The sequence below is a fragment of the Sorghum bicolor genome, chromosome 9, assembly GCF_000003195.3.
Source record: "Sorghum bicolor cultivar BTx623 chromosome 9, Sorghum_bicolor_NCBIv3, whole genome shotgun sequence".
NCBI lineage: Eukaryota > Viridiplantae > Streptophyta > Magnoliopsida > Poales > Poaceae > Sorghum > Sorghum bicolor.
The window spans coordinates 49,007,000-49,078,337 of record NC_012878.2 but is presented as its reverse complement, the minus strand read 5'-3'; the positions used below and the strand labels follow the sequence as shown (position 1 = coordinate 49,078,337).

General features: G+C 45.8%; 5 protein-coding genes across 11 annotated transcripts; all 5 read left to right on the top strand.

Moving 5' to 3' along the window:
- Positions 9,362-12,894, top strand: LOC8085127. The gene is made up of 2 exons (XM_002441044.2): positions 9,362-9,545; positions 10,780-12,894. Exon 2 carries the CDS (start codon positions 10,809-10,811, stop codon positions 12,663-12,665), a length of 1,857 nt encoding a protein of 618 aa, XP_002441089.1. The 5' UTR covers positions 9,362-9,545; positions 10,780-10,808; the 3' UTR covers positions 12,666-12,894.
- Positions 19,233-23,347, top strand: LOC8085126 (1-deoxy-D-xylulose-5-phosphate synthase 1, chloroplastic). Its single transcript, XM_002441043.2, has 7 exons — positions 19,233-19,655; positions 19,798-20,103; positions 20,291-20,713; positions 21,540-21,813; positions 21,897-22,486; positions 22,587-22,871; positions 23,002-23,347. Exons 1-7 carry the CDS (start codon positions 19,527-19,529, stop codon positions 23,161-23,163), a joined length of 2,169 nt encoding a protein of 722 aa, XP_002441088.1. The 5' UTR covers positions 19,233-19,526; the 3' UTR covers positions 23,164-23,347.
- Positions 23,496-25,159, top strand: LOC8085125 (E3 ubiquitin-protein ligase SGR9, amyloplastic). Its single transcript, XM_002441042.2, is given in 3 exon segments — positions 23,496-24,328; positions 24,331-24,421; positions 24,423-25,159. Coding segments are annotated over 3 exon segments (1,113 nt in total). The 5' UTR covers positions 23,496-23,793; the 3' UTR covers positions 24,910-25,159.
- On the top strand, positions 27,347-34,711 carry LOC8085124. 7 transcript variants are annotated; one of them, XM_021448474.1, is made up of 13 exons: positions 27,347-27,619; positions 27,709-27,983; positions 28,841-29,222; positions 29,303-29,398; positions 29,479-30,129; positions 30,217-30,375; positions 30,476-30,854; positions 31,006-31,089; positions 31,254-31,352; positions 31,431-31,472; positions 31,583-31,648; positions 33,964-34,241; positions 34,328-34,711. In XM_021448474.1, exons 3-13 carry the CDS (start codon positions 28,863-28,865, stop codon positions 34,682-34,684), a joined length of 2,571 nt encoding a protein of 856 aa, XP_021304149.1. In that variant the 5' UTR covers positions 27,347-27,619; positions 27,709-27,983; positions 28,841-28,862; the 3' UTR covers positions 34,685-34,711. The 7 variants fall into 7 exon arrangements, with proteins under 7 accessions (XP_021304149.1, XP_021304152.1, XP_021304151.1 ...); XM_021448477.1 differs by having other exon boundaries at positions 27,347-27,983; positions 31,006-31,083; positions 33,964-34,037; positions 34,128-34,241; XM_021448476.1 differs by having other exon boundaries at positions 27,347-27,983; positions 33,964-34,037; positions 34,128-34,241.
- LOC8076945 (lipase) lies at positions 66,800-70,497 on the top strand. Its single transcript, XM_002441040.2, has 8 exons — positions 66,800-67,538; positions 67,703-67,797; positions 68,051-68,154; positions 68,249-68,349; positions 68,827-68,927; positions 69,023-69,460; positions 69,555-69,686; positions 69,914-70,497. The coding sequence occupies exons 1-8, from the start codon at positions 67,248-67,250 to the stop codon at positions 70,071-70,073; spliced, it is 1,422 nt and encodes a 473-aa protein (XP_002441085.1). The 5' UTR covers positions 66,800-67,247; the 3' UTR covers positions 70,074-70,497.

Sequence of the window (71,338 nt, the reverse complement as noted above, 5' to 3'; positions counted from 1 at the left end):
AACCCGCAGACATGCCCGGCGTCCCACGAAACCTGATCGAGCACTCCTTAAACGTCTCGAAGACCGCAAGACCAATCAAGCAAAAACTGCGACGGTTCGCTCGTGACAAAAAGGAGGCTATTAGGACAGAAATAACACGGCTTCTAGCAGCCGGATTCATAAAAGAGGTGTATCATCCCGATTGGCTCGCCAATCCGGTTCTTGTACGCAAAAAGAATAATGAATGGAGAATGTGCGTTGATTACACCGATCTCAACAAACACTGTCCTAAAGATCCTTTTGGTCTTCCTCGCATCGACGAGGTGGTCGACTCAACGGCCGGATGCGAACTCCTCTCCTTTCTAGATTGCTACTCTGGTTATCACCAGATCTCGTTAAAAGAAGAAGATCAGATCAAAACATCCTTCATCACACCTTTCGGCGCATACTGTTACACTACCATGTCTTTCGGGCTTAAAAACGCCGGGGCCACTTATCAAAGGGCCATCCAGCAATGCCTCCACGACGAGATTCGCGACGACCTCGTCGAGGCCTATGTGGACGACGTGGTCGTAAAAACAAGGGATGCGAGCACCCTAATCGACAACTTAGACCGAACCTTCAAGGCACTCAATAGGTACAAGTGGAAGCTCAACCCCAAGAAATGCATTTTCGGCGTTCCTTCCGGTCTACTGCTCGGCAACGTCGTCAGTTGCGACGGCATACGACCAAACCCTTCAAAAGTCAAAGCCGTACTCGACATGCGACCACCGAAGAACGTCAAGGATATTCAGAAGCTAACCGGATGCATGGCCGCCCTCAGTCGTTTCATCTCAAGGCTGGGAGAAAAAGGCCTCCCCTTTTTCAAACTATTGAAAGCGTCAGAAAAATTCTCCTGGACAGAAGACGCCGACGCTGCGTTCACTCAGCTTAAGACCTTCCTCACTTCACCGCCTGTTCTCACAGCGCCTCAGCCCAATGAAGACCTGCTCCTTTACATTGCTGCAACCGACAGAGTTGTTTCCACGGCAATAGTGGTCGAGCGAGATGAACCAGGTCACGTCTTCAAGGTCCAGAGGCCCGTTTACTTCATAAGCGAAGTTTTAAACGAATCCAAGGCCAGGTACCCACAAATACAGAAGCTTATATACGCCATCCTGATAACGTCAAGAAAACTGAAGCACTACTTCGACGGCCATCGAGTCCTGGTGACAACCAGCTTTCCCCTCGGTGACATCCTGCGCAATAAAGACGCCAATGGCAGAATCGTGAAATGGGCAATGGAATTATGTCCATTCTCCCTGGAGTTTCAGAGTCGCACCACTGTCAAGTCCCAAGCCCTGGTCGATTTCATTGCCGAATGGACGGATCTCAACGAACCGTCCGTTCCCGATGTCTCAGACCACTGGTCAATGTTCTTTGATGGGTCCTTGAACATCAACGGTGCAGGCGCTGGGATATTGTTCGTATCACCAAACAAGGACAAACTCCGCTACGTCCTTCGGATCCTTTTTCCGGCGTCAAACAATGTCGCCGAATACGAAGCTTGCTTACATGGCGTACGACTAGCCGTTGAGCTGGGGGTTAAGCGCCTCTATGTCTACGGGGACTCCGCTTTGGTCATCAACCAGCTCAACAAGGAGTGGGACGCAACCCACGAGAAGATGGATCTCTACTGCAAAGAAATTCGCAAATGGGAAACTAACTTCTATGGCATAGAGTACATCCACGTGGTCCGGGATAAGAACCAAGCAGCAGATGCGTTGTCAAAGTTAGGCTCGTCTCGGGCCCAAATCCCGCGCGGTATTTTCGTCCAGGACATCCATGAGCCGAGCGTAAGCTCCCCCCTGGTCGACAAGCAACCCACCGAGGCAATGCTCATAGATGACGCCACCCCGACAACCGGCGGGCGCGACTGGCGTATCCCGTTCATCAAATACATCTCAGACGGGACAGGTTTTCAGGACAAAACAGAGAACGAGCGTCTCATCCGACGATCAAAGAACTACATCCTGGTCGACGGAAAACTCATGCGGAAAAACGCAAGCTCCGAGGTACTGCTCAAGTGCATACCCCAAGACGATGGTATCAAGCTCTTGGAGGACATACACGCCGGATCCTGCGGCAACCACGCCGCATCTAGAACGCTGGTCGGAAAGGCTTTCCGAGCAGGTTTTTACTGGCCGACCGCGGTCAGCGATGCAGAAAAACTGGTTCGGCGTTGCGAAGGATGTCAGTTTTTCGCTAAGAGGACCCACGTACCTGCCCATGAAATTCAAACCATCCCGTCGTCTTGGCCCTTTGCTTGCTGGGGGCTTGACATGATCGGACCATTTAAACCAGCCCCGGGCAACTTCAAGTTTGTCTTCGTGTTAATCGACAAGTTCTCCAAGTGGATTGAATACATGCCCCTGGTCAAGGCAACTTCCGAGAAGGCTGTGGAGTTCCTCAATCAAATCATACACAGATTCGGCATCCCGAACAGCATAATCACCGACCTGGGCACTCAGTTTACCGGCACCACTTTTTGGGATTTCTGCGATGACAGAGGCATAGTCATAAAATATGTGTCAGTGGCACATCCACGTGCCAACGGTCAGGTCGAACGTGCTAATGGAATGATCGTCGACGCCCTAAAGAAAAGATTGTACACCGAGAACGACAGAGCACCCGGTCGATGGATGAAAGAATTGCCGGCAGTGGTCTGGGGCCTCCGAACTCAGACCAGTCGAAACACGGGGGTGTCTCCCTATTTCATGGTGTACGGCGCAGAGGCGGTTCTGCCGTCCGACATACACTTCGGATCCCCTAGAATTGAGCACTTCGATCAGGCGACCGCCGACAACGCCAGAGAACTCGAAATCAATTGCATGGAGGAAAAGCGTTTAGTTTCATGTCTCCGAACAGCAAAATATCTCGCGGCAGTCAGGCGATACTACAACAGGAACGTCAAGGACCGTTCCTTCGTGGTCGGCGATCTGGTGCTTCGATGGAAAACAAGCCAGGAGGGAATGCACAAGTTATCTACTCCCTGGGAAGGACCCTTCGTGGTGACCGAGGTCACACGACCTACGTCCTACAGATTGGCATACCCAGACGGAACACGAGTGCCTAACTCTTGGCACATCGACAAACTGCGACGTTTCTATCCATAAAGTTTTAGCGACTTTCTTCTGTAAGTTTCTTATAATTTGTGACAATATAATTCTCTATTTTTTGCCTATACCTTGTCATACACAGCACTCGGCAAAACTCCCGCAATGGATGCTCTTGGCGACAACCAAGACAAATACGGTGACACGTCACTCAGATATTTTTACAGCGCTCAAAACAACAGTCATGACAAAAAGAAAACTTTATTACAAACTTTACATACAAAGTTTACAATAAATACCCTGACGGGCAGACACTAGTCTATTCCTACAGACTACTTTATTGGCCTAGCTGCTCGGGCTGATCACCCGCCTGGCCCTGCTGCCCGGACGAAGGGGTCGGGGCCACCGGCGCCTGGCTGGTCGAGACCGCAGGCGTCGACCGCCCATCTCCAGCAAAGGACGCGCCCGACAACTCCCTGGCCGACCTATCTGAGCTCGGCTGGTCTGGAGGAGTGGCCGTTCCGCACAGGTTGATGTCGCCGATCACTGTCGACGACAAGTCCAGCAGACTACCCCGAAGTTCGTCCGCTTCTTGTGGGCCGACTTCCTTCGGGTACCCCTTCTCCAGCCTGCTCAAGTCGACAAGGGGGTAGTGGGCGCGTACCATGCTGAGGACGTGCGCGCCGGCAAACTCCCCGGCGTCCTTCACAAACTGCTGGAGCCAGTCCCACGCCCGTTGCGCCTTTTGAACCGGGGTCAACTGCGGCGCGCGGGGCTGGCTCTCCGGGAGCTCGGGACTGATCAGGTCCAGGACCGGGGACACTCCCTTCCAGATCCTGCAACAGTTGACCTTCCAGGAGTCCCGGTCCTTGACCAGCTCATCCAGGTGCTTTTTGGCGTTCACCTTGAGCACTGCAAACGAAACGAAACGTTACTTTCGGCATACCAGACAAGCAAAGGGGCAGGTAGCAACCAACAAGGCGGCACCCATTACCAGCTAACTCCCGGTCTTTTCGACTTAATTCCTCTTCCGCTCGCCGTCCGGACTCCTGTGCACTGGCGAGCTGTTGGCCGAGCTGCTCTTTCTCTTGTTGGAGGCTCGCCACCTCCTCCTCCAAGTCTGTGTGAATCCTAAACTGGTCAGCGAAGCAAACTATACAAGTCTGCGAAACTGCTCGGAGTGTGAGACTAACCTTCCTGCAGCCGGTACTGGTCGGCCAGGCGACGAGCGAGGTCGAGACGACGCTCCTTCTCGGTGCTCATCTCGACCACCTTCTCTCCGACCTCCGCCCGCAACCGGTCTACCTCCGCGGCAAGGGCCTTGTTCTCGGCCATGACGTCTTCTATCTGGTCAAAGCACCGTTTCCGGTACTTCGCCGTTTTCATAACGTCCTACAAAGCAAGCATATAACAATGCGCAGAAGACAAGGCAAAAGAATGCGCGGCAGCTCAAAACGACGCTTACCTTGACTTCGTCGACAAGGCGCTTGGCCGCGCGCTCCACCCTGGCAGCCTCTTCGGACTCGGCAAGCTCCTCATGACCGATAAAGTGATCCCCGCGTTGGCGCCACACATACACGTGTTGGCGGCCATCACGGGGACGACCCTCGATCTCTTCTACCTCGTCGTCGGAGGCCGCCCTGGTTTCCTCCTCCTGGGCTGCGTCACCCCCGGTGGTGGTCCCAGGCGTCACCGTCCCTTGGACCAGACCTGGGGAGCCCGCAGCCGGAGAGGCTCCTGCTCGGGGCGGCGGGGGGACTTCACTCCCCCCGGCAGGAGGAGCGGTCGGAGACTTTCCCTTCTCCGAGGAGTCAGTTGGGGGAGCCTCCCCAGCCCTGGTCGGGCTGCTTGTTGTAGTCGGCGCCGCGCTCGGGAGCTCCTCGGTGCTCCCAGGCGCGACTGCAGCAGTCGGCTGTTCTGTGGTCTGGGGGGCCGCATCCCCAGAACCGCGGGCAGGCTCGCCCGTTCCCTGGCCGGCAGTTTGGCCAGGGTCGACATCCGATGCCGCACTACAGGAACAAAAGTTAAAAAAAAAAGGGGAGTCCAAATTACGTAAGTTGAACACTTACAGGTCTGACCGGCGATGGGTCGCGGTGAACCTCCTCCTCGCCCGGCCGGTCGGCGCCTGTGCCCCCACCTCGGCAACTTGCGGGGCAGCCGCGCCGCTGGCCACTCGATCAGTGGCGACCGGTGCAGCGTCTGGGCGGCCCCGAGGCCGTCGGACCAACGACGGCGCAGCCTCCTCGTCGTCGTCGTCGTCGTCGACGATCCGCACGAGCCGACGACGCTTCGGCGCTTGGCTGCTCTCCGCCGGTAGGTCTGCCGGCAGCTCCGGCGTCGGCAGGGGATCCACCGGCAATGGCCTTTTCCCCGCCACCCTCTCCTCGGAGGTCGGGACGGGGCGGGCTCTGCTTTCCTCTGGCGGGACCTCTCCCACAGGATCCTCCATCCCCGGTGCCAGTGATACGTACACTACGCACCGGTCGACATCACCGACCTGCAAAAGTAACAGAGATGAGCCAACTACAGACGACATACGAATGATCAAACGGAGTCTGCTACATACCTTTGGTGCTGGTCGTCCTAACTTGAAGGCTTGCACCCGATCACTGCTACGGGTGAAGCCCCCATCCGCGAAGTTAAACAGCTCGTTCAGCAGCTGTTGTACCTCCGCTTTCTCCAAGATCTCCGACCGCATCCTGGTCGGGTCTGTGCTTCTGGCATACTCGTACGCCGAGTGCACCCTCTTCTGGCAGGGCATCACCCGGCGACAAATGAAGTTGCCGACCACGCCAAGCCCATCCAGGCGCGACCAGTCGATCAGCTTCATCAGATCCGCCACTTGACCGTCGAACTCCGGGCGGTCGGTCCAGCTCGACCTCTTCTCGGGAATGTACCCCACGTCGCAGAATGTGGAGCTGCCCGGCTCCTCCCTGACATAGAACCACTTCCTGTACCATTCGGTCAAGGAAGTGTTCCATGGGCAGTGCAGGTAGCGATTCTTCATCCCATCGCGAAGGTTGAGGTATACTCCACCTGCAACCTTGGAGCCTCCAACTGCTCCTTTCTTCCTCAAGCAGAAAAGGTACCGGAAAAGATCGAAGTGCGGCTCTATGCCAACATAGGCCTCGCACAGATGGATGAAGGTGGAAATAAGGAGAATTGAGTTCGGGTGCAGATTGCAAATCCCGATCTCATAGTACAAAAGAAGTCCTTGAAGAAAAGGATGGACAGGAACACCAAAACCTCTCTTAACGAAGTCTTCAAAAACGACGACCTCACCGGCGCGAGGATCGGGGTAGCTCTCCCCCTCCGGTGCCCTCCAGCCGCCGAGCTCTGCGTCGTGCAGAAGCCCCATATCGACGAGGTCACCAAGAGATTTCGTGGTGCTGCGAGACTTCTTCCATTCCTTGGCCATCAGGTCGGCCCTCTTCCTGGAGTCGCTCTTCGCCATTAGAAGTGCGAATGTGAGCTGGAGTTAGGAAGATGCAGGTGATTGGGGAAGATGAGAACGGAAGGTTTGAAGGCAATGGCAGGAGAAGCGGTACAAGCGGTCCTATTAGGCCCTTATAAACCCGCGACCCCACCTCTCCCACTTCCTGTAATCTCGGGAAGTGGGCCGGCCATGCGGCGGACGCGGCGTTTCGGTTTACAATGATTATAGACAATTAATGCGGCGGAGTTTTCGTACCAATTGATGGTTTCCTTTTCTCAAACCATGCAAAGAGCGGTTGTACAGTTGCCAGGCACAGCTTTTCATGCATCCGTCTGACATATCGCCAGGAGACCCTGTCACGTCAACTTTAAATTTGAAAGACCTTTTCAAAAGTAAGAAGACACATACGCCAGTGAGTCAGCAATCCGGGGACTGCACCGACCACCGAGCACTCGACGCTCGGGGACTGGTCGCCCAGTCTATCAGCTCGGAACTTCAAGGACTGCACCGACCACCGAGTACTCGACGCTCGGGGACTGGTCGCCCAGTCTATCAGCTCGGAACTTCAAGGACTGCACCGACCACCGAGCACTCGACGCTCGGGGACTGCTGTCTAGTCTATCAACTCAGAACTTCAAGGACTGCACCGACCACTGAGTACTCGACGCTCGGGGACTGGTCTCTCAGTCTATCAGCTCAGAACTTTAAAGCATGCACCGACCACTGAGCACTCGATGCTCGGGGACTGGTCGTACAGTATAGTAACATGTAATTCCAAGCAGCACACTAAGTGCCTGGGGACTGGTCGATTGGTCTTTTCGATTGCAGACGAGCATGACATGCTCGGGGACTGGTAAATTCAATTCTTTAGACCTTGCTACAAGGCTCATACTTCGCCTTCCAGCAAGCTCGGGGACTACATCGGTACGATGCATCTAGCGATGCATCTCAGTCTCAAAACTACTTTGGGGAATTTTCTTTTGACCCTGGCACCACGTGCCTACGACACCTACTACCAGGCTCGGGGACTAAGTGGGCACACTTCACCTAGCGGTGAATTTGCTTGCTTTTTTGTTGCTTCTACCTTTCAGAAAGGCAAAGTGGGCACACTTCACCAGGAAAGAAATTTTTTTTAGAGCACCATGCATTCTTCGAACAACCTGCTTCTTCGATGACAACGTTGATCAATGAACCGTTTGGGCGATTTCCCCGCTCATTGAAGACGACAGGCCACGCTGATCGAAGAAGCTCAAGACGGAGTGTTGCATCACAATACATGGCGCTCGGGGACTAGCTGTGGGGGTATAAACCCCTATACCCTTACGGCTAGACTTCAGCTAGGAAGCTTGGCCCACTACGAGACGAGTTCAAGGCTTGATCCGACAGCCCGAGTTTCGCGCAAGGAAACAAGACGTGGAGATCAAGCAGGATTCTAGTCGGTTAGAATAGGAATTGATATCGAATTATCTATGGCAATTGTAACCGGCTAGGATTAGTTTCTAGATCTGTAACCCTGCCCTCCAGACTATATAAGGAGGGGCAAGGGGACCCCCTAGGACAGATTATCCCTCAACACAATCCAATACAACCAGACGCAGGACGTAGGTATTACGCCAACTCGGCGGCCGAACCTGGATAAAAAGCTTGTCCGTGTCTTGCGTCACCATCGAGTTCGTAGTTTGCGCACCGTCTACCGATAAACTACTACCGTGGGTATACCCCAAGGTAGACTGCCGACTAGCTTTCGTCGACATCCGTTCTTCAAGGTTCGATTCATCATTGTCTTCTTCTGTATACTTGAGTATAATCAAGGTACTACACTTTGGTAGTATATAATTCTCATTAATGTTAAAGTGAATCTCACAAAGTAGCGCGTGGACCTCTTGTTGTAGCTTCTTTGCATGACTACGTGTAACCGGTCCATCGGTGACTTGGGCTGGTGTCGGTGTAGGTAAAACTTGAGTAGTTGTAGCTTGACTTGGAGCTTGTGACATCTTGCTTACTGGCATGGTCATATCATCGGAGAGAAAATCCGATTTTATAGTTTGGAGTGAAATAATCCACTCTAAGGGTGTGTTTGACATAGCTCATAATAGCTTTATGAGCTGTTGTGAGTTGCTTTTTTTTTTGCCAAACGCTCTTTTCTACATAGTTTTATGGGTGAAAGCTATTTTTCTTCTCCTCTCACAAAGACATGAGTTAGGATGAAGGTGAAAAATAGCTTATCCTAGCTCTCTTCCCCATTTCTTTTTTTCATCCATGCATAAAGCTTCAGCTGTTTTGCCAAACAACTTTTTTAAAACAGATCAACTTTACCTAGAAATTTGCTCATAAAGTTCTTTTCTTCAAAAAATCCAACTTCACTAGTGAAGCTGGGTTGTGCCAAACAAGACCTAAATAGTTGGAGGATTTATATAAACTTTTTTCTAAAAAAGAATTAGAGAGTGAAAAGACATATAGAGTGATTTTTATATAAATGACTTCTTAAATAATAATTTAAAAGTGATTTTTTTAAAAAAAAGACTTAGCTTAGCGGTTCAAAAATAACGTCAGGATCCAAGGCGCCATCAGCCAAGATTTACGTAATTTCTAGAAAAAAAATATACAAAAGTGAAAATAAAAAAAAGTTCGAGGATCTCGCGGTCGCGGGCGCCCCTTTCCCATCCGATCCACGCCCGCGCAGGAACGCACGCGCCGTCCCACCCCCACCACACGCGGAACGCAATAGACCAGCGCGGGATCGCAGCCCAAGAGGCCAACGCCAACCCGAAACCCACCCGATCGCTCGTCGGTTTGCGCCTGCGCCTGCGCGGCCTCCTTCCGTCCCGGCTCTGGTCTCTCGCTCGCCCGCCCGCCTCGTCCCGTCTCGCTTCGTCTCCATTTCCTCCCCACCCGGCCACCACACCCGCGTCAACCAACCAAACCCTAGAAGGCTCTCGCCCCCCGTCCCCAATCCTCGCCGCCCCCTCCCCCTCACCCTCCCCCGATCCCCGCCGCCCGCAGGCCAAAACCCTACGCCTCTCCCTCGGCGCCGGGTAAGCTCCTCGTCTCCCCGCCCTTTCCTTCCGCTCCCTGTTTCTCCTCCCCTCCATCTATGATCCCCACGCTGGTTCGGTTCGATTCGATTCGGGCGTGGAGTCCGGTGGTGCGCCATGGTTTGATCCGCCGACGCGCGGGAATGCCAACGCGCGCTGGAGCGTGCGCGGGAGCCGCGCGCCCGTGGAATTCCGACGGGGAACGGCCCTCTCGGGCTGCAGGGGGGATCGCGTGATTGCGCGGTGTGGATGACCGTGGCGGCCTGGCGGGCGTATCATGCGCGCATGGGCATGGAAGAACGCCCCACGCCGAGAATTTCCGGGGAATTCGATTGGGGCGCAGGTGATGGCGCGCGGGGATTTGCGGGCGGGTCGTCTCGGTGTCAGGATGCTGGTGAAGCTATGGATGAGTACGCTGTACAGTCTCGTGAAAAGGGAATTTTTGGTTTCTTATCTACTGGCTGATGATTAGGTCTTGGAATTCAAGGGATTTGGAATGTAAAGGCAGTTTTTTCTGGAGGCTAATAGATGCAAAACGCTCATTCAGCCAAAATTCTGGTTATAGTAGTTTTAAGTTGGTCTTTCAAAAAAAATAGTTTTAAGATTGCTGTTTTGATTCTATAATCTGATGGCAAACGGAAAATAAGCGAATATACTCGAGCTAATCCCATGAGTTAGAATTCTCTGATTCTGTAACGATTTAGTAATCACTTGCTTTAGTTCTGTTGTTATGTTGGTAAGGTTGTTTTCTGTTGCTTGGTAATGGGACATGGGAGGTTGAAACAAACACAATTTCTTTGCTGCAGAAAAACAACTAAAACAAAACATCATTAGTGGATGGAGGTTGCATGTCAAATGAAATTGGAGCCAAAATGTCTCTGCTTTAGTTCTTTTTGGCATGGGAGACCTGCGGTAGTTGTCGTGTAACAGCAACATGGCGTTCATTTGTTATCAGGATGTCAGGCTGCTTTTTTGCTGTTAGCTTAGCAGGAATATGGATCATGTTGCATGGTGTGTTTCCTTAAAACAGCTGTCTGAGTTGGCCTAGCTGTTTGTATTTCTTATGTTTCATTAGATATGTACTTTACATTTGTAGTTATTATTTTTTTACTTGGATATCGATATTCTGTATTTGTTATGATTGAACTCGCCTCATTGGCCAAGAAGAAGATCAGTACTTTACACATGTTATCTTAGAGTGCTAACCTTTTTTCTTTTGCAAAATTCATCGCAGGTATAGGCAGTGTAATCACTTTGTCAGAAATGCCTTCTGCATCCAAGTCCAAGTCAAAAGACAGATCAGCTGCAAAAGTTGCAAAAGAGCAACCCAAGGTTGCTGCAAAACCAATGGGAAATGGTACGCTTGCAAGTTCTTATAACAACCTCTCTGGAAAGTTCCATGTTCTGGAACCATCAGCCTCTTTGTTGGGTAGCCAAGGCATCGATAAATTCAGGAATACAGATGAAATTGATGAGCATTCTCGCAGCTCCCATGGTACAGGGGATTTTGATTGTGCCTCCAACAATGGTAGCTGCTCTGGTGAGTCAGAAGATCCAAAGGAAAAACCAACCAGTACTGCGTCTCGGGTAGACTCTGTTCCTGGATGTGATATTGATAAACGCGAGAAGATCAGACAGAAAAATGAGAAGAAGCATCAAAGACAGAAGGAGAGGCGTGCCCAAGAATTGCACGAGCGTTGCAAGGGATACCTTATGTCCAGAAAATTGGAGTCACTTGCACAGAAGCTTGTTGCGATGGGTTTCTCAGCAGATCAAGCAACAATGGCCCTTATACAGAATGAGGGTTGCGTTGAGGAGTCTGTTACCTGGCTCTGCAACTTTGATGGCAGTGAGGAAGCTAAGCAACAACTTGCAGCTGATCAACAGTCTGGAGCTAACTTGAAGATTGATATAGCTGATGAGCTTTCAAAGATTGTGAGCTTGGAGGCAAAATATAAGTGTACAAAGCAAGAAGTTGAAAGAGCAGTTGTTTCCTGTGAAGGTGATCTAGAAAGGGCTGAGGAGGTCTTGAAGACACACAAGCAAGAATCAACTGCAGTCCCACCAAAGCCTGAGGGATCTGGCGATTCAAGTGGCTTGCCTAACAAGCAGCAAGTTGTACTTGCACAGAACGCTGCAAGGCCTCAAACAAATGGATTTTCATCAGTAGGATCTCAGCAGATGAGAAGAGAGGAGAAAGACATAAACTATAAGCTTTTGATGAATGGTAGTGGTCCAAAGGAACCTGCAATTAAAGGTTTTCAGCCACTGGTAACACCAATGAAGCCAGATTTGGGCCGTCAGCAATTTGTTCAACCTGAGAAGAGACGTCTCAATCCCAACTCGATTCCGTCAGTTCCTTATGTGGCATCGTCTCCTTTGCCTGTTGCAGTGCCACAACTGAAGTCAGACATGCGGCATGTGGCAGGAACCAATGAGGTGAAAAGTTCGATGCCCAATGGAAGCTTGCGAGAGTCAGTAATTGTAATGCAGCGTCCTCAATCTGCAGGTACCAGGCAGAGCCTACCATCCACTAGCCATAGTATGTCTGCGTCAGAACAATCTGCAAGGGATTGGTTCTTAAATGGCGCATCTGGTGTGGATATGATGTTGAATGGGGGCTTAGGTCATGGACTAAGGAATATGAGTTTGGACAGTGTTAGTTCTGCCAGGTCGTTTGGACATGCAAACCATCAACAAAGTTTTGTTTCTAATCCTATAGAGCTGGCTGCCAATGGTTGGGGTGGCACATGGAGTTCTGGAAGTACATCATCTTCCCGTTCTGTGGCGTCATCACTGGGGGCATTTAGAGGGTGGAATTCATCTGAGTCGTCCTCTGCAATGCCTCATTCTGATTGGAGAACCAATGGGCCAGCACCTTATGACTACACCTCAGTAGATTGGAGCGTCGACACAACGTTATTGAACCCAGCAGCAAAGAGCGAGCGGCTGTCGGACACATGGTCAACCATGTTCATGGGTGGCAGATCAACAAGGACACCTGGGAACCTCAGTGCTGCAGGCATCGCAGGGTTGCATGACAGTAACCATCCGATGGATCCTGCTCCATCACCTCGTCCATATGAGTGGCCTACTTTCTGCAGGGGAGGATCTTCCTAGTTTCCCCTACCCTGTAGGTAAGAGGCCATTGAATAAAAAAAAAGTAAAAGCTGTCATTTGTTTCTTTTCTTGTTTTGGTCTCAGTTGCAGTTGGTTGAAAAAGTTTTACTTTGTGTATCGAACCGTGCTTGTGTACCTTGACTGTTGGCCGAGATAAGTCATCTTTCTGTGAAATCGTTGTGCATGAAAAATGAAGGGAGAAAATTGAATCTATCATGGTTGAAATGCAGGTGTTGCTTATATTTTACTTGCTATAATAGTAACTTACTGATTCTTTGTCACAGTTCGGCTTGGCTGACATGCTTATTCTTGCTTCAAGTACAGTGTTTTTACTGGGGTCCTTCTGAAGAAGGCACACATGTTTTTCTTTTATTTTTCTTTTTAATTTTTTATTTGTTTGACTATTCCCATTAAAACTTGTATATGTGTTTCATCTACCTTCCAGAAAAGAAGTTAAAAGAATATATCATGTTTTATGTGGTGGCGTTGTGCAACTTATGTTTTATTATCCAGAAAATGTAGGAGTTTCCTATATGTTAGCACTGTGTATTTCCTTTACAGTGATTTATGCCCATGAGATCAATTGTGGTTCCAAACCATTTGAAGTTCCTTTTCTTCTTCCCTGTATATTCAGTGAACATTGAATTGAGTTTCTCAGTCCGTTCGGTTGGCCAATTCTCGTGATGACTGATGATAGCAGTGTTTGAAACTAGGTAGCATAAATGGCATGTTCATTTAGATTGTGAAGACCCAAACATATCATATTGACTATAGGATTCTATTTTGACCCTCACAGGGGTTCTTGGTACAATTTGCTATACCAGTGTATATGGTGTTTGTACCGCAACTTATATATTTGTCTTACAATTGAAGTGGTGCTTTCATGCTGACTAAAGTAGGAGTGGTTAAGCGTCTTTTATACTATTCAAATTCAAATTTGTCATCTTTGTGCATACCTGCATGTCGTTCCAATTTGTGCATGTGCAATATTGAGAAATGCTGCTGATGCTGTTTTTAATAGACTATATAGTAGAATTATCCATCCTGCTTGCTTGTCTTTCTGTTGTGCATGGACAACGATTTGGCCTGAGTGGTGATACTGAAGTCTCCATGGGATGGGCTTGACGTACACTATTCTTTATTATTGGCTATAGTGGGTCGTTTGTTTGTTTTTGTTCCACCTTGTGCCGTGATACATATCGTATTTTCTTCAAGATGTCTGACCTATAGGCTTCTGAAGGGTGCCTTTAGTTTTGTGCAAATGCTTATTGGGTTGCTAACCGGTAGGTTTTTTGTTATGAGATTCTTCATGTTTTTTTCATTTAGATTGAAGTTTGTGACGCCATTTTGAAATATGCGTTGCGTGCCCTTGATTGCAACTGTCAAGCTACAGTTCTGTTGTAGTGATTTTGGTTTGAATGTGTTGGAGGTTGGAAAAGGACGGAAAAAGAAAGAGTGAATGTGTTGCAGGTGTATCAACTGATGTTGCTACTTCCAGCAGGGTTTCGTTGATTACAAGGTCAGGATTGAAGTTTTGGTGCAAGTTTGTGATCAGTCCTTGATGGCCGCTGACTGAGGTGTGCGAAATGAGGGCTATTTAATTTGCAACTAGGTATCGAGTGCGCTGGACAAAACAGGTGCAGCGGCCTCGCCTTGATCGTTTGGTTGATAAGTTATGCTTAATTTATTGTGAGAGAAAAATACTGCTGAATGGCTGACAGATTTGGCTGATAGACTCAAACGAACAACGCCATAGTCGCAATACCAAACACAAACAGATGCCCTCTCCCTAGAAAAAGAAGTCGGCGAGTTAAGCGAAACGAAAGATGCCTTGTTGCCAAACATTCCACCCGTTCCGTTCTGCCAACCTGCTGCCGCAGCCGGAGACATCGCCGCATTCCCTTCATCTCCCGGTCAAGTTGGCGGCGAAGCGAATTCGAATCCGCTAGGTGCCGGAGCGAGCGGCGCATGTGCATGATGGTTCATTGGCATTGGCATGGAGACATGGAGTGCTGTGCATCTAGCCGGCTCACGCACGGCGAGGCCGTCAACCATGGCCCATTTTTCTAGTTATTACCCGTGTCTGAGTCTGAGCAGTCCATGTTCATTGGGACGGCGGGCGGGTTCGGCAGGGACGCACGCACTGCCGTGGGGTGCCGCCCGGTGCGGAAGCCTTTTCCACGTCGCCGTCCGACGTCGTGCATCGATTCGTCGTCGGAGTAGGAGCCGGACGCGATTTCGACGCGGCGCGGCAGTGCGAGGCCCTGTGCATGTCCATGTCCCCCCCCCCGTTGAGATTATATATTCGACCAAGTCTGATCAAGTTATTCGCCTGCTGTTTGGGCAATGTCAACCTGTTCACAAGAAAGCAGATACTCAAATACTAGACGGTACACGGTAGAGTTCCCTCTGGTGACGAGAATGTGCCCAGAGCATTGCAGTTGGCCGCACCACGGCTACCGGCTCCCGGCATCGGCAGTGGCACGAACAGTCAGGAAGCTCACCGCGTACGCCTTTTTTTTTTACCCCCTCCCTCTAGAACACGAGTTACACGACGCAGCCGGGTATATACCTTCTGAGCGAACGAGTGTGTGCTTTCAAAGATCCAATTTTTCACAAGTGGACGGTCGTGTGTGTCTGCTGTGGGTGCTCACTCAGCGGTCGCCGGTGAAAGCGTAGCTAGCTGCGAGCTACGAGCATTTTGAGGGAGGCGCCCGCGCGCCGTGGCGTGGACGAAAAGAGCACGTACACCGGCCTAACCTACCGATTCTGGTACTCGGTACGCTTGCTGATTGGGGGCACAGATGCTCCACTGACTGACGGTGAAATCTAAGCCCAGCTGCGCGCGCCCAGGAGGATCCAAAACCTCAGTCACAGAAATGTACCGCTGCTCGCGACAAGCAAGGACCTGGTTGATCCCAACGAACGCGTTGGTATCGTCGGCCACGGTCCACACGACACGACCAATCATCGCCGGCCGCAGCAATGGCGCAGCGCGCGATCGAATGACGCGCACTAGCTACCACCACGCGCTCGACCGGCCGGCCGTCCCGTCGCACTCGCGCGGCGCCGAAGAAGTGGCGCGGCACGACGGGCGACGCGACCCACCGTCCGGGAACGTGCGCGGCCGATCCCGTGGCGTCGTGGCGACACCTGCGCGCGCGCGCCTCCACGGGCAGTGACTAGTGAGTAGTGACGGCGACAGGCACCCGGCCGGTGACGCGCCGCCCACGCTGCCACGAGGCGAGACATCTATCGCCGTGGTTGCCGCCGCGCCGGTCGCCGTAGTCCGCACCTTTGCTCTGGCCGGGCTCAGCTAGTCAGCTTCCTGTCACGTGGACAGCGTAGATGCAAATGCAATGCATGTATGTTTGAATTGGTTACTACTCCCGACGTTACAAGTTGTTCTAAAAATCTTGGCATTTTCAAGTTTGACCAAAAATATATAGAGGAATATAAAGATTTATGTCATAAAATAGGTACACTATGAAAATATAACTAACAAAGAATTTAATGATACTTGGTTGATACCAAAAATTTATTATTTAACTATATAAATTTAGTCAAACTTGAAAAACTTTGTCTCTTCATAATTTTTGGAATAACTTATAAGGGAGTACTTGGTAGTCAAGCGATACGGGCCTGCAGGCTGTAGCTGTTGCTATTTAATTAGCGTGCACATAAAAATTCTTTTTGGTGAATATAGGGTGAAATTTTGTGTACATAAAAGAGATGCACCAAGCATAGGTGGTTGGTTTTGCTTTGCCTCTAGTTATTGATTCTGAATCTTCTTTCGTAATCCAATAAGTTTAGGTCTTGTTTAGATGCACCTAAAAACCTAAAACTTACAAGATTCTCCATCATATCGAATCTTACGACACTTGTATGGAACATTAAATATAGATAAAAAATAACTAATTGTACAGTTTACCTGTAAATCACGATACGAATCTTTTAAGCCTAGTTACTCTATGATTGAATAACGTTTGTCAAATAAAAACGAAAGTGCTACAGTATCAAAATCCAAAAAATTTTGGATCTAAAGAAGACCTTAGTCCGTTTTCTTACTTTCCTAATTTTCTCTTGGATTCTTGGGAGTTGGGACCAGCCCGTACTATGGTGGCCCCCTCAACTCTTTTTCTCTACTCCTAGAATAGTAGAGGAATGGAGCCATGGAGCAGGACATGCACCATGGCCTTGTTTAGTTTCAAAAAAATTTGCAAAACTTTTCAGATTCCCCGTCACATCGAATCTTTAGACACATGCATGAAGTATTAAATATAGACAAAAATAAAAACTAATTGCCAGTTTGGTCGGAATTGACGAGACGAATCTTTTGAATCTAGTTAGTCCATGATTGGATAATATTTGTCAAATACAAACGAAAGTAGTACTATTCCTATTTTGTAAAATTTTTTGGAACTAAACAAGGCCTATGTTGAAAAAGATGGAGGCATGGACACCTGTCATCATCATTTCTAGGTGCTTGAGTTGTGGAAGAACAAGATGTTGTAGTTGGAGCTAACTAAATACACTTTGATATCTTTGAATCAAACCTAAAAGAAAGAAGAGAGTAAAAAACTTGTAACATTGTCTTTTATCTGAAAAAAGAACCTGTAACAAATGTGGGTTGGATTATCGACGGAACTGAAGATGGACGGAGGTGGTGACAAGGCGCGAAGATTATCAAGTGTATGATACTAGCATCAAGAGTGTTACAAATATGATAGTTGCATGCCATTTCACTTGTCGTCGTCATTAATAGTGTTTCAATTGTGATAAGAGTGTGATGTTGAACAAGGAATAGTGGTGTTTTGTTGTATTTGGGTCAAGTGAAAGAGAAGGACAAATAATACCAATCATGAGAGTTCCCCTTCCTTTATTTGATGTATTTGAATATCTAAAATAAAAAAACTAGAGGTGAAGAAAATGGATCATGTTGTTAATTGTAGATGCTGACAAACCTAGTGACCATATTTGCTAAGAAGAGTGATCAAAGTAAACTACAGATGATCATAGTTGAGCAATGTGCGTAGAAGGAGCAAAAGAAAAAAAAAATAAAAAAGGACACATTTTGATACTGTTGGCATCATCATATCGGAAAATTAAATAAACTATATAGATAAGTCAACCATGAAGCATATACAATGGATCTATCTACAATAATGGAGCAATTAAGTCATACACAATGCCAAACCGAGATAGGATAATCAATGAATCGTCTAGCATCTGGTGTTTTGGACACCAATTAACTAAGACTTTGAAAGTCTAATAATAGTTCTAAAAGTAAAGCCATATTAAAATATGTTAGTCACACTATTGTGCTGAGCAATTTAACTAGCTATATAAAAGTTTAGCTTGACATGCAACACTAACTTAAAATCCTTCAATTAAGCAAGTTTATGATTTCCTATCTCTTATATTTCAACATTGCTTCAATTTATCATGCAACAACATTGTCTCCCATCCCGGTGATGGATGTTGTCATGCATCCATGTTGGGGGACTGAAACAAGGAATGCGAGCATGAGGAATACACTCTCTCACAACTAAGAATATTTTTCATGGTAATTTGTACTACTTTTATATTTGCACATTGGTGATGCAACTATCAAGAGATCATTTTTTAGGTTGTGTGGGACTCAATATCCCAGCACACGTGTGCCAACTAAAGATTCATAAAAAATTGTAGCTGCTGCTTGGTATCCAGAGAGCCACCCAAATCCATATTTGTTAGAATATGGTAGACTGAATATGAATCGGTATAGTCACCCCAAATCACATTTAAGAGATTGTGGTTGCTCCAGCAAATTACTTATTCTATCCTTAATACCGAAAAGTTTGAAGTAATTACTCATAATTCATCTCCTTCACCCTCAAATGTGGGGATCCACACCCTCTCCCCTCTCCCCTCTCCACTTTAAAAGGTATTGATAATTTAACATAGAAGAAGAACAAGAAAATATTACACTTCTAATAATAGGAGATCGTCTATATAGACTTGGATATGGGAGATAGATAATCCGTTGGAGATGCTCTTGCATGGTTATTATTTTATTGGTGATAGGCAAAATAGCCATGAGTGAATTCTACGAGGGTGTAGAACTATGGGAACGAAGATGTAGGTATGGGCGTGGGCAAAGCACGGTGTGACCATACCTCCCCTAACGATAGTTGTATGGAGAAAAAAAAAATCCTTTCTCTATACACTTGTTTTTGTCTATACACTTTTGTGCAGCTCCTTCCTCACATGTCCATAATTGATATTTCTTTGATTGTATATATTTGTAGCTTATCCCATATTATCCTCTCGTGATACTTTGTCGAGCTGGCCCAATGGGGTGCGAGATTGGTAGGACGCCCATTGCTCTCACTCTCTCCAGCCGGGTTGCTCGATGCGGGAGGACACATCGGGAGGAAGGGAAAAAAAAAAAGCGAGCACTTGCGGCACAGGCGAATGAATTCCAGCCACACGCGCGGCCATGGCGTTCCCCACCTCCGTGGTCACCCACCCAGTCACACACACTCCCCTTATCGGCGGCCTCCCGCCCTCCCCTCCCCTATCGCCATCCCGCATCCCCCCCCTCAGCACCCGGACCGGACCCGCCGCACTACTGCTCGCTATAGGCAGGCGCATCCCCCGGCGCCTCCACACTCCCCCTCGCTCCCCGCGCCACTTTCCAAATCCCCCTCACCATTCATGCACTGTCAGTGCCACTGTTAGCTCGCAGCTCAAGCTCGCCACTATCATTTGGGGTTAGAATTCTTGAGGAAATCCGTCGAACAGTTGGTTTGCCACCATTGGCAGGCAGAACCTGTTGCATTCTTGAGCTGTTGAGCAGGAGGGGGGGGAGAGGAAGCAATGGCGCTGTGGACGACGTTCTCTGTTCCAAGGGGATTCCTCGCCGTGCCTGCTCACCACGACTCCCATTTCGCTTCGGCGGTGGAGCAGCTCCATGGCCACAAGCTGCTCCAGGCCAGGCCACTCAGGGTAAGCATATTATCCTCTGCCTGCTTTATTACGCAGGCAAGCTTAATTTTCTTGGCTGGCTTTAGGGTGCTTCAGTACGTTCAGCTGCGTTGGTTAAATAAATTTGACGGCCAATGCTTCTGCCGCGCCGCGTGCACTGCAGCCTCGGCGTCATCATCGGCCGGCATGCGTGTCGGCGTCGCTGTCGCCGGAGCGCGAGGCGGAGTACTACTCGCAGCGGCCGCCCACGCCGCTGCTGGACACCATCAACTACCCCGTCCACATGAAGAACCTGTCCGTGAAGGAGCTGCGTCAGCTCGCCGACGAGCTCCGCTCCGACGTCATCTTCCACGTCTCCAAGACCGGCGGCCACCTCGGGTCCAGCCTCGGCGTCGTCGAGCTCACCGTCGCGCTGCACTACGTCTTCAACGCGCCGCAGGACCGCATCCTCTGGGACGTCGGCCACCAGGTACATACGCCATGGCTGTGCTGCCTCTGGCCTCTGGCCTCTGGGCAACGTAACGTGCGCTCCATGTGAGCGTGCCGGGCAGGTCGCGGACAGCAGATCGAGGCTAACCATTATCGATCCGGCCTTTGTTTGTTTGTTTGTTTGTTTGTTTGTTTGTTTTGTTTACGATGAACGATGATGATTGCAGTCGTACCCGCACAAGATCCTGACGGGGCGGCGCGACAAGATGCCGACGATGCGGCAGACGAACGGGCTGGCGGGGTTCACGAAGCGCGCGGAGAGCGAGTACGACAGCTTCGGGACGGGACACAGCTCGACGACCATCTCGGCGGCGCTGGGGATGGCGGTGGGGAGGGACCTCAAGGGCGGAAAGAACAACGTGGTGGCGGTGATCGGCGACGGCGCCATGACGGCGGGGCAGGCGTACGAGGCCATGAACAACGCCGGGTACCTGGACTCCGACATGATCGTCATCCTCAACGACAACAAGCAGGTGTCGCTGCCGACGGCCACGCTCGACGGGCCCGTGCCGCCCGTCGGCGCGCTCAGCAGCGCCCTCAGCAAGCTGCAGTCCAGCCGCCCGCTCAGGGAGCTCAGGGAGGTGGCCAAGGTACACACGTCCTGTCCTGTCCTGTCCGCACAAACCTTCAACGGTCAGGTTAGGCACGCGTCACTCACGTCAAAAAGCAGTGGGTGGCGCACATAAACACGCCTGAAATTCCGAGTAAAATTCGTATCGTGCACATACATGTTTCTCTCTTTTTTTCAAATTAAGATAAATTCACCTCGGGAATGAAATGGGGAATTGTGAACGGGCATCATCAGGCAGGTAGGCAGCAGATGTAACGTACGTGTCAGTATCGCCAGCCATGACGCGAGCTTTGGAATTTCTTGAATCTGCCGTACGAAAGCGCCTGAATGGAACTTGTTAAAACTTAGCAGTACATGCCAAAACAAGCTGCGTCGGATGCAGAGTGACGTGCACTAATCTTCTTCTAGGGGCCATGCATGGACACATGTTCGCCAGAAATGGCGATGCAGCGCATACTAGCAACAATCTGTAGATTCGAGTAGTGCCCACTAGGCTACCTTTGTAGTTTGTACTATAAACAAAGCTGCTCAAAAGGATGGATCGCAACAAGTTGACTCTAGAAATAGTTTAAAATCATCGTCTCAAAATACTCAAGCTGTACTGTATCCATACCGTTGCTTGGCCTATTGAATTTTTTCATCTTGTAGTACTGTATATATACTGGTCATAAAATTGCTTGGCCTAGGCTCTAAGCGGCCCATTCCTGTTGGGCTGAGAAGGACTGTAGAAGGAATCGGTGGCCCATTCTTGTTGGGCCGAGAAGGATTTGTAGAACGAATCGGCGGCCCAGGTTTGCAGCTCTGACCGACCGACACCGACCGTTGGCGTGCTTTTCCTCCTGCAGGGAGTGACGAAGCAGATCGGCGGCTCGGTGCACGAGCTGGCGGCGAAGGTGGACGAGTACGCCCGCGGCATGATCAGCGGGCCCGGCTCCTCTCTCTTCGAGGAGCTCGGCCTCTACTACATCGGCCCCGTCGACGGCCACAACATCGACGACCTCATCACCATCCTCAACGACGTCAAGAGCACCAAGACCACCGGCCCCGTCCTCATCCACGTCGTCACCGAGAAGGGCCGCGGCTACCCCTACGCCGAGCGAGCCGCCGACAAGTACCACGGTTTGTACACACACGCACCATCTCTGTGCGTGATCTTGGTTCGTTCTGGCTTTGACGATGCGTGCGTGCGTGCGTCCCTGCAGGCGTCGCCAAGTTTGATCCGGCGACGGGGAAGCAGTTCAAGTCCCCGGCCAAGACGCTGTCCTACACCAACTACTTCGCCGAGTCTCTGATCGCGGAGGCGGAGCAGGACAGCAAGATCGTGGCCATCCACGCCGCCATGGGGGGCGGCACGGGGCTCAACTACTTCCTCCGCCGCTTCCCGAGCCGGTGCTTCGACGTCGGGATCGCGGAGCAGCACGCCGTGACGTTCGCGGCCGGCCTCGCCTGCGAGGGCCTCAAGCCCTTCTGCGCCATCTACTCGTCGTTCCTGCAGCGCGGCTACGACCAGGTCGTGCACGACGTCGACCTGCAGAAGCTCCCCGTCAGGTTCGCCATGGACAGGGCCGGGCTCGTCGGCGCCGACGGGCCCACCCACTGCGGCGCGTTCGACGTCGCCTACATGGCGTGCCTGCCCAACATGGTCGTCATGGCACCGTCCGACGAGGCCGAGCTCTGCCACATGGTCGCCACCGCCGCCGCCATCGACGACCGCCCGTCCTGCTTCCGGTACCCGAGAGGCAACGGCATTGGCGTCCCGTTGCCGCCCAACTACAAGGGCACTCCCCTCGAGGTACGTACTGCACATACATTGGTGGTCACTTTTGCTGATTTTATTATCAAATCGGGGATCTTCAATCAATTTTGTTAATCGGCATTCGTATATAATTTAGGTCGGCAAGGGCAGGATCCTGATGGAGGGCGACCGGGTGGCGCTGCTGGGGTACGGGTCGGCAGTGCAGTACTGCCTGGCCGCGGCGTCGCTGGTGGAGCGCCACGGCCTCAGGGTCACCGTCGCCGACGCGAGGTTCTGCAAGCCGCTGGACCACGCGCTGATCAGGAGCCTGGCCAGGTCCCACGAGGTGATCATCACCGTCGAGGAAGGCTCCATCGGAGGCTTCGGCTCGCACGTCGCCCAGTTCATGGCCCTGGACGGCCTCCTCGACGGCAAACTCAAGGCAAGTTACGACGACGATACCTGCTCCCTCAGTCCGTCGTCGCCCTAATGATAATGAAACATTCGTTCTGAACTCCATCGTCAGTTCAGGCTGACAAGTGATGAACTCGGCTTTTGTTTGGGTGGTGCAGTGGCGGCCGCTGGTGCTTCCTGACAGGTACATCGACCATGGATCGCCGGCAGATCAGCTGGCCGAGGCTGGGCTGACGCCGTCGCACATCGCCGCCACGGTCTTCAACATCCTGGGGCAGAACAGGGAGGCTCTTGCCATCATGGCAGTGCCGAACGCGTAGAAATTTGTGGTGATCTGGGCCTATAGAGATGCTTGTACATTTTGTCGTTAAGTAGAATGGCAGCACGATCGACGGAGATTAGTCTTGTTTGGATGAAAATGTCGCGGGAACAACAGTAACGGTTTTCGCTATGTATTCTTCTGACATTAAAATAGGAATGAGATGTTCTTGCGTCAGTTTGCAATGCTTGTCCATTGCCATGGTGAACGACGGTAGGTATTGCTTATCCATTTCAATGCTAGGGTGGAGGAGAGAAAATATTAGAGAGAGTAGAAGCGGACTGTTTATAGGTGGTTTAGGCACAAGAATCAAAGAAGTTTGTGAGAGAGATAAGTGAGCCATATATTAGAGCCAAATGTTTGACTATAAGTCAAGTGATTAAAGCCAAGCTAGAAGTAAGTTGTTTCATACTTGTCTCTAAGACACTCTTTTTTTTCTATTTCTCCTCACAACACTTGCTATTTGGGTCCACCACTACCTATCCATCAGTGCTTAGCTTGGTGCTTACATGAGAGCCAAGCTATCATCTCTCCCATATCTTCTCTCCTTCACAACAGCATTAGTTTGACTATAAGCCTTTTATTATACATGCTTTTAATAGTGATGAGCTAACCACTACTTACTATATGAATGAGTAAAAAAACTATAAAGAAACAGTCGACAGCCGGCTTTCTTATTATTTTTTTATTAAAAATCCCCCCGTGGCAGTACAACTGTACACGTGTAGATTTACACAAGTTCCGAGACGCATTCGAGTGCCCTCCAAAACCCAGGCATAAATACCGACACCCTGCAAAAAGTGTGTGCATTTCCCACCAGCTCACTCCACCTCCCACTCCAGTACTCCACTGCTCTACCACCCCGATCCCGATGGACGCTGGCCACAGCCATGGCCAGACGCCGCCGCCGCCGACGCAGTCCTCCACGGAAACCCTGATGGCGGCGCTCCTCAACGTTCCAGCCGCGCACCTCCCCGGCCTCGCGCGGGCGCTGGCCGCCGACGCGCGCCGGCTGCGATCCCGCCTCGCGTTCCTCCTGCTCTCCACGCCGCACTTCGCGCGCGCGCTCGCGCGGCTTCGCTCGATGCCTCTCCCCGCCAAGGCCGCGCTGCTCGGCCGCGCCCTCCTCCGCTCCCTCGTCCTGCTCCTCCCGGCGCTCTGCCCCGACCACGACGCCTACCACCACCTCCTTCTCCAGCCGCCCGACCTCGACGCCGCGCTCCTCCTCCTCGCCATGTGCGACTCCTACTCCCCCGCGGCCGCCAGCTCCTCCCCCGTCGACTGGCGCGCGGTGATCGTGGACGACGTGGTGGCGTCCGCGCTCTCCGTCTCCGGCCTCGGTGCCACGCCCTGGGCCGCACTGTGCCCCTACGTGGACGCGGCCGCCAAGTGCCGCCGGTTCGCGGACGTCGCCGCGGTGGCAGCTGGCAGCGACGGCGGGACGACGACGAAGGACGGCGAAGGGAGCGGGGCCGCGTCGTACGCCGCCGTGCTGGCGCTGCCCCCAGCGGCGGGCGACGGCGCGCCGTGCGCCATCTGCCGGGAGGAGATGGTTGCTCGCGGTCGCGGACGCGGCGTGTGCGGGCTCAGGCCGTGCGGGCACCGGTTCCACTGGCGCTGCGCGCTGCGCTGGCTGGCCCGGCGCAACACCTGCCCGTGCTGCCGCGCCGAGCTGCCCGCCGAGGACCCGCTCGCGGAGACGCGGCGGCTGTGGCGGGGCGTCGAGAGGATGGCGCGCGGCGGGTGAACTGGTGAAGTGTACATGAACATGATCGATGGGACGCCGACGCACTTGTTGGTTGCTTTCGTCTGTCGCGGTACGTGGTTTCAAGTACTAGTGTCAGATTCTGGGACGACGGCGATGGCTCTCCCTGTGGCGCTGGGACCCTGTGGACTGTGGATCATACCGAATAATGATGTGCAATTATTTTGTAAGATAAACAAATAAAACTGTGAAGAACATGCTTGAGATTGTCGCTTGCTAATTGTTGGCCATATATACTGCGTCATGAATTATTAGGACTGAGGGTGAATGATTTGGTGACCTTTTTTAAGGGCAATGATTTGGTTAGTTTTGTATTACTAGTTTGTGTGGGTCAGATTGATGTTCAAGTGAGTATGGGCATCCGCAATAGTAATGGTTAGAGCTAGTTATAAGCCAAGTTCTTCAATAGTAGTACTACTCTATAACTTTTAGCATATATATTTAATACTGATAGTCTCACATAACACTCTCCTATAATCTTAAAATATGTGTAAGAGTTTAGCTTTTAATCAAGAGCTAACTACTCTTCTCTAAAAATTTTGAATCTAAGGCCTTGTTTAGATTAGAGACGAAATTTTTTTTGGTGTCACATCGGATGTGTCGGAAGAATGTCGAGAGAGGTTTTTAGAAACTAATAAAAAATAAATTACATAGCTCGTCTGGAAACTGCAAGATAAATCTATTAAACATAATTAATCTGTCATTAGCACATGTGGGTTACTGTAGCACTTAAGGCTAATCATGGACTAACTAGGCTTAAAAGATTCGTCTCGTGATTTTCAACCAAACTGTGTAATTAGTTTAATTTTTTATCTATATTTAATGTTCTATGCATGTGTCCAAAGATTCGATGGGATGGATGAAAATTTTTTGGATGGGCAACTAAACAGGGCCTAACTCTCCTCTAACCTAGAGTTCGCGAAAAGAAATTTTTTGAATATCACATCAGATATCCCGACACACATTTGAAGTATTAAACGTAGAGACTAATCAAAAAATAAATTACATAGCTCGTCTAAAAACTACGAGACAAATTTATTAAGCCTAATTAATCCATCATTAGCATATGTTGGTTACTATAACAATTATGACTAATTATGGACTAACTAGACTTAAAAGATTCATCTCACGATTTACAACTAAACTGTGCAATTAGTTTTTTTCTCTATATTTAATGCTCTACCCATGTGCCAAAAGATTCGATGAAATAGATTTAAAGTTTTTGGGTGGTAAACAAGGCCTAACTCTAAGAATTTTTTCTATAACCTAACTCTAAGAAAAACTTGTAGAATTTTTAATCTAGTAGACTAGAGACTAGTTAGGTAGGCTACTCTTCATTTAGGGCACTCACAATGTAGACTCTATCATAGAGTCTAAAGTTATTTATTACCTCGAACAATGTGGCACTCATAATGTGGACTCTATCATGGAGTCTTATTTTTTCTACCTCTTTCTTCAATAAATATGTTGTCACATCAGCAAAATATTATAAATAATATATAATTAATTGTGTTGGACTCTGTGATAGAGTCTTGCATTGTGAGTGCTCTTATGCAGCAGTTTCATCGGCCACTCTATCTCGAGCCTTCTATGGCTATGTTTGGTTAGGCTAGTTAAATTTTACCGCCTATAATATTAAATATTTGGATGCATATATAAAATACTAAATATAGATTATTTATAAAACTAAAAACACAGCTAGAATAATTTGTGAGACGAATCATTTAAGTCTAATTACTCCATGATTGGATATTAACCGATAAATTAAATAAAAATACTATAGTATCTGTTAAACTTTAACACTTGCAACCAAACACGCTCTAAGAGCAAGTATAATAACAAACTTGAATGCTGAGGTTGTAAGCTTACAACCGGTTTAGACATAAGAGCCGATAAGTGAGGCCTTGTTTAGTTCACTCCAAAAACCAAAAAGTTTTCAAAATTCCCTGTCACATCGAATCTTTCGGCACATGTATGAAGCATTAAATATCGATAAAAATAAAAACTAATCGTACAATTCAACTATAAACCGCGAGACGAATCTTTTGATCATAGTTAGTTTATGATTGAACAATATTTGCCACAAACAAACGAAAGTGCTACATTAGCGAAATCCAAAATCTTTTCACATCTAAACAAAGCCTGAGCTATATATTAATGTTAAAGGAGCTAACTATTATACGGTATACGGGTGAACTGACAGCTACGCTACAAGAATCTATACAACAAACAACCAGCTATACTATTAACTTTGCTCTAAGCAGCTATCTCCTCTTCAAGCTGCTGTCAATGCAATATATTAATTAATGAAAAACAAACATTAAAAAAATATCTACCATTCTGAGGTCTGGGCGTTCAATACTTATTATACAATGCCACGCCCCTCCCCTGACGTGTTTAATGTGGATAATGATCACTGGCGTAACTGCGTAAGATTTTCGTCTTGATGAACCCTCGTTAATGGCGCCAGCGTCGTTCTGGCCTTCTGGGAGAAAACCCCTCCGCTCACCGTCTCCATTAGCACCCGAGTCGACGCCCCCCCACTTCCGCCCTGAGACTCCCGTATAGTGCATTAGCGCATCGCCATTCGTCCTCCGTCGAGTCCCGCCGGAGGCTACCGGGCTGGCAACGCCCACCGTCGTCTCTGCGCCGCGCCTCCGCCCGTTTTCCTCCGCCTCCGTGCTCCAGCCAGGTTAGGCGTTCGTTCGTCGAAACCAGGAGCGCCGCCCCTCCCGTCGTCCTTGCTTCCCCGAATTTCATCCGCCTCGGTGGTCCAAGCAGGCTCGGCGGCCGTCGAATCCGGCCGGACCATTACCGGCGGTTAGCGTCGCTCCTCTCCGTCTCTGCTCCCGTTACTCCCGCTCCTACACAGAAGTTTTGTCGACGCTACTGGCTGGAGAAGACCACGGATTCGCCTCCAACACTCTACGTCTACTATCCTCGGAAAAGATCCGAGGGTCGCCCCCAATAACACCTGCCAAGAACTTACGGAGAAGAGACTGGAATCGCCCCCAACACAACAGTACCCACCTCCACATCGAACAGATCCACAATCGGTGAGTGTCCATGGAGTCCTTTTATTGGCGTAGGAAATAAATTAATCCCTCATGTGCATTCAGTTCTATATTTTGTTGCTAGGCTTTGAACATATCAATTTTTGTTGAGCCATTGACACCAGAGCATTTTATTAGTGCCCTACCCCTAGCAAATAGACCAGTGATACTCGCTTTGCCGTATTTAGAAAGCATTGGAAGTTTATCCTTGTCTCACGTTTGGAAATAAAATGGCACCTGTACTCACGCCCTAATTTGCAGGGCCGAGGTAACAGTGTTCTATCCTCACGATGCTTTGGTAGTTTTCTTTACCTCAGTTAATAATTAATTCATTAGCTGCACAAGTAGGTTAATTTTCATTGATGAGGGAAATGCAAATTGTGTCCATAGCTGAACCAAATTTGATATCCCTGGAGTCCTCTTGTTGGTGTATGAAATAAATTAATTACCCTTTTTGAATTACAGTCTGATCTTTTTCATATTCTTTCAACCAATCTCATATAGATTTCGGTTGATCCATTGTCATCGATGCATTTTATTACTGCCCCACCCCTAGCAAAATAGATCAACGATGATTGCCTTGCAGTATTTTATCCATCGGAAAGCAGTAGTAGTTTATCATTGTCTCACGTTTGGGATTAAAATTCACACCTGCACTATCGCCTTAATCTGCAGGGCTGAGAGATAGCAGTGTCTTGTTGCTCTAATCTTTATCCTCACAATGCTTTGGTAGTTTTCTTTTACTCATGTAATAATTGAATCCATAGCTGCACAAGTAGGTTATTTTCTAGTGATGATGGACATAACAGTTCCTGCTTCCTCTCATACACCGCAATTCACCCTTAACTGCTTCTTTTCAGTGTGATCCACCCTCAGTGCAAGATGAAGCAAAAACTTGATCACGTTCCTGAACGTGTTACAACAATTACTATATCAAACAGCCAGCAGTTTTATGAGATTCAAATTCCACTTTCAACTGGAGACAATGGTGGCATGGCAAGCTCAGCGAACACCAATGCAGATGGTACTCATGATGCATCTGGTTCAATTCATGAGCGCGTTGTTCCAAGACACCACCAGAAGAAAACCATACCAAATAAATTTCAACAGAAGGGGGCTCAGTGTTCTTCTGCAGCAACCCCAAAGAGGAGAACACCCGATACCTCACAGCATGAAGACCTTCTTTCTGGTCCGACCAGACGCTCACCAAGGCTAGCTGCATCGCAAGACAATGACGACGATGTGAGTTCAGGTTTACTGCTTTAACAATCTCCCATTTACAAATGATTGTATATGTTTGATCATACTTCACTTCCATCTAGGATTTCGAACCAGCAATAAAACGCCTAAGGCTGAAAGTTCCTGCTCACAAAGATCCTAAATCAAAGAAATCTTCACTTCCATCCATACAGGAAGAGGTGAGCTAAACTGGCTTTACACATGAAGATGTATAACTATCCATTTGTATGTCCACATTGATATAATTTTACTCCCATAGGACGATGATGGTATACTGGGTAAGATTAACTCCTGCTGCACTCCCAATCATGTGCTCGATGCCATCAATAAACTTTCAGAACCACAGAAGAATAGGGTTCACGAGCTTGGTTGGGGTAAATTTCTAGAAATCGCTATAGATTGTGTGGAGAGCAGGAATCTATTTCTTTATTTGCTGGACAGGGTGGATATAGACAGCATGTTTTTACGGGTCCCACCCAACATTGAACTACCTATCAACAAGGCAGCTGTTCATGCTGTGCTTGGTGTGCCAGCTGGCACAGAGGTAATTTCTAAGAAGTCCAGCAAGGAACTTTCTAATGCGAAGAGAGAGCTTATGGCTCAGCTTGGAATTGCAACAAACAAAATCACAGTCCCTCGGCTTTTGGAAGAGGTGGCTAAGGGAAATGCTGATGACCTCTCAATGAAATGCTTCTTCCTCGTGATCTTCAACAGGTTCTTGTTTCCAGGGTCAGCATTTGACATCGCAAACACAGACTTGCAGTTCATTATGGATTTTCAAAACTTTGGCAAGGTTGATTGGCAACAGGCTGTGATAGATCATATCAGAACCTCTGCGAAAGAGTGGCAGTCTCCTGGTGCCAAAAACACAGCTAACCCTACAATTCGATCATGTGCTCCATTCCTCTTAGTAAGTACCATTCACCATGCATTCTATCTCCCCCCTTAATGTATTTTTTATTGTTCATCATGCATCAGCACTCGTTTGTACATGTAGATTTACTACCTCGAGAACCTGGATCACCCACTCAATGACAACAACCACCGGATGGTTGTGCCAAGGGCTGCTGTATTCTCAAAGCAATATATTTCTACGTTGACCAATGCAGATAGGTGGGCCGACAAATATGATCGCATATGCTACGGCAAACTCCGGGTTCGTTTTAAACCACTCCATCATTTAAAGAACATCCTCTACATTTTTGTTTTTTGATTCCTTCAATCATATGAGATGTAACAGCTTGTTTTGCATCCAGCAAAAAAATCCCGTTGGTTCAGCTTACCAAAAGGTATACACCATGCAACATACTGCGGTCCCTGCATCGTTCCAATTACCTCAGTTGAGCGACCTGCTCAAAGGTGTCTTGGATAATGTGGCAGCCAGTACAAACCCTCATTTCCTACAACTTATTACGACGGTCGACCGTGACATTCGTGCCAACCAGAAGGTCATACATGAGCTCCATCACACAAATGAGTGCCTCTTGATCAAGTTTTCAGAAGATGTCAAGGAACTACTTGCAAATGCCTCTATTCCTACCGTTACAGAGGTTCAACACCAGACCGGGCAGCAGACAAGACCAGAGAGTAGCACACGTAACTTACAAGAGCCTACCTTACAGCGTAACGACAGTAGTACGTTCAATCCAAACTATGAGATTATCCTCTCTTTCACATACTACTGATTTTAGTATATGCTCTCTTATTTATTGTTTGTTTGCTTATTATCGCTACTGCTCACTACTCTCATTTGTATATATTCAAACTGCAACACAAATATCTTCAGATTTGGCTGGTCCGAGTCATACAGAGACCGCAACAGTGCAAGTTGAACAGCCAGCGGATGCGACACAGCCACTTGCTGGTCTGGGTACATTTTAACCTCATCGTTTTGCATACTAATGTTTTTTAATGCATGTTATTACCAAGTTTACCAATTTCGGCCGATTATAATGCATGCTTTCTTATATATTGTCAATTCAACACTATTGCTCATACACGTGTTAATGTTATATGTATTTATTCAAACTGCAGGCCACGTATCTTCATGTTCAGCTGGTGCGAGACAAGAAGAGATTGTTGCATTTCGAGATGAGCAGGTAGCTGAACAGGAGCAGCCACTCACTGATCTAGGTATAAAATTACAGACTAACCTCCGGATATCCATATGCATAATAGAATCCATACCTCTTAACGTCTGATATGTCGCAGTTGATGATCATAGTGTCAGTAACCAGCGTGCTACTGCAAACGGTACACCTCATATTCACGTTCATTATTACCGCAGCACCTGTCTTCATTTATTTTACATTTTACTTTTCAAACTGGATGTGTAATCACAGGGGTTCATGTTGTAACAACAGGCCTAAACATTCTGACAATGGTCTGCGAGCAGCTTGGGAAGCAGCCCCACGGATCAGCTCACTTAGGTACACGGTTTTATCAACACATGTCTATTTTAATCTACTGACTATTCATAGGGCCTATGTTCTGTAAAATAAAACAAAGTAGATTGACAACTGCAGAAAAAATCTTGAAACTCACCAAAAGGATCTTAATAGCATCCCAGCGGTTAGTGAAGTTTCGGTCTGCTATTCATTGTCATCTCATTTCCTCCTATCAGTATTAATTTTATATTATTCATGATCCATACAAAGATGCAGACCATTTCTCTTACTAATCAAACACCAAGTCAATTATTTTTTTTGATCCGTTACTTATATGGTCGATGAACGTGTACGATTTTGTACTGTCTTTGCTGGCATCAGTAATAAAATACCCATCTGATATTATGAGTAATAAAAAACAATACTATTAGTAAAAATACAGTGTCCGAGACCGACGCGCCGGGAGTAACACAGTAAATTTTACTGCACATCGGTCCTGACAGAATTATTTATACACCCAAATGATATTATTAGCAATAACAAAAATTCCCTATCCGATGAACGGACGCCCCGGTGAATAATAGAGTTAATTTTACTCTATCAGAATTATTTAGAGACTCAAATGATACTATTAGAAATAAAAAAAATTCCTGTCCGAAGACTGGACACGCCCCAGTGAATAGCAGAGATACTATTAGAGCAAGTATTATAACAGGCTGTAAGCCGGCTAAATGCTGAGGTGGAGGAGGAGAAGAGAAGAGAGGGTAAAAGCGGGCTGTAAGCTTACAGCCGGCTCAGACACAAAAACCAAGAAAGTGTGTGAGACAGACAAGTGGGCCACGTATTAATATTGATGAGCTAACCATTATACAAGTGGGCTGCAAGAAGGCTGTAAAGAAACCTTACAGCCAGCAGCTGGCTATATTATTATCCTTGCTCTTAGGTTGAAATAAATCAATAATATCCAGGCAGTTTAATGACTTCCGATCTATTGTTAATCATCATATCATGGTTTCCAATCAGTATTTAATAAACAATATTCTTAATGCATACAAAGTGTCAGACCATTTGTCTTGCTAAACAAATCAACATAATAACATTACTCAGGGCAGTCCCAATGGAAGAAATCAGTAGCAGTTTCTACAGCATAGGACACTGTGCCAAGAAACTATTCTTTCCAATGCAAGATTTTCTTCTATTGTCTAAACAATAAAACAACCAATCAATCACCGTGATCACCTCTCTAGCATACGGATCTTTTATGCAGAAACCACATGGATGAAAAAATATGCTTCGAAAAGCAAGGGCAGCCCAGCTCTCGCTTGTGATTGCGGCGACCTGGTGGTCAGGTCATCGGGGCGTTGGGCTTGTGCTTGCACGTTTGTTGCGACAGCGGCGGCGGCTAGGCGACAGCGACCTAACGCATCCGCGTGGCAGGGCATCAACTGCTGGCAGTGTGGCTGTGCATCTGGACTGCAGGTCCGGCTTGCCCGTGAGGAGGAGCGGCATTCTCCAAGGCATGTGTGCTTGCAGCAGCAGCGTCCGGGCGCGGCGGCCGGCATCTGCGAGGCCGAGGTGGTCGCAAGTAACCGCGTGTGAGGCGGGTGTCAAGCGGCAGCGTGCGTGAAGATGGATTGGCGAGTCGGCGTCGAGCTTGTGCGGCCACACGTGAGCCCGACGTCCTCCACCCATGCGTGCTTGCAGCAGCAGCGACCAAGCACCGCAGTCGGCATCTGCGAGGCCGAGGCGGGTCGCAAGCGGCCGCGTGCGAGTAGCAGAACCAGGGCGCGAGAGGAAAATTGGCGGCGGCGGTGGCGCACTGGATCCGTGTGGAAGCCGCTCGACACTACTCGAGTCTCCCCAACGGGGTTTGCCTGGTTTCTTCACGCATCGATGCTAGCGTCGACTTGGTTTCTTCAGGAAGAAATCGTTTCTTCATTTTGTAATCTTTCTCTTCATTAATTCTTTTGCCAGGTAATTAATAGACATAGAAACTATCATAAATACTCCATTGGACTGCCCTCATACGTCCCATGGACGTGCCTACTTTTTACTGATGTGTTGGGCGGCGTCATTAATATTAATATAACCATATACCACTGGGTGTGGCTGTTCCTGCTTGTTCCGAAATATAGACTACGTACATGCAAGTTGTGTCGCGCATATTTATGCCCATAATCTTTACCACCGCAATTATGGTAGTATTATTCTGCATTGAATGCATGTATTAATTAAGACCGGCAATATAGCAGTGCCGAGTAATTTTGCATTCCAGTGACCCTACATTTGAGACTGAATAGTCGCTATGCACCGCTGTTACTTTCTTGCATGCACCTGTCTTCATTTTCATCACAAAGATATGGGAGGCCACCATGAGGACAGTCTTATTCGCAAGGAGCACCGGTGGGCTGCTGCAATGGCATCACATAGCGTGAGGGGTCCTTCATCGTCTATGCAGCTACCAGTCACAGGTAGTCAGACTGGAGTGTCTCAACCATTGCCCATGCCCATACCCATACAGGTCACTCCAGAAGATCTTGATCATAAAGATGCCATCGACACACCTGCTACACCACCAGCTACGCTCTCAGCTGCTGAAATCGTCACACCCGAAGTTGGGAAGACATACACACATGTGAGCCTTTTCGTTTTTATATTTTACTCAACTTTTATGATAAAAAATAGTATTTGTTGTTTAAAATTTTTGCTTTTTCTCAACAGCCCCCAGCATTGCCAGAGGATATGATCCCAAAGGTGGGGCTGTTATTCGACACTGAAGAGCATGCATACGAGATGTTCAGGAGATATGCCGTAGCAACTGGTTTCCCAATTAAGTGGGCTAGGAAAAAACGTACTGTAAGGGACATATCCTGCTCAATGTCTGGAACATGGAAATACTATAAGCCTGAACAACAGCGCACTCGCAATAAGTTCACAAAGAAGACCGGCTGCAAAGTTTACATGAAGCTCAAACATGTGTCTGACATGGAAGGTAATTACAATGGCAAGGTTATTATAGACAAGATACAGCTTGACCATAACCATCCACTCTCAGACGAACTTATCAGATTTGAGTGAAACAAAGAACTTATCAGCTTGAGCCTCCTTAGTCCTTCAAGTACCAGCACAAGAACTTATCAGCACAGGGCATTATATAATATTTTCTTTTATAATAAGTTAACGAAGAATGTTTTTCTATATCACATAAATCAAATTTGAGTGAAACAAAGATGGAGTTAGTGCCACGATGCACAGATTCAGTCTAGGGATCCGTGCGTGCGCAAATGCCATCTTTTGGTGAGGTGGACGTACGGCCGGCCTCGCCGAAACCTCACCTCAGACCTTCACTTCACGTGATCAGGCTTCACGAAGGGTCAAAGCCTCGAAAGGAGAGAGAGGGGGCAATTTTTTTCATTTTTAATTCTTTTTAATCACGCCAGCAGCGATGGTGTGACCAAATAACGTTGTTATGCCATATACATTGGCACGACAATATACAATATATTAGACGACCTCTCTGACGTAGAAAATATTGTCACGTCACTCCTATTGACGTGACAATATTATTCTGTCGCGCCACCGAGAGTGGCGTGATAAGACAAAGTTTTTTAAAAATCATAACTCTTTGACACAATATCGGATAAAAATAAAATTTATATGGAAATATAGCTCTCGATGACATCTACAACTTTGTAGTTTTATCTTTTTTCATTTAAGAATGCTAAGATGCTCAAAAAATAATATAAACTTTTAGGAGCATAATAACCTTGTACTTGTGCTTGTCATATTAGAAAAACAATAACTTTTATATGAAAATTGTAGCTCCCAATGAAATCTACGACTTTATAGTTTTAAGTTTTCATATTTAAACTCGTTAACATACTCTAAAAACTAATATAATGTTTTAGCATTATATTAATCAGGTATCAAAGCTTATCTTTTTAGAAAATCGTATATTTCTTATTTAATGTCACATAAAATACTTTTTATATAAAAAGTTCTAATTAAAATTTTTAACTTTGATATAAAAGTACCTTCGTTTAACAGATACAACAACGATATTATTTTTCTAATTCGATAAACCCTAGTACGCGGTTATTATACTTTTCAAATTTTATATTATTTTTTGAGCATCTTAACATTCTTAAATAAAAAAAATTCAAAACTACAAAGTTGTAGATTTTATTAAAAACTACAACTTTTATATAAAAAATATTTTCATATAACAATATACATTAAAGTTATTAATTTTCTAATGCGACAAGCACTATGCGGTGATTATGCTCCTAGAATTTTATATTATTTTTTTGAGCATCTTAAGGTTCTCAAATGAAAAAACTCAAAACTACAAAGTTATAAATATCATCGAGAGCTATAATTTTTATATAAATTTAATCTTTATCTGACATCGTTTTAAAAGAGTTATAATTTTTAAAGATTTTTCCTTATTATGCCACTCCTGGTGATGCGTATAGATGGCTATGTAGCCCGAGGCACGACAGCCTGGCCTACAGCACGGCATTTTGGCCCGCTCCGAGCACAGCCCGGCCCGGTAACTCGTGGGCCCGGCCCGGTGGTGCAGGCCGTGCTTGGGCCGACCTTTGAATCCGCGGGCTGGCCTGGCCCGGCTCGAGTTTTAGGGGTCGGCCCGACAACGGCCTAGTGCCATCTCCGCGAGCATTGCACAAATAACTTATTTTATGTTACATGTCTTTTAATGTTATTTCTATGATCTAAGACTGAGATTGTGAATCTGAGAAGTTGAGAGTTGTAAAAAATTGATTGTGGCATTATACTGGTGAAATGATTATTGTCATTGTGTGGTTATTTTGTTTTTTTTTACAAAACCAGGCTATAGGCTAGCCCGACCCGTTGGGCTACGTGGACCGGCACGACACGAAATCAGCATGTAGACCCGTGCTTGGGCTAAAGGCCAGGCATGCGGACCGTTGAGGCACGGCACTGCAGTCACTCGGGCCAAATCGGCACGCTAGCCCGGCCTCCCAGATGGCCATCTATAGTGACGCGACATAACAATATTCAGCGTTTTCCAGATGGCCATCTATAGTGACGCGACATAACAATATTCAGCGTTTTCTAAGGGCCTGTTTAGATTGAGAACGAAAATTTTTTGGGTGTCACATCGGATGTGTCGGAAGGATGTCGGGAGGGGTTTTTAGAAACTAATAAAAAAACAAATTATATAGCTCGTCAGGAAACTGCAAGACAAATTTATTAAGCATAATTAATCTGTCATTAGCATATGTAGGTTACTGTAGCACTTAAGGCTAATCATGGAGTAACTAGGCTTAAAAGATTCGTCTCGCGATTCTTAACTAAACTGTGTAATTAGTTTATTTTTTTATCTACATTTAATGTTCCATGCATGTGTCCAAAGATTCGATGGGATGGATGAAAAAATTTTGGGTAGGGAACTAAACAGGGCCTTAAGTTGAAAACACCGGCTAAGGTCTTGTTTAGTTTCAAAATTTTTTAAGATTCTCCGTCATATCGAATCTTGCGGCACATGTATGAAGCATTAAATATAGACGAAAACAGAAACTAATTATATAGTTTGCTTGTAAATTATGAGACGAATCTTTTGACCCTAGTTAGTTTATGATTAGATAATATTTGTCACAAACAAACGAAAGTATAGTAGCGAAATTCAAAAAAAAAAAATTCACGAACTGAACCAGGCCTAACATGCCGTTGGGGGGGGGGGGGGGGGGGGGGGGTTCCTGGAGTGTCGATGTCAATGTCATGTCGATCAAGATGGAACTGACCGTCGTTTTCTCCCAGTTTTGTTCCTACCCTGGAGTCCGGGCCTGTTCGTCGAGCGGCAGTGCATGTGCTGATGTTCCGAGGTGTGTACGTGCCCGGAGCCCACCTCGCCGTGGCACAAGAAATTGCATTCGTCGTTGTGCGCTTGTCTGTGTCAGCCTTGCTTTAGGCCTGGTTCAGTTCACGAAAATTTTTAGATTTTTCTACCGTAGCACTTTCGTTTGTTTGCGGCAAATATTGTCCAATCATAGACTAACTAGGATCAAAAGATTCGTCTCGCGATTTACAGACAAACTGTGTAATTAGTTTTTATTTTCATCTATACTTAATGTTTCATGCATGTGCCGCAAGATTCGATGTGACGGAGAATCTTGAAAAATTTTGGAAACTAAACAAGACCTTAGTTGGACTCTTAACATCTCGGCTTATCCTCTCTCTGTCTCCACCTTCTCACTGTAGTGTGAGATGTGCTTGTATACTGCCATACTGGATTACTGGTACTGTGTCATGGGCGAGTCAGCAACAGGCAGAATGATGTGATGGTCTACAAGCTGTGTGACTTGCAATCTTATATCACAGCAAGTTTCATGGTAACTTTCAGAGCGCTCGGTTCCAGCAACAAATGGAGAAACTGGATCGCTTCGTTATTGGGATCTTCATCCTCCAAAATCGTAATTAACGGACGACTCAGTCAAAACATACAACACGCAAGAGGCCTACGACAAGGTGATCCGTTGTCACCATTACTTTTCATCCTGGCGACCCACTGCAGTGAATTATTGAGAAAGCGGCAGAGCAAGGTATCCTACAGCCGGTTCTTCCCAATGCAGCAAGGCGACGATGCTCTCTATATGTGGATGACGCTGCAATTTTTGCAAACCCATCAGCTACTGAGCTAACGAGATTACAAAGAATTTTATGGTTCTTCGGTAGGTGCTCCGGGCTAAGGCCCTATTTAGTTCCCATCCAAAAAATTTTCATCCATCCCATCGAATCTTTAGACACATGCATGGAACATTAAATATAGATAGAAAAATAAACTAATTATACATTTTGGTTGAAAATCACGAGACAAATCTTTTAAGGCTAGTTAGTCCATGATTAGCCTTAAGTGCTACAGTAACCTACATGTGCTAATGACAGATTAATTATGCTTAATAGATTTGTCTTGCAGTTTCCTGACGAGCTATGTAATTTATTTTTTTATTAATTTCTAAAAACTCCTCCCGACATCCTTTCGACATATCCGATGTGACACCCAAAAATTTTTCATCTCCAATCTAAACAGGCCCTAAGGCCTTGTTTAATTCCAAAATTTTTTGCAAAATATGAATAGTGACACTTTCGTTTGTATTTGATAAATATTGTCCAATTATGGACTAACTAGGGTCAAAAGATTCGTCTCGTCAATTTCGACCAAACTGTGCAATTAGTTTTTATTTTCGTCTATATTTAATACTCCATGCATGTGTCTAAAGATTCGATGGGATAGGGAATCTGAAAAATTTTGCAAAATTTTTTGGGAACTAAACAGGGCCTAAGAATTAACATGGCAAAGACAGAGATTTTTCCGTTAGACTTCAACCAAACTTGATATCCTCGCTCATTCAAAGTTTCCCTGCAAAATCAGCACTTTCCCGAGCAAGTATCTGGGTCTTCCATTGCATACAAGGAAACTGAGAAAAGTTGGAGTCCAACCTTTAGTGGACAAGATAGGGGCAAGACTTCCGGGATGGAAAGGAAAATTCCTGTTATCTTCATGGAGAGAGACCTTAGTGAAAACGGTTCTGTTCGAAGTGCCAATCTACCATTTCACAGTGTTCGATCACATAAATGGCTAATCAAATGTATCGACAAATTACGATGTAGCTTCCTCTGGAGAGGAGAAACACTTGAAAATGCCAGCGGTGGACATTCTCTGATCAACTGGCCTACCACATGACAACCAAAGGAGAAGGGAGGGCTAGGCATTTTGGACCTTGAGAGGTTCACTAGGGCTCTCAGGCTAAGATGGCTGTGGTTCAAATGGAAACGAGTGTGGAACAATTTGAAGATCCCTTGTGACAAATATGATCATGATCTTTTCAATGCATCAACTGTAGTCAACGTTGGAGATGGAAAAGCATCAGCTTTCTGGACCTCTCCCTTGATAGAGGGAAATACCGCAAAAAACATTGCACCAAGCTTGTATAAAAAAAAACATGTCGAAAAACAATCACAGTCCAATAACAAATGGTTTGATCACATTTACCCTCCCAGCACACGAGAGGAAGTAATAGACTTTGTGAGGCCATCAGGGACACCCAGCTGGCGGAGGATGGAATTAAATGGTGATGGACAGAAAGTGGAAGATACACTAAAAAAGTGCTTATTGCATACAATTCGAAGGCTCATTTAGTAAAATTCAAATTGCGTCCATATGGAGGGCTAGAACTCAGCCAAAATATAGGTTCTTCACTTGGACTTTATTGCATAAGATACTTATGGTAAACAAACTAATGAAGCGCGGATGGGATAATGATCCAATTTGCAAATTATGTGGGATTGAGCAAGAAACACTTACTTACCTTTGTAAGGACTGTCCAATTGTCCATACACAAAGGAGGTCTGGGAAGGCATCCAGCTATATATGGTTCCATCTGTCGGTTTTGAACATAGTGAACACAAAGTGGATCACTACATCAGTACTGGTGAAAATGCAGGAGAAAGGTGGAACAGAGATCAAAGAAGGAAGTTTGATGGGATAATAATATTTTTTGGTGGAATATTTGAAAGGAAAGAAACCGATGAACTTTCCAACAAAGAACTTTGAATCTAAGGCAGGTAGCGGCCTTATGTAAAGATGATATCAATCAATACAGTAGGGCAGTGGAGGTGCCGCTTCAGCAGGAGGCAATGGACTGACTGAAGTGTGGATACAGTTTTTCTTCAGGTCCTCAGTTTATCTCAGTGGGTAGGGACACCAACTTGTTACGCTAAGTAGAGTCGACATTTGAGGTCATGATTTCGGAGTTGTAAAATGTTTTGTTTTTGCTTTTCTTGTACAGTTTTGTTTTATTTTCTATCATCTAATAAAATTTGTGGTAAAGCTTTTGCCGTCCTTTCAAAAGAAAAAAGATTGCACTTAGCTCTTCCGTGGCTTCAGGATGGTATAAGCATCATGGACGCGCATTTTCAAATGTTTCAGGAACTGAAGTTCCACGCGAGCTAGGAGGTCCAGCATTTTAGTTTCCAGGTGCGCGCGGAGGTCCAGAAATATCATCCGTGTTGACCTTTTCAAGTTGGAACAAGTAAACATAAGTTTACGAACGATCATGTCATTCGATTAGTTACTGTGTTTTTTTTTAAGGCTAGTCTCATTGAGGTTTCATTAGAGTTTTATACACATTAAATATTCTGACATAATACTGTATTGATAAAGAGAGAGATGATAAGAGTTTCATCAGAATAGAGAGATTTTTATAGAGATAAAATTTTTCTACACTGTTTACAAAATATGGATATATTAAAAACTGGATCATGAACCCCGCTGAGGATAATTTGAGGTTAAATTGTTCTTTTCTGAACCGCGCGCGTTTTTACTGTCAGAAGAAGAAGTTGCAGAAGTGTCAAAAGCTCACAAATTCAGCCCATTTAAGGCAAGGCGCCATCTCTTGTTCGAAATGGGCCTGGCCCATTTTTTGTTCGCTTACCAGAAGACGGGAGAAAACGTTAGGTATGGACTGTATGATCAAACTTGTTATTTATACCGCTCTCACCCCCACTTTTACCCAGTCTTGTACTACTCATAATCTATAGAATCACACTCTGATTATACTACTAGTAGTTAGCACCTCCGATCCCTTTGTGTCGATTCTGGCGCTGATGAGAAACTGGACAACCTTGTACTGCAGACCGCGCGCGAAGGCCGGGACAGTGGACCATGCATGCATGCCATCGCGTCGTCCGACTCGATCCGACCACGGGATCCTCCGGACGCGGCGACTCCAGATCGGCTCCTCCGGTGCGGGCGCGCGTGTCCGGCGGAAACGCGGGCGCTGCCCCCCACCGTAACGCTGCTTCTGCGGCTCCCCGCCAGCCACGTCCACACGGGTTTGGTACTAGAATATTATTACTCCGGCATGATGGGCGCGGGTCGCGTGCGCCACGACCACGAGCTCCGCGCGCACTCGGCATGCACATGCACCGCGTGTGAGGCGCGCAGGACGCCGACCATTCGCGGTAAAGTAAAATTTGACATATGGCTTCACAACGTGGATCATAGAATCCCAATTTTTTACTTTTTAGTTTTTGTTTTGAAAAAAATTCACATTTAGACTCTTCTGAAACTTAAACTCATGTTTGGACCCAGTGGGTCGGCGTCAGGATTCGTGGCTCCGAGGTTACATATCTCGGCGCCACAGATCTTGGCTCCGAGGTGGTTACTCGCGTACAAAGTGGCAGCATATGTGGCGATGACATGGCTGGTACCTCGGAGCCACAGATCTTGGCTCTGAGCTCGGAGCCACAGATCTTGGCGCCAAGCTCGGAGCCAAGATCTGTGGCTCCGAGCTCTGATTTAAGAATCACCCCTCAGCTTCCCTGCCCGACCGTGATCTTATTATTATACCTCCTTCTCGGGTTCTTGCTCTCCTCTACCGGCCCAATCTCTACTAATCCATAAATTTAGCCTTAAAAACTTGGATTTGATCCGTAGATCTTTGCTAGCAAGGTAATCTCAGTTCCCTCCTTATCTTTTACGCATTGATTTGGTATATATTATTTGTATTTTACAACCCTAAATATATTTAGTCTTGACAATGGTTATTTATTTTTGTATTATGTTACTAGCTTTCCCACGCTTTAGCATTCTACCGTTACATAATACAAAAATAAATAACCACTGTCAAGACTAAATATATTTAGGGTTGCAAAATACAAGAAATATATACCAAATCAATACGTAAAAAATAAGGAGGGAACTGAGATTACCTTACTAGCAAAGATCTATGGATCAAATCCAAGTTTTAACGCTAAATATATGGATTAGTAGAGATTGGACGGGTAGAGGAGAGCAAGAACCCAAGAAGGAGGTATAACAATAAGACCACGGTCGGACAGGAAAGTTGAGGCGCGATTCTTAAATTAGAGCTCGGAGCCACAGATCTTGGCTCCGAGCTCGGCGTCAAGATCTGTGGCTCCGAGTTCGGAGCCAAGATCTGTGGCTCCGAGGTACCAGCCACGTCATCGCCACGTATGACGCCACTACGTATGCTGCCACTTTGTACGTGAGTAACCACATCGGAGCCAAGATCTGTGGCGCCGAGATGTGTAACCTCGGAGCCACGAGTTCTGGCGCTGACCCACTGGGTCCAAACATGAGTTTAAGTTCTAGAGGAGGCTAAATGTGAAATTGTTTCAAAAAAAGGCTAAAAAATAAAAAAATTAGGCCTAGAATCCACTCTAAGATTCGTGTTTAGTAGGAGAGAAATAATTTTCTATAGGCTCCTATGCTGGGAGCATTTCGGGGTATAGGTCTAACCACCTCAACTCCCCTCAGTAGTACTAGTTTGTGCGCTTGGTTAGGGGCTTAATTTGGGCTAGGGTAGAGCCTTCTTTACTGTCTGCTGAGATTGATCATCAGATCATGGTGTTTGTTTGGCACTTGGGTTAGATGAGATATAGCCCATCATCCATGTTATGTTTATGTCGCTTTTGTGTCCATGATGCAGGGAAATTGCTTTGTCCCCACGCATGAATCATGAAATTGAAATCCGCAAGAGTTCAGTGAAACATTTATATGCACAAATAGCACTATAGCAGCACCAGCACGTCACCACGTGTTGCATATTATATTATTTGCTACCGATCTATACTAGCTTTTTTTTTTTGAGAAACCAGGTGGCATTAGATTTATTGATATAAAAGTTTACATGCATTTCTTATAAAGACACCCCTAATAAAAACAAAATTACATCCAAGCCATTGTAAGATTTTCCTGGCTTCAACGCTGGCCACCGGAGTCGCCGCTCGATGCGCCGTCTCATGAAGAGAGGAGTGCCCAAGCTGCAACTTGAAGCCGATTCCCAGCTCGACGAAGGAACTTCCGAAGAAGCGACATACACTTTTAATGCTACATCGATGGACAAACCGAAGAAGCCGATGCACACTTGAATCGTTGAACACTCGAGCAATCCATCGCTGAGAGAAAGGAGATCCAGCGCCTCAAGACATGTTGGCGACCTCTAAGCAACCAGCGACAAAACAACACCAAAAGGGAGACTCCAACCCGATTTCTCAAGGTAGGAGGAAACATATCTCACAGCTCCATCCCCAAAAGACATGGCGCCACCGTCGCGGTCGCCAAAGATGCTCTGGAGGAACAAAAGAACCGGTCGCCTGAACTCTAGGCCACCGGGATAAGCTTGCCTTCGCGTCACCGACATCGAAGCGAAGAACCCTAACCCTGACCAAACTAAAAGTACTCTAATAGGAGGAAATATGTACACCACCCACCGGATCATCCCCGACTCTCCAGGCACACCGGCGCCGCCACAAAGGCCACCGGTGGCGAGGAGAGCCAGCGAATCCGGCGGTGGGAGTGAGAATCACCTCAAAGTCCCCTGTCTCTACTGGAGCAGGGGGAACGAGATGCTTCGAGTTCGCGCCGCAAAAGATCCGATCTATACTAGCTAGCAGCCTTAGGCCTTGTTTAGTTCTAAATTTTTTTAGAAAAACGATATTGTAGCATTTTTGTTTTTATTTGACAAACATTGTCTAATCATAGAGTAACTAGGCTTAAAAGATTCGTCTCGCGATATACAGACAAACTGTGTAATTAGTTTTTATTTTCATTTATTTTTAATGTTTTATGCATGTGCCGCAAGATTCGATGTGACGAGAAATTTTGAAAAGTTTTGGAGTTTTTGGGTGAACTAGGCCTTGTTTACATGCGAAAAGATTTTGGATTTCGCTACTTTAGCACTTTCGTTTGTTTGTGGTGAATATTGTCCAATCATGGACTAATTTGGATCAAAAGATTCGTCTCGCGATTTACAGTTAAACTGGACAATTAGTTTTTATTTTCGTCTATATTTAATACTTTATACATATGCGATTCGATGTGACAAGAAATCTTGAAATTTTTTTGGTTTTTAGATGAACTAAACAAGAGGCCTTAGATTCACCTGCTGGTGCGTCCATGCGTGGACGTAAACGGCGGATCGGTACGGTCCACGAAGGACGGAGGATGGCTCGTGGCAGCAGTGAGATCGATCGGTTTCTCTTTCTGGCCACCAAGCCAGCCACAAACACAAGTTCCAGACGTTTCGTGAACGGGTGAAAACAAACGTGCACGCATGCAGCAGGCCTAATAAGTTGCTGACGTAGACTGCGTACCCGCCAGGCTCTGTACATCTCCCTGTCCATGTGACGAGAAACCACGGTACGTATGGGCCGGCCGGGCACCCAATTATCTGGACTTAATTTGGGAGTACTTGACAAAAATAAAAGGAAAGTAGCCTCTTCATCTTCACCCTAACCCTGCTGCTGGTAGCTCATCAGTGATGAGCATCAGTACTATGGAGTACACTTTATTGGAAATGGACAGCACACTGCTTGTTGCTAGCTATGGTTTCACACATAGAAAACATTGGCGTACGGGCAATCGCAACAAACTCTCAGACACCAATGATCAATATAGAGAGCTGAGGTTTCACGTCGAAATCATTCAACCGGGTATGTAGCTCCCATCAGATCAGAGTCGTCAGTCCGCCTTGCGATGAGGTAGAACGGTCATCAATTTCGTTGTCCCCGATCATATAAATCACTGTACCAACCACGCAACCACACTGCCCCTTTCACTTTCAGGCCTAACAAACTGAGATATTCTTGGTGTCATATGCCTGCCGGTCACTCACATCTCGTATAGCGTAGGATCGATCGGCGGAGCCGGCCGGCCGGCCGGGACAGCACCGCCGGCGGCCGGTCCCCGTCCTACTGCCAGCTACCTGTACTGGCGGAGCTTGTCGGTAGCACACGGATGACACATTGACACATCGGACGTCGGCCTCTACCTTTTAATTAATTTCATGCCACTTGCGTGGATTTACTAGTACTACGAGAGGCGCATGGGATAAGATCGATTTATGTTGCTCCAGCGCCAGCGGAGAAGACCATCCCAGTTGGATGTTGCTATGTAGTCTGTACCATGGTTCTGTTTTTTTTTTTGCTGAAAAAATATGACTAAAAATATTATTTGGTAATTTATTATAAAAAAATATTGTTGAATAATTAACAGATTTAATAGATAATTTTTTATTGGGGATCTCTTAGTGGGCGGGCTCATGCGACAGCCACGATCCGACTCCAAGAGAAGGATCTGTTGGTGTGGTGGCCGTGATAAGAACTTGCATGATCTTTTTATCCCGGACCGTGATGATGCACTGACAATTGATCGAGCCGCGCTGCGATAAAAAAAAAGGTTATTATATATGAGACATGTTGTGGTCAACACATTGCGGCCGCAGTCCCTTGACGAAAGTTTCTCGTCGGCCACGCCCCACGCCACGTACGGGTAACAAGAACAAGGCCGTCCGTCGACTCGACTCGATCACTCAGACAGAGACGACGACGTTGACACTCCAAGGCAAGCACAGACGGGTGCACCACCACGCAGCAGCAGCCTGGCGGACGCTCAGAGGGAACACGTCAACCCTAGCTAGCGGCCGTCGTCTACTCTACTGCCCCCGGCCGCAGCGCTGAAATGATTACTATTTTTTGTTTTTTTACCCTCATGTTTTTCCATTGTCATCAATTGGCATCGTTTTTTCAGTAAAGCTTAGTCTCGATTCATGTTTTATAACAGTGTCATGCACATTAAATAGAGTGCCATATAAACAAAATTGTTGACTTAGTAGGGTTATTAAATGAACAAGTTTCATCAGATGTAAGAGAAGTTTCGTCCCCATGAAACTCATGTGGCTCTGTTACCTAATTTATAGTGTTGGTAACTGTGCCATGAAACTATGCATTGAGGCCCTGTTTAGTTTCCCACTCAAATTTTTTTATCCATCCCATCGAATCTTTGGACACATGCATGGAACATTAAATGTACATAAAAAAGTAAACCAATTACACAGTTTGGTTAAAAATCGCGAGACGAATCTTTTAAGCCTAGTCACTTCATGATTAGCCTTAAGTGCTACAGTAACCCACATATGCTAATGACAGATTAATTATACTTAATAGATTTGTCTTGCAGTTTCTTGACGAGCTATGTAATTTGTTTTTTTATTAGTTTCTAAAAACTCCTCCCGACATCCTTCCGACATATCCGATTTGACATCCAAAAAATTTTTATCTCCAATCTAAACAGACCCTGAGTCTTAGTGGGGGTTTCACCAGGATGTTATGCACATTTATTAGAGCGCCTTGTCAGCAAAACTGTACTTTTTGCATGAAACAAAGAGGAGAGAGAAGGAAGTAGTTTCACCATGGTGAAACTCCGCGGGCGTTGTTTCGGTGAAACGGGATGAAATCTCCACTGAAGGCCAAATCTTTTCACCATCTTGCATGTGATCCGATCATTTTGCAGCAATTAAATACTTTGCTTAGCTTTGGAAACAACAAAGTGAAATGCTTCATTGCTGAGGTTATTTCATAGATGGTTTCATTTCAATCTTGATGACGTGTTGGTATGTGAAACCGTGCAGTATCAGAAGTCAGGACGAACCAGTACGCACACATCAACTACCGACAACCCAACACAACAATGTTGTGTTGATTAATGATTAAGGTCTTGTTTAGTTTCAAAAAAAAATTTAAAATTTTTCAGATTCTCCGTTACATCGAATTTTACGGCACATATATAAAATATCAAATATATATATAAATAATTAATTACACAGTTTGATTATAATTTACGAGACGAATCTTTTGGGCTTAGTTAGTCTATAATTGGATAATATTTGTCAAATACAAACGAAAGTGCTATGGTGTTCATTTTGTAAAAGAAATTTGCAACTAAACAAGGCCTTAAAGGAGGGAAAAAATAACTTCTGGTGTACCTCCTGCTGAGTGGCACTGGCTGACCGACCTGGTGACCCGCTCGATCCATTACGATTAATTAGTGTTAGGATTAATTAGAATAATTAATTAAATGATCAATTAGTATATTTCCTGTCATTAGGCACGTGCTAATGACCGAACCGTCGCGACATTGTTTTAGGCCCCGTGGGCGCCAAGGCATCGTTCTTGTGTCACTAACACAAATAACTGCCTCTTGTATATATATGTAAAATTATTGTTCACTGAATACAGATAATCATTACATCCATCACTTTTCACTTTTCGCTTTACACGTTATCAGCATGCACGCTCTGCCAACAACCGCTGACGCAAGTAAGCCAGAGAGAAAGGAGTTCGCCGGAGTTCCACCGGAGACTCACCGGAGAGGTAGAAGATGACGACCCCTCCAATCCCTTCCATGAACGCCATGGTTGACGCAGTCACCGACGCCGTTGAGGCCGCCATCGCCCGTGGCAACAGCCACCCTGGAGGAGTCCGCAGGTTCATCCTCCAGGGCGCCATCCGCCGTGTCCTCAGGGACATTGGCCAGCACCGTATCGCCCTTCGCCGCCGCCTCGCCACCGGACCGAACGCCGGTGGCCGACCTTCGACGCCACGCCAAGCACCGCGTTCATCGCGGATACAGTACACCACTGGTGTTTGCCCCCGCCACGGCCTGACCACCTTCGTCCGCCGGGTTGGGGCAACACCGGTGGCCTCGCCGAAGCCGTCATCGTTGCCGAAGCCGTCCCCGTTCCCGGCGCCGACTCCAACGGCGCTGCTCCCGAAGTCGTCCGCACTTCTTCGCCCATGGAACGGAGGTGGTGGCCTTGCGGCCGCGCGCCGAGACGTCTGAAAGGTCCTAATATGGCTAGAGGGGGGTGAATAGCCTATTTAAAAATCTACAAACTCGCTAGAGCAAGAGGTTAGTAAAAAAACAAAGCGAAGCTTTTTGCTCTAGCTCTAATGGGGTGTTTGCAAGCCACCTATCCAACAATTCTAGTTGATATAATCACTAGGCACACAAGAGCTATGTCACTACTTTACACTAGAAAGCTACCTAAAGTTTCTGTACAAGTAAGTAAGCTACTCTAGTTTGCGGGAATGTAAAAGAGATGGTTTGAACTTTATACCGCCGCGTAGAGGATGAACCAATCACCAATATAAACAATCAAGCACCGGGAGAATGCCAATCAAACACAATTGAGACACCAATTTTTCTTCCGAGGTTCACGTGCTTGCCGGCACGCTACGTCCCCGTTGTGTCGACCAACACTTGGTGGTTCGGTGGCTAAGAGGTGTGTTGATATTTGGTAACGCAATAAGGAAATGATCCGCAAGCGCACGGATATCGGTGAGCATTTCACCCGGGAGGTTATCCAGAGTTATCGTATTTATATTTTTACCACTGGGAGAAAGGGTGCATCTGACTAACCAAATCTATTGCTACTACCCCTTTAGGCTACAAAGAATGTTTCTCGATGTGAGTGATGTATAGAGAAGACTGCAACCGTAGTCTCGTTCTAACCTTGGTAAGGATGATCTACTGTTCTATTGGGGAGGCTCACGGAATCTAGACAACACAAAGGATGTTCGACCCGCACCTATAAACCTACCCGTCCTGCTAACGAGATGTGATCTACAAAGGTAACTCGGAAATGTCACGTTCCTCGCTACTACCACGGTCCAGCTAGTCAGGGGATATCTATGAGTACCCTAGCCTAAACACCACGTTTACGCTAACAAGTGATTACTCTAATACTCAACCGGAAGAGGATTAAAGTAAACTCATAAACCAAAGAACAATAAAACAAGAACTTACTAGTATTAGAAGTTGAATTACTGAAGAATCTTAGAAGCAAGCCTCGGGTTAGGAGACTTGATCCCGTAGGTACAACTCGGAGTAGACACCGACAGGCCGGCCTTCCTCCGATCCACACCTCCACTCTATCTCTCTCAATCTAGTAGAAACTAGAAGATCTATTTCTACCTTACATTGGTTACTAAGCCTAAAAAGAAATATTATTTAGAGAAGAGGTTTTCCTTCGAGGGCACCCCTCAATCTCTATGATAATTTCTTGTCTCCTCCAGGGGCCAGGGGGTCTCCTTATATAGTCCTCCTCCTCTATGCGTTTTTGGTTCAGCAGGCGATGTGGTACTAAACTTTCCACCATATCTTATTAAAATACACATAGGCCTTCATGGACCAAAATCTGATTTGGGCCCAATTAATCCCGCAGCTCTTTTATGTGGAGTCCTTCTTTTATTAATATCTCTTGATTCCGAACTCCAAATATAGCAAATAATATATGCATTTCGATCAGCTCGACGAGATCTTTGTAACAGTGTACTCCATTCTGTGATTGGTGGAAACACCTGGGCGGGCGCCCAAGGGGAGTGGGCGGGCACCCTGCCCCGGGCCTGTTTGCCTTCTCGTTCGTTCCCGTGGCTTCTGGAGTCTTCTAGATGATAGAAAATTATGCGGCACATTAATATCTCTATGTAATCCCGACGTGTGGGCCTTTCTTCCATATTTCCTGATAACCCCCTGCAGAAATAGACAAACACCAAAACTCGTGGAATTCTGTCAGATAAAACCCTAAGTCTGGGTGTTGGTTGCATTTGGATCCTTTTCTTTCTTTATTTGATAATTAAATTTGATACTTAAGGACCGTCAACAAGGTGTAGCACGAACCTTGTCCTCACTAGGACACCACAATAACCCACCCACAAGTGAGGTAACTCAATTACACGAGCAATCCACTAGAGTTACCTTTCGGCTCTCCGCCGGGGAAGGTACAAGACCCCTCACAATCACCGGAAGATGGCCACGAACAATCACCAACTCGTGCCAATCCTCCTCCGCTGCTCCAAGCCGTCTAGGTGGCGGCAACCACCAAGAGTAACAAGAAAACCGCAGCTAGAACGATCCCCAAGTGCCACTGGATGCAATCGCTCAAGCAAATGCACTTGGAATCACTCCCAATCTCACAAAGATGTTTAATCTATGAAGGAGATGAGTGGGAGGTGTTTGCTTAGGCTCACAAGGATGTTATGTATGCTTGAATGCCAAGAGTGTAAGCCCCAAGCCGGCCAAACATGTATTTATAGCCCCTCAAACAAATAGGGCCGTTGGCTCTTTCACTGGGCGAAATACGGGGTCACCGGACGCTCTTAAAGGGGCACCAGACGGTCAACACCAGCGTCCGGTGCTCCAACGTCAGCCGCGTGTCAGAGTCTAACGGTAACCTGCAGAGCACCGGACGCTGAGCAAGTTAGCACCGGACGCGTCCGGTGCACACCGGACTCATGCGCAGAGAGCTCCGTAAACTCGCACGGTCACCGAACGCAAGCCACCGGACGCACCCTGAGCGTCCGGTGCTCACCGGACTCATGCGCAGAGAGGTTTGCAAAACCTCCTCACACCGGACGCATGCCACCGGACGCTCCAAGCTGCGTCCGGTGCCTAACCCTAACCGAGTTAGGCTGCCTGCTCACCGGACGCACAGGAACAGCGTCCGGTGCTTCTGAGTCAACGTCCGGTGAGTGTTCCTCAGCGAGAAAATACTCCCGCGACTTCTCTAAAATTTCCCACCGGCGCAATAGAAAATATGCACTTCATTTTCTCGAAAAGCGCCGACATGTGCACGTGTGTTAGCATTTTCACAATCATTTTCTTTGAAGGAGTTAAGTTAGCTCACTAGGTTCTAAATGCATGCACATGAACAATGACACCTAGTGGCACTTGATAACCGCTTAGCCAAAGAATTCCCCTCTTTATAGTACGGCTATCTATCCTAAATGTGATCACACCCTCTATGGTGTCTTGATCACCAAAACCAAAAACCCTAAGCAATACCTTTGCCTTGATCTCCATAGGGTTTTGTTTTTCTCTTTCTTCTTTTCAAGTTGAGCACTTGATCACCTTGTGGTCATCACCATGATCATCACTTGCTCCATCACTTGGCATGTACCAACCTCAGTAAGTCTACACACACTTAGTATAGAGGTTAGTACTAGGGTTTCGTCAATTATCCAAAACCAAACTAGGGCTTTCAACGTCGACATGCCGGCTTGGCCGCCGGGATTCGCCTACGACTTCGACATCACCCCACCGCCTCCTCCAACCCGTCCAACGGCGCTCTCCCCGATCGCACCTCCACCAACTCGTGGCCGCTCGTACACTGACGTCGTGGCCGCGACCTCCGCCCAGGGCTGTGACGCCCTCCCGCCCGCCGACAAACTCGGGGCTGGGTTTGTCTCCTCCTCAATGAAGGGGTAGGCGACCCGCCACCCTTGATAGACCACGGTGGGGCCGGTGGGGGGGATCCCGCCGTTCCCGGCTAGCAGCGTCGGCCTTCATGGCCGGAGCTCGTCGGGGACGGGCGGACCCCACTGCCGGTCGACCTCCATGGCCGGAGATCGGGCAAAGGCCCAATCCGCCATGAGAGGAGCAAAAGGGGGAGGACGAGGCACAGGGGGAGGCGGACGAGGTGTCTCGACGGCGGCAGTGCGGCAGCGGTGCGGCGGTGCTCCGGCGGCGGCTGGGAGTTGGGCGAGCGGTTAGGGTTAGAACCCTAACCGCCGGCCTTTTATAGGGGCCGCGGCGCTGGCGCCTTCATGGGCCGGCCCGCGCGCGCGCCTCCTCCTGGCTGGCTGCGGGGCCTGGCCGCTGGGCCGCGCCTGGCCTGCTGCGGGCCTGGCTTTGCCGCTGGGCCGCGCCTGCGTGGCTGGGCCGCGCGCCTGGCTGGGCCACACGCCCCGCCGGCCGCCGGGCCACGCCTGGCTGGATGGCTGGGCCGCCCCAACTTTTTTTAGTTTATTCCTTTTCTTTATTTATTATTTAGATTACACCAGTATTTTAGGCTACTTAGCATATGATTTGCTAGTTTATTGATTGCAAGAACATCGTTATTTGTATGATTGTTGTTGCTCAGTACCTGCTGTACCTTGTGATTGTAAATAAATTATGCTTTGTTTATATTTTTATACAATCCAAGGCTCATTTCTATTATATTTTTGATATATGTGGTGCACACAAACCCATTTGCACCACATATATTATACTTGTGACTTTGATAATTATTTTGTGATCTGTTAGTGCACCCAAACCCCCCTGTTTTGCACTAACATAAAGTTACACTTGGAATTTTATAATAGAAATAGGGTATGTTGGTGCCCCAAACCACAAATTTTGCACCACATACAAGTTAAATTGCTATTTGACTTAGCTACAATTTAATTATGACATCTTTATAATTAGAATTATTTCTAGATTACCATAGATTAAAATTGCAATATACATATCTTGAATATTTTGGTTAAATATACACAAGGTAATAGAGCATATGGCAAAGGCTGCGCTTAATTCTTCATAAATTATTCTGCCTAGAGATCGTGCCATAGCAGTGATTTAATCACCTATTACTGAGAGGTCTACATCATTTTCTTTGAAATTTGATGATTACCTACATTGTGTTTTTATCCAAAATAAAGGTATTGGATTGTTATATCATCATACTATTTTGATTATACACAAAGTAGTAGAGTCCTAAGCAAAGACTGCATTTAATTCTTTATGAATTATCTTGCCTTGAGACCGTGCTTAGGCAGCAATCTAAATTGCCTACTATTAAGATCTACTCTTTGTCTATGACATAGAGACTATCTCACTTGTGTTTATCAAAATTAATGGTGATTTGGTTATATGGTCTACACAATCTCGTGACTAATTACAACAAATCCAACACTAAGATAAGATATAAATCATAAAATATATTGCATTCAGAATTACAACTCTACCATGTTGTTTTTAATTTACCATAGGGTAAATTAATTAATCCATGGTTGCACATGCACATGTAGGATTATGACTTCCACTAGGGAATTTGAGGAACTCTCTTTACACGGAGAGAATTATCCTACATGGGCTTCTGATATCAAGATAGCACTTGCATCTCGTAGTCTTTTGGCAACGATACAGGACACCCAAAATGGGGATGCCCTGCAAGAAAAGCAAATTTATCAAGCTTTGGCTTTACTATGGTTTTATATTCATAAGGATTTAAAATCAGAATACCTTATGATTGAGAGTCCCAAAGAATTATGGGACGCTCTTAAAGAATGATATGAACAGCAAAAGGGACTCATTTGGCCTGAGGCTAATCATGAATGGAATCACTTACGTCTCCAAGATTTCAAATCTATGGCAGATTATAACCATGTTGTTCATAAAATTTGCTCCAAGTTGAAATTTTGCGAAAAAGAGCCATCAGATAAAGACAAGATAGAGAAAACACTCTCTACCATGCTCCCATCTGATAGAGTATTGCAACAGAAATACAGGGCTCATAATTACCAAGCATATTCTCAGCTTATCCATACATTAACTCAGGCAGAAAAACATGATGAACTCCTTTTAAAGAATCATCATAAGCGCCCTGTAGGTTCGGCGCCTCTACCTGAGGTTCACAATGTACAGGAAAAGCCTAAGAATAAGTTCAAAGGAAAGTTTCCAAAGAACAAATTTGGTAAACGCAAATTCAACAAAAAGCAAAGGTTTAATCACAATAAGAAGAACAAGGACAATGCAAAAGCTCCCAAAAATGACAACAAGTGTCATAGATGTGGAGATTTTTCGCATTTTGCCAAGAATTGTCGTACTCCAAAGCATTTAGTTGCTTTGTACCAAAAGTCCTTAAAAGAGGCTAAGCCTGCAGGAGATAAGAAATATGAAGCACACTTCAATCTTGCAACTGAGGCTAACAAGGAAGCGGGTTGTTCCAAGATAGCCCCTAAGGAACAAACTCGTAGTAAATCTCTCAATGTTGAAGAGAAAATGTCATCGACAGACAACATGCTCATAGATTTTGAATCTGGAGACATGTTTGGAGATTTAGAATAATCTCATAATCTGAACCTTGATATCATAATATATATATATATCTCTATATATATAGTGTTGTAATTAGTCTAAGTCATACCTTTATTTTGTGTGCTTGTGTATTGTACATACTTGTTTTGTTAGATCAAGTTTGTAACAAGTTATTCATATTGTAATATATCATACTTGATATTCAATATATTCTTATTATATACTTGTATGATTCATTTATAGTATTTATTTTCTTTACTATACATATAGATGTCTGATAAACTCAATCCACTGGAGGAAGAATTATGTATTGTGGACTCAGGGGCCACAAACTCTATACTTAGAGAAATTAAATATATCCAGGCTCTTAAGAAAAGATAAGGGAACATCTTGACTATTGCTGGTCATGATGCGTTAATAGTTGGTTCTGGACGGGCCACTGTTACTCTCCCAATGGGTACACAGATTACGATAGAGGATGCATTGTTGTATCCCGAATCAACTCGTACCCTTCTAAGTTTTAGAGACATCCGTAAGAATAGTTTTCATGTGGAAACACATGAAGATAGTAAAGAGGAATATCTTCTCTTTACCAAACTTACGGCATTTGGCAAACGAATTTGTGAAAAGATTTCTTCACTCCAACATAGATTGTATTTCACATACATAAAACCTGTAGAACATATTGCCTATAAAATAGTTTTCCGAGATGTCGATACATTCCGTAACTGGCATGATCGACTTGGGCATCCTGGAATAGGGATGATGAGGAAAATTATTAGCAATTCTACTGGTCATGACATGGAAAAAGCAAGATTTCCCCAAAATAAAGATTTTTGTTGCACTGCTTGTGCTACGGGGAAATTAATTTTAAGACCATCACATCTTAAAATACGAGCTGAACCACTTAAATTCCTTGAACGAATTCAAGGAGATATTTGTGGTCCGATTCAACCATTATCGGGGCCGTTCAGGTACTTCATGGTTTTAATAGACGCATCCACTAGATGGTCTTACGTGTGTCTTTTATCGACACGCAACCATGCCTTTGCCAAAATAATGGCTCAACTTATTAAGTTGAAAGCTCATTATCGTGAACATCAGATTCAGTCAATCAAAATGGACAATGCTGCTGAGTTCTCGTCCCGTGCTTTTAATGATTATTGCATGGCATTGGGAATTCAGGTTCAGCACTCTGTACCTTACGTCCTTACTCAAAATGGTTTGGCTGAATCGTTGATTAAAAGAATGAAGCTCATTGCACGACCATTGTTAATGAATTGCAAATTGCCTACGTCATGTTGGGGTCATGCAGTCCTGCACGCTGCAGACCTAATCCAACTACGACCAACTGCATATCACGAAACCTCCCCAATGCAATTAGTACGTGGGAATCCTCCGAGTATTTCCCATTTGCGTAAATTTGGGTGCGCTGTATACGTACCCATCTCACCACCTCAACGAACATCAATGGGCCCACACAGGAAATTGGGTATCTATATTGGATACTCATCTCCGTCAATTATTAAGTAACTAGAACCTCTTACAGGGGATCTATTTACTGCCCGGTTCGCTGATAGTATTTTTAATGAGGATCATTTCCCGGCATTAGGGGGAGAATTGTACCAAAAAGAATGCCAGGAAATAGATTGGGATGCTAAAGGCATCTCATTTACTGATCCACGTACTACAGAAACTGAACAACAAGTTCAAAGAATCATTGATTTGCAAAATATTGCAAATAATCTGCCAGATGCTTTCATTGATCATAAAGGTGTCACTAAGTCTCTACATCCTGCAAGAAATGTGCCTGAACGAGTGGAGGTACCTAATAAAACCACTCAACCCTAATTTGGTAAAAAGAGGGGGAGAAGCACTTCCAAGAAACAGGATCTGACTATTGACAAGCAAAGACACCTAAAGGACACATATTGTCCATCAACTAGCTCAATTATGCGCATAAACACTGAGGCTGGAACAGCTGAAAACCCTCGATCCATCATCTTGGGAAATCATGATGAATCTTTAAGGGTAGATGAAATTTCTATAAATTTTGCTGAGACTGGAGAGTCTTACAATCGTAAGTCCATAATTGTCGACATTTATTTCTCTGAAGAAATTGCAAATATCATCCAAACTGATACAGATCCCAAGTCCATGGCTGAGTGCAAAAAGCGCTCAGATTGGGATAATTGGAAGATAGCAATTCAAACAGAGATTGCCTCGCTTTATAAAACGGAAGTGTTTTCGGCTGTAATGCCAACACCCCCTGGCATCTTCCCTGTGGGATACAAATGGGTTTTTGTCCGCAAAAGGAATGAAAACAACGAAGTTGTGAGATATAAAGCAAGGCTAGTGGCACAAGGTTTTACGCAAAGACATGGCGTTGATTTCAACGAAACTTACTCTCTAGTAATGAGCGGAATAACATTTCGATACTTAATAGCATTGGCAGTACAAAATCGTCTATCTATGCAGTTGATGGACGTTGTGACCGTATATTTATATGGGTCATTAGATTCGGATATATACATGAAGGTTCAAGATGGGATCAGTATACCGAACCCGAAGGCAAATCGCAATATGTATTGCGTAAAGTTGCAGAAGTCATTATATGGCTTAAAGCAGTCAGGCCGAATGTGGTTGAAAGGTCCAAATGGCTAGAGGGGGGGTGAATAGCCTATTTAAAATTTCTACAAACTTCACTAAGCAAGTTAGTAAAACAAATGGCGAAGCAATTCTAGCACTAGCTCAACTAAGCTATGCAAGCCACCTATACAAACTAGTACAAGGCTAAACACTAAAGCACAACAACAAGAGAAGGTTAGCTACACTCCTAAACAAGAAGATTAAATTAAACAAGCTAAACAACTAGCAAGGTATACAAGTAAGTAAAGGAGTGGAGAGTGATTGTTATACCAACGTTGTAGAGTAGAGATATATCCAACCAATCATTCAGAATCACAATCACAATAGATAAACCTCGGCAGGAGATGACACAAGATTTTTTACCGAGGTTCACTTGCTTCCAGGCAAGCTACTCCTCGTTGTGGCGATACACCCACTTGATGGATCACGAGCTAATTGGCAATCCAAAGCCAAACCCTCAGCGGGTGCCGCACATCCACTCACAAGATGGGAATCCTCCAAGCCACGAGCAATCCACTAGAGTAACCAATTTGCGATCTCCCGCGGGGAAGGCTCAAGAACCCCTCACAAATCACTTGGTGAGGCTCGAAACAATCTCCAATCACGAGCTCAACACCACCGCTGCTCCAAGCCGTCTAGGGCTTCGGGAAACACCCAAGAGTAACAAGAAATCAGCAGCAAACTCAAGAATCAAGTGCCACTAAATGCAACTCTCAAAGCAATGCACTTGAATCTCACTCAATCTCACTAGGATTAGCAATCAAGCAAGGAGATGAGTGGAGGGAGTGTTCTCTAGCTCAAAGTATGTCTCAAGTAATCAAAAGTGCAAGAGAGCCCCTCCCAAAGCCGGCCACCTTCTATTTATAAGCCCCCTCAAAGAACTAGCCGTTGGCCACTTTCACTAGGCTGAAAACGGGGGCACCGGACGCTACTAAGTGAGCACCGGACGCGTGTCAGATCCTGCGTCCATCCACACACTCGCTTAGTAGCGTCCATCCGGCCACTTTCAGCCCAGTGAAAATGGGGGTTTAGGACTCCGGTGCACTGGAGTTGGCCACGTGTCCATCCTGAATCTCGCGTGTCAGATCCTAATGGTCACCTGCGGATCACCGGACGCTCTGCAGGTCCACACCGGACTCATGCGTAGAGAGTTCCGCAAACCTGCGGGTCACCGGACGCTAAGCACCGGTAGCGTCCGGTGCTCACCGGACTCATGCGCAGAGAGGGTCGCAAAACACTCGCACACTGGACGCTAACCACCGGACGCTCTCAGTGTGCGTCCGGTGCTGAACCCTAGCAGGGTCAAGCACACCGGACTCTGAGGCCAGCGTCCGGTGCCTCCGCACTCAGCGTCCGGTGAGTGTTTCTCAGAGAGAAAACACTCCCACGACTTCTCCAAATTTTCCACCGGCGCAATAGAAAATATACACTTATTTTTCTCAAAAGCGTCGACCACTGGAGAGAGGAACCCAAACCCCTCTCAACCCTAGGAACTCCACCTCCTTTGCAAATGTGCTAACACCAACAAGTGTCCACCACCAAAGTGCAAGTGTGTTAGCTTTTCACAAACATTTTCACCCAAAGGAGTTAAGTTAGCAATTTACTAGATCCTAATGCATATGCTCAAGATATGGACCTAGTAGCAGTTGATTAGAGAGATGATCGTGATTTCCCCTCTTGATAGTCAGCTATCTATCCTAAACCTGGTCAATCACTTCTCTACACATCTTAGACCGGCAAAAGTAAAACCCTATGTTTATACCTTTGCCTTGATAACTTTGCTCCTCGTCTATCACCATGATCTCCACTTCATGCTTCATCCCTTTGTGATCATGTGGCCACCTTTCCATGCCACCATGCACCTTCATCACATGTGTTGCTATGCCTAACTCAAATCACTTAAACACAAGGCATTAGCAACTTGGTGTCATTAATTACCAAAACCAAACTTGGGCTTTCAGTGGTACAATCAGTTAAGTGAATTCCTTAAGCTAAAGGGATACACAAATAATGATGACTGTCCTTGTGTCTTCATTAAGAAGTCATCAACTGGATTTTGTATTATATCAGTTTATGTTGATGACCTCAATATTATCGGCAATGGATCCGATATTGATGAAGCACGTCATCATTTAAAGACGGAGTTTGAGATGAAGGATTTGAACAAACCAAATTTTGCTTGGGTTTACAACTTGAGCACTTACCTTCTGGTATATTCGTATACCAATCTACCTATGTCCAAAAGATATTGGAGAAATTCAATATGGACAAGTCATATCCAACAAAAACACCAATGGTAGGAAGGTCCTTAGATGTGGAAAAGGATCCATTTAGACCTCGGGAAGAGGATGAAGACATATTGGGACCACATTTCCCATATCTCAGTGCCATAGGAGCACTAATGTATCTTGCTAACAATACCCAGCCGGATATTGCATTTGCAGTAAATTTGCTGGCAAGACATAGTGCCGCACCTACCAAACGCCATTGGGTAGGAGTCAAAACGGTATTTAGATACCTTAATGGCACAAAAGATCTTGGTTTATTCTATAGCAGAAATCAAGATCCAATTTTGTTAGGATATACAGACGTTGGTTATCTATCAGATCCACATCATGGTAGATCCTAGACGGGCTTTGTTTTCTTACAAGGTAGTACAACAATATCTTGGAAGTCTTCAAAGCAGACACTAACGTCCACCTCTACCAATCACTCTGAAATAATTGCTTTATTTGAAGCATCACGCGAATGCGTATGGCTTCGCAGAGTAATTCACCACATAACGCAATCATGTGGTATTGGTATAGCTGAGACACCGACGATTATCTTTGAAGATAATTCGGCTTGTGTTACTCAGATGGAGTCAGGATGTATTAAGAGTAATATGACTAAGCATATTATTCCCAAATTATTCTACCCTCATGAGCTCCAAAAGAATGGAGAAATAGAGATCTTGCAAACGAAATCTTGTGATAATCTAGCAGATATTTTCACAAAATCTCTACCATACTCCACATTTAAGAAATGTGTTGATGGAATTGGTATGAGAAAGCTTAAAGATTTGCAAAGATCAGGGGGAGAATCTCTCTAAAAGATATTCTACTTCATCATTATATTATACTCTTTTTCCTTTATATGAGTTTTACTCTATTAAGAGCTTTCTCACATAAAGTTTTTAATGAGGTAATAGTAACACAAGGTGATTGTCATATTATCTATTTTTCCTCATTGAGGTTTTTCAAGGATAATATTTGACATTTTGATCTCTGATCAAATTGTTTTAGACTAAGTCTTTAGGTCACCTAAAGGGTCTATTAACATTGATTTTATATATATCATGGGGTTTCTCCTTATTTTTTTCCCACTGGGTTTTATAGGAAGTTTTACGTGGTATATCGATATACTTTGGATTTTTCCCACAGGGTTTTTCCAAAGCTTCAAGACATTTACTGATGAACAAGAAACGGTACCCACAAGAAGATTAATTGATCAAGGGGGAGTGTTAGGATTAATTAGAATAATTAATTAAATGATCAATTAGTATATTTCCTGTCATTAGGCACGTGCTAATGACCGAACCGTCGCGACATCGTTTTAGGCTCCGTGGGCGCCAAGGCATTGTTCTTGTGCCACTGAAATAACTGCCTCTTGTGTCTATATATATATATATATATATATATATATATATATATATATATATATATATATATACTGTTCACTGAATACAGATAATCATTACATCCATCACTTTTCACTTTTCGCTTTACAATTAGCAGTGCGTGCACGAGCAGGTGGCGTTTGTTGCGACCATCTTATTGCACACGATCCATTTTTAGTACCAGTGATGATGAGTCTGGGTGGGTCATGGTGACAGCCCTGCATCGCCTGCCTATTTTGAGCAAGTCCATCTTCTTATTTTAAGGTTGGGATCGAGATGAGATGAGGTGACTGGGCCGGTGGCTCGGTTGGGTTCAGGGATGGTGAACCGATATTTGACACGCTCGATTTGCTGGCTGATGACATGCATACTCCTACTATTTTTTGGTTATTAGGCCTTGTTTAGTTTTCAAAAAATTTCAAGATTTCCCGTCACATCGAATTTTGTGGCACATACATAGAGTATTAAATGTAGACAAAATCAAATACTGATTACACAGTTTACCTGTAATTCGCGAGCTGAATCTTTTGAGTCTAGTTAGTCCATAATTGGACAATATTTGTCACAAACAAACGAACGTGCCACAGTAGCCAAAACCAAAAATTTCCTCAACTGAACAAGGCCTTAGTAGAATTTTTCGAGCGGTTCGCTTTCCTTGAATTTGGACCCTTGTAAGTAAGGCCTTGTTTAGTTCGCAAAAATTTTCAAGATTTCCCGTCACATCGAATCTTTGATCGCATGCATGGTGCATTAAATATAAATAAAAATAAAAACTAATTGCACAATTTACCAGTAATTTGTGAGATCACTCTTTTGAGCCTAGTTACACCTTGTTTGGATAATGTTTGTCAAATAAAAACGAAAGTGCTACAGTAGCCAAAACCGAAAATTTTTACAAACTAAACAAGGCATAATTTCGGAGTGCTGGTCAGGCTAAGGCCTTGTTTAGTTCACCTAAAAAACCAAAAAAAATTCAAAATTCTCCATCACATTAAATCTTGTAGCACATGCATGAAGCATTAAATAATAAAATAAAAACTAAATGCACAATTTATCTGTTAACCGTGAGATGAATCTTTTCATTCTAGTCCGTCCATGATTGGACAATTATTTATTAAATAAAAATACTACAATACCCCAAACCAAAAATTTTTACGAACTAAACAAAGCTTAAGGTCTGCCGGACCTGTTTGACACGCCAGACGAACTCGTAGCTTTGGCAGCCAGCACAAGTAATGGCCCCACTTTGACACACGCTAGCTTATTTCTTCTCCGATTTTTACATTTTGGAAAAATATCTCAAGGAAGGAAGAAATAATCGCGTGCATGCTACTCCATCCAAACGTGTATATACATAAAAAACGTAAATCGTTTTATCATAAGCCAATCTCCTTCAAATTTGTCAAGTCTATTTACATGTAGAATCATTGTCAAGTCTATTTTGGGGGTAGGGAGGTGGGCGGAAATCATTGTCAAGCAAAATAAAACGGGGCTAAGAAGTCAACAACCATTTCTAATGACGTCTAGATATTTTAGCACCGTCGGACGTCTTAGAACTTCTCACTTGTTCTCTCTATTACGGCCTTGTTTACTTCCCAAAAATTGTTCAAATTTTTTCAAAATTCTCTGTCATATCGAATCTTACAGCACATACATAGAGCATTAAATATAGAAAAAAACTAATTATACAGTTTGTCTGTGATTTGCAAGACAAAACTTTTAAATCTAATTAGTTTATAATTAGATAATATTTATTAATTTCAAATGGAAATGCTACGATGTTCATTCTTTTTTAAAAAAAAATTGCAACTAAACAAAACCTACAAGAAGATTTTTTTTTTTTGCCACACTTCTCCCGATAACCCAATTGTACTAAAGCTAGCCCTATGTATTGCAGCCATAACTTATAAGCCAATAGGTGTTAGTGGAATCAATATATTTTTTCTTTCATTGGCTCAAACTCCTTAGTGAAGTCACTATTTATTTATCGGCTTTAACTACTCTGTGCACTGTAACAAGCAGCTGAAACCATTTGAAGACGTGCCAACAGAACCTAGAACCTGAAAAATAGGTCAAACTAATTTACCGTGACCACTTTTCCTCCTCTATTTATACAGAGCTACATGCGTCACTACTCGCGAACCGGGTTCCTACGATGCAGCAGGACCTTCGTTCGTACTCCTACAGATGCAAAAGCGGATGGACAAAAGGTTTGGCACGGCAGGGCGGGCCACAGATCTCGCGTAGGAGTACGTGGTCGATCCCCAAGTCCACAGCATCGGTCAAAAGTCAAAACAAGAGCGCGTGCGTGCGTGGTCACTGACGACAGAAGGAAGCCGATCCGGAATCCTGGTTCCTGGATCACGACGTTTTTTTTAAAAAAAAAAAACTAGAAATGTTTGCGCCGCACTCGCACGCATTCCATGTGTTACTAGCTGCTACGGACCTACTCTTTCTGTTTAAAAAAGAGTGTCGTTTTATGTTTCGTAGCACAAGTTTCACTTAATTTATATAAAATACATATAATATTTATTTTTTAAAATAAATTTATTAAAAACTAGACTTAAAAGTCTTTCTAATAATATTAACTATATACTGTAAATATTAATATTTTTTATTATATATTTAGTTAAAGTTATTTTTTGAAAGTAAGAATGACATTACTCCCTACGGCAAGTCTCGCAACACGAAAGCTGCTGGCAATTCGGTGACTCTCGGTATCTGGTCAGCGTCTCAGCGACACATTTTTTTTTAGATCACGGTCTCAGCGACACATACCGAAGCCGTGAGCGCAACCGCAGAGAATGGTTTAGAGTAAACATAATCACGGGCGAATTGCACAATGTCGGAGGGCGGAGCCTTTTCCATGGCTCCACTACGATGTCATTGTCTGTGGGGATTTCCTAGAGCTAGGCACATGTCACCAATTCACCGTGTCCTCATCAGAAAGTGAGAGGCTATGAAAAATTACTCTCGGTGCCTCACCCAAAGTCTCTCTCTCTCACACTGCACTCAATTGAGGCGGACAGTGCAGTGCAGCGCGTACTCCCTCAGTCTTGTAAAAAAACGTTATGAGATACTTGTAGGTTAAACTTTCTCAATTTTAACTAAATTTATAAAAAATAGATGCAACATTTATATCTTTAAATAAATTTATTATAAAAAATATTCAACGATCTATCTAATATTTTATATATATTTGGTCAAAAAGTAAAAAAAAAAAAAAACTGACTTCTTAAGAAATGAAAATGTTTTTTATTCTCGGATAGAGGGAGTACATTACACTAGCTCTGCCTGCTGCTGCAGAGTTTACCTTGGCCTAGTTAGCTAGGGCCAGGGCAGTCCATGGACAAAGGTAGAATCTGGTGGGCTTAGCCACTGATTTGATGCTTCTAGAAGTTGCTGACCCTACTATTCAATTAACATACTCCCAACATTTCAAAATAAATGACATTTTAGGTTTGGACATAGGAATTATAAGGAGATGTAAAAAGGCATTATGCGCAGAAAATAAGATGAAGAGAGATAGATAGCGATATATTGGGAAAAGAAAAGGAAATATTGAGAAAAGAGAGAGGTGCATGGGGAAACAAAAGTGTCAAGTATTTTAGGATAAAGTTTGAATCCTACAACGTCTTCTATTTTGGGAAGGAAGGAGTAGATCTATGGCCTGATAGACTATGATATTGGATGCTTGGTCTAATTCGAGACAAATTAGGTATATTTGGTTTAGGGATAACATAAAAATTAGAGAATTTGTCTTTTTCTTTATGAGATCATCTTAGCTCTGTGTTTTGGTTGAGGGGTTAGAGGTTCACCTTTGTTTCTTGTTTGCTACGAGGGATTGAGTGTGTTGTGATTATGTAGTTTTTAACACTGTTAGCTCGTTTATCAATAAGTCCTACATGCCATTTTATTTGTACATATTGTTTTTCATCTTTTTTCTGTTCATGGCCTTGTGTATCTTTAGATTAATTAGCCGCTGCTCACTTAGTCACTAGGCCTCCTTACGTGTGACTCACCTTTGTCCTAGGTCTCTTCGCATATTCCCGTGTTGCTGTCATTGCCTACTGCTGAGGTTTTATATGCCAGCCCACATTAATGCTCTAGATCTTCCCTAAACTATATTGCCTACTCGAGCTTCCCTGAGCCAATGAATGAAGGTCGCAGTGTTTGATTTAGCGTCCTCGTCGGAGATCCTTCATACCTTCTTGGGCCTCACCCATGCCCTCACCAGAGACGACCACACTATCCTTGAGCTTTCCCGCACAACAGACAACGCTTCACATTGTTCAAGTGGGTTGGATTTGTTAATGTTGGCCCTTCGCTTTGGATGGACAACTTCATCCCGTATCTATGGCGATCTTTTGTCTACTATATGTATTCCATTCCATTGTGGCTCCCATCTAATCAAGGGTTTGTTTGGTTTGTGCCAACTGCCATACTTTGCCACGCCTAATTTGTTGGCAAACTATGGCTGCCATAGAAAGTGTGGCGAGCAAAATCGAAGCCACACTTATGACAAAATTTGGCATGAAAACGAGTTATGACAATATGAACCAAACAACTTTTGAAAAACTGTGACATAGCAAGTTGTGGTCTAAACATATCCCTAAGGCCAACACCATGTGAGCAGTTAATAATGTATGCTTCGGCCAAAATTACATGACACGTAGACATAGTGCGCACAGGACTACCGATTTTACGATCTAAGCCACCCGCTACTACAGAAAATGTCACTTCTTCATTCAATATTTTGTTAGAGACTTCTTTTGTGTTCTACCTCTCAACCCCTGAAAAAGCACAAGCTAGTTCTGCCACTCCATCGCTCACAATGCATGCATGCGTTGGTGCCTCTAACTTTTGTTAGAAGAGGCATATGCAGCCTCTGAAACAACAATAACCTACTCCCTCTATTCTAAAATACACAATCCATTCCAAATTGTAAGTCGTTTGACTTTTTTAATATCAAGTTTGACCACTCATCTTATTCAAAGTTTTGTACAAAATATCACTTTTTTTGCTGTGTATTGGTTTATTAATAAAAGTTCTTCAAGAATGACTTAAATTTGACTATATCTGCACAAATTTTTTGAATAAGACGAGTGGTCAAACTTAGGGTAAAAAAAGTCAAACGACTTACAATTTAGGATGGAGGGAGTGCTACTCGTTGTAGGAGCTAGCGAGATTATTGCACTTGCACTGACGGAGGGAGAGCTAAAACATATTTTTTTAGGTATATATAATTTGAATGCTAGGACCTCTTTAATTTTGGGACGAAGAGAGTATTGCGAAATGATATGGACGTCGGGTGCAGGCGTGGAAGACTATTAGCTTGGTGCGCGGGTGGTCTAAGGGCACTCACAATGCAGACTCTATCCTAGAGTCTAAAATTATTTATTACCTCGAACAATGTGGACTTGGAGTCTAAATAAGACTTGAAGTCTTATTTTTTCTATCTCTTTCTTTAATAAATATGCTGTCACATCAGCAAAATATCATAAATAATATGTAATTAAGAGACTCTGTGATAGAGTCTTGTATTGTGAGTGCCCCTAATTGTAACGAGAAAATAACCGTCGCGTGGCGGCGTCGCCGTCGTGGCGGTGTTCCCTGAAAACCGTGGCCTCCTGGTGGTCTGGTCTGTCCCTTCGTCCAGCCACACGGAAGCGTATTGGCCACGGAAAACCGTCCCCTGCGCAGCGTAATCCCGAAACCAACGCGCGGTGCGGCCAGGACCACCCCGCCCGTGCCGTGCGTGCCCCACGTAACAGGCCAACCATCCAATAGTTTGTGCTGGTTGCCCTGGCCGTCACCCCCCCGTTGCGGCCCACAACTGACGGACGGACCCCATCTGCCTGACACTGTGACACACTGATGACAAGGCAGCAGGATGCCCCGCCAGCGCCTGCCTGCCAGCCGCGATCCCATCCGAGGCGCCAACCACCAACCGCACGCGACCTGGCGCCCTGCCCTGCCCATACCCTCCCAGCCCGGCACAGCCCCGCGCGGTCTCTCTCTCCCCCCGACTCCGCCCACCCAATCCGGTCCAGGAGTCCAGCCCGGCAGCCCCGAACGCGACGGTCTCGAAACTACCACCGCGCCACGACGCCGAGGCACACATCACGTCAGCATCCACCCCCACGCCCGCCGGTTATAAATAGCCAAGCGTACGATTGGGGCCAGAGACAGAGAGAGAGCGAGAGACCCTCTCCTCCCCGCCGGTCCGCCCCCACGACCAAACTCCGCGAGCGCGATCCGAGCACGGACACCGCAGCGCAGCGCGGCACCGAGCCGCTGCGACTGCGAACGAGACCGCACCGCAGCCACAGGGAGGGAGAGACCCGCCCCGCCTCCCTCCCGGAGAAAAGGCAGACGCGGCGGGCGGCGGCCCAATCCGGAGGGCGCGACCGGTCCGGTCCTGTCCTTCCTTCCTTCCTCCGTTCGTTCGTTCGTTGGCCTCCTCCTCCTCCTGTTCCGTTCCTCTTCTTGGCGCGGCGGCAAATAAGAGGAATATAGAAGAAATAGCAAGAGCCCCGAGCCAGAGGGGGCAACGACCAACGGCACGCCGCCGCCGCCGCCGCGGACGCTCGTGCTGAGGTCGGTCGCCGCTGCCACGACACAAGGCGATGGCGCGGTTCATCCTGAGCCTGATGGAGCTCGGGGTCAGCGCCACCGTGCACATGCTCTTCGGCCTCTACGTCTTCAGCACGGCCGTCGCCGCCGACATCTCGCAGGCCGCCGCGGCGTCGGGGTGCCTCCTGCTGCGCCGCCCATGGGCGCCTCCCGAGGGAGCGCCGCTCGTCGACGTCGCCGCCGCGGGGGAGAGCGACGACCGCAGGGGCGCCGCGCCCGTCATCCTCCACGCCTCGCCGCCGCCCATCGTCCTCGTCCACGGCATCTTCGGATTCGGCAAAGGGGTACGAAACGAAACCAATCGGAAACTCAGAAACTCTCTCTCTCTCGGTTCTCTTCCAGGCTTCCGGCCTTCCTGACGAGGGCGGCGAGTGTTCGGTGAAATGCCGCGGCGGCAGCGTTCTCACGTGTTTTTTTCCCCCTCTTTGGTCTCTGCTTCCGCGCGCAGAGGCTCGGTGGCCTCTCCTACTTCGCCGGCGCCGAGAAGAAGGACGACCGCGTGCTCGTCCCGGATTTGGGGTCGCTCACCAGCATCCATGACAGGTGGGTGGTTCGGAAAAAAAGCTACTACTGTTAGCAGAGATACTTCTCTGATCATTATCATCATAATAAAAAACCTGCCAAATATTCCCGTTTGGTAGTTGCCCATTGCTTTACCTTTTTCAATCAACCACCTTATTAGTAGATTATTATGCTGCTTATTATCATTTGGTATCTTCTCCGTGACTGAACAAGAAAAATTATGTCCTCTTGAACATAGATCGCTGGAGATTTAAAATTGTTCTTCGCGATGCAGGGCGCGCGAGCTGTTCTACTACCTTAAGGGCGGGCAGGTGGACTACGGCGAGGAGCACAGCAAGGCTTGCGGCCACAGCAGGTTTGGGAGAATATATCACACAGGTAGAGACTCCGAAGAACACAATACATAACCATGGCCTTTCATAGATTTCTTTTTTCCATTAGTTCTTACATGGCTGTTCTAATTTTGTTGCAGGGCACTATCCTGCGTGGGACGAGCACAGCCCGGTGCATTTTGTCGGGCACTCTGCTGGCGCACAGGTTGTGAGGGTGCTGCATCAGATGCTTGCCGACAAGGTACACAAACGAGAGATTTTCACCTTTACTCACAAGTGGTATGCTGCTGGTGGAATTAGTCATGCCTATCATGTGCTTTCAAAGGGATGGTTTTTGTGACTTGGAGTACATGATTAGAGCACCCAAATTAGCATGAGTTTACGCCAGTTTTTGTTAACTTGGGCCTCTGTTAACGCGCCTTTGTAGGGATGGTCCAAGAATCTGTTTTTAGTATGGCCAAAATCCGTTCTTACTTTACCCTTTCCCCCACTTTATGTGATTTTGAAGTGCACTTTTGCCGCTGAATTTAGCTTCGGTGTTTGATTGCATGACCCTCTATGGGCTTTTTGCATGTGGCATGCTGGTCTTGCAGTCTTGCTTGTTGCATGTTGAGCCGGCAGCTTGCTGGCATGCTGTAGTGTTACGAAACATGTGAACTTTAGCACTTTCTGGATATACTATATGTAATTCTAACACATACCGTGATACTGATCTCAGGCTTTCCCTGGTCATGATACTTCTGAAGATTGGGTTCTGAGCCTGACTTCCTTGTCGGGCGCACTTAATGGAACCACAAGAACTTACTACGATGGCATGCTGTAAGTGCTGCTGAAACAAATACAGATAAGATCAATGGACTCTTCCATCTTGGTACCAGCCTCCTTATTGTTTTATACTTTTCTGTTATTTTCAGGGTTGAAGATGGTAGGTCCATGAAATATATCTGTCTTCTTCAGCTCTGCCGGCTCGGAGTTATTGTGTACGATTGGCTAGATATTCCTTGGCTGAAGAATTACTACAATTTTGGTTTTGACCACTATGAGATGTCACGGAGGAAAGTAGGCTTTTCAGGTCTAATTAATCTGCTTGTGGGGCACACGGGCCCATTTGCCAGCGGAGATTGGATTCTACCTGACCTTACAATCCAAGGATCCATGAAACTAAACTCTAGACTTAGGACCTTTCCCAATACATTCTACTTCAGTTATGCTACAAAGAAAACAAGAAAATTATTTGGAATTACAGTGCCTTCAAGTGTTCTTGGAGTGCACCCCATGCTCTTTCTGAGAGTCCTCCAGATGTGTATGTGGCGGCACCCTCAAAGTGCACCTCTGCCTTACAAAGGATACAGGTGAATCCTCTGCTCTAAGGCAAAATACATCTCTTGAAAAGAACCTCACTTGTAATTGTTTGGCATTCCTTTAATCTTGTTGCCCATTTTGCAGGGATGAAGATTGGGAAGACAATGATGGGGCTTTGAACACAATCTCTATGACACACCCCCGCATTCCCATTGAGCATCCACACCGTCTGGTAGTGGACGATTCTGACTGCCATCCTTTGCAACCTGGGATATGGTTGGTGCTACAATTCAGACTTTTCCAAACTTTTAAGTTGCTTGTTTCTTAGTTATTTCATGAGAAGTACACCTGTTGTATCATGAATTTGCGCTCATGATAATATTTAGCAAGTTCCACACTGAATCCAACTGGTCAACTGTCAGGCTTCGAAGCGATTCCATTTGTTTATTACCGCTCTTCAGTCTTCACTAATGGAAACATAATTTTTCCATTGATTTCTGCAGGTATTACAAGATTATTGAAGCTGACCACATTCTATTCATTGTGAATCGGGAAAGAGCTGGAGTGCAGTTCGATTTGCTGTACGATGGCATTTTTCAGCGCTGCAGAAAGCATGCCTTTAGGAAGAGCCCACCTACTGTACCAAACGAAACAAGTCAATAGCAGAACTAAGACAAAGTATTTGTAGGTAGTACATAGGAAGAAGAGAAACAAGGTGCCACAGCATTTTTATTAACTGTAAATTATATTGTTGATTGAACGGGAATAGCATATTTGCTTCTCCAATTCTTGGAATGGGGTTCATGGAGACTGGTAACAAGTTAATGCTTCGCCATACAGTCTAATGCAAGAAGATTTGCCTTGCAGTGTTGATTTACCATGAATGAACAGGAGACGATGGATCCGCAGTTGCCTATGGCCTGACTGCAGCTATGATAAGTCTACATACGTTCAAAAAGTGATATGTAGACATATAGATGGTTCTACGGATGGTGTAACATTGTAGACTTGCAGTAGTAGCAGGGTTTAGTGAAAAGAAGTGGTTCTAAATTATGATTTCCATTCGGTGGCAGTTATAAGGATTGGATATCTTTGTTTGCCAGGAGTCTCCTGGCAGCCAGCTGGAAATGCAGGTATAAGTATCATCGATGGTTGTTACCAGTAGCACCAAACACATCTTTTTCCTTTCTCGTGTGATACATTGTGTTTTCTTCTTTGCCTTTTTTTTATAGAAAGGCCTAAGATGATAGAGATGTCTCGTCAGCTCACAATCATGTTAGGCAACTCGATGCTTGCAGTTGCTGTTGTTGTCTGTCGTGACTCCATGAACACTGACTACTTAATGTCGCTCCATCATTCTCTGTCCTTGGATTTTCAATTACTCCAACCGTTCTAAACTATCGTTACCACGGTTGATTTCTTTGAAGAAGGGTTTGTGTCGCGAAAAACAATCGTCCATGGAATTTTCAGTATGTTGAGGAATGAGGAGGAATTTTCAGTATGTTAACGAATGAGGACCCATGGGGCAGTATGTTGAGGAACAAGGCTTGCCCCATGGTACATTGTTGTAATCATGGTTCCACAGTATTGCTCTTGCACCTGTGTCTATCACGATCACGACTTAATGCTGGAAACCTAGACAATAGGAATGACATGCTGGAAACCTAGACAATAGGAATGACATAATTTATCGCTCGTGCAACAAGGAGAATGGGGAAGCACGTAATCTGGGAGTACTTGAGGCATTTCATGAACAACCGAATTTCATTTCCAGGCTTAGACATTGGTAACAAAATTGAGATGTGGCCCGTCAGAGGAAAAGAGTTTTTTTTTTTACAAGTCAGAAGAAAAGAGTTGAGATAGATCCAGGTGGTGAGAGCTAGGGATGCAAGTGGGCTTTGGGTTGCCAGGCTTTGCATCTAGTCTAG

Bases quoted from the DNA above. Each gene is read 5' to 3' on its own strand.
- LOC8076945 (XM_002441040.2), top strand. From the start codon at position 67,248: ATGGCGCGGTTCATCCTGAGCCTGATGGAGCTCGGGGTCAGCGCCACC. The intron at 68,350-68,826 runs GTACACAAACGA...TACTGATCTCAG, and splicing joins ATCAGATGCTTGCCGACAAG to GCTTTCCCTGGTCATGATAC. The intron at 68,928-69,022 runs GTAAGTGCTGCT...TGTTATTTTCAG, and splicing joins ACTTACTACGATGGCATGCT to GGTTGAAGATGGTAGGTCCA.
- LOC8085126 (XM_002441043.2), top strand. From the start codon at position 19,527: ATGGCGCTGTGGACGACGTTCTCTGTTCCAAGGGGATTCCTCGCCGTG. The intron at 19,656-19,797 runs GTAAGCATATTA...CGTGCACTGCAG, and splicing joins TCCAGGCCAGGCCACTCAGG to CCTCGGCGTCATCATCGGCC. The intron at 22,872-23,001 runs GCAAGTTACGAC...TGGGTGGTGCAG, and splicing joins TCCTCGACGGCAAACTCAAG to TGGCGGCCGCTGGTGCTTCC.
- LOC8085127 (XM_002441044.2), top strand. From the start codon at position 10,809: ATGCCTTCTGCATCCAAGTCCAAGTCAAAAGACAGATCAGCTGCAAAA.
- LOC8085124 (XM_021448474.1), top strand. From the start codon at position 28,863: ATGAAGCAAAAACTTGATCACGTTCCTGAACGTGTTACAACAATTACT. The intron at 30,130-30,216 runs GTAAGTACCATT...TTGTACATGTAG, and splicing joins CATGTGCTCCATTCCTCTTA to ATTTACTACCTCGAGAACCT. The intron at 34,242-34,327 runs GTGAGCCTTTTC...TTTTCTCAACAG, and splicing joins TTGGGAAGACATACACACAT to CCCCCAGCATTGCCAGAGGA.